Genomic DNA, 72,089 nt, shown 5'->3' on the forward strand with positions numbered 1-72,089 from the left:
CAGTCCGAGAGCCAACCACAGACACCGAAGCGGTAAGTTACTAAATATTATGTAATATGCCGTGTTACAGTTTACCGTTTCTTTCTTAGCATTGGTGTGTTAGCATTGGCGTGTTGCGCTAAAGTTAGCATTGGCGTGTTGCGTTAAAAGCTTCCATTGTATTGATATTGAGGACCGTTAACGAAACGTAGTACTGCGGGGGCCCAAACCTGTAAAATAACGCTAGACATCAGTTTGCTTGGGAACGTTTTGTAGCTTGAATGCGGCAGCAAGAGCAGCTGATCTGTTTGTTTATACACGCCGATGCAAAGACGACGGCACCAAACGTTTGTTTTTGCACCGCTAACGAAGGGATTTTACGAGCTATTGGTGCGTCACCACATCAGTTATAGTGAAATAGTAACGTGTTCCACATTTCAGATGTATTCGTAAACTCTGTCTGTCTGTCTGACTGTCTGTCTGCTTACAGAGCAGCAGCTCACATCAGCGTCCCACAGCGACCCACCACAGCTACTGTTGGCACTCACCTGTCTAGGAGGACTACAGGCTCCTTACCCAAGTAAAGGTGTGTAGCCCGACATGTAGCCTACTTGAGATCAGGTTTAACAGCAACTACTAGTAGTTGTGCAGATGTAGTTGTGCAGATGTGTATTTCTATTATGTGATATCATGGGTTTCATGGGTTTCATTCCTCCATACAACTCTGTTGTATGGAGGAATGAAGCTGTATATTTCATGCGTTTTGGAGAGAGAACATTCAGACAGACGGTTCCAACCAGGATGTCCCACCATGCAAGCCTCTTCCTCCTCCAGCTGCTGCATCCGTCTTCTTACCTAGTGTGAATCATGATCATCGTCATGTTATATGAATAATAATCAACAGACAACTTGGTGTAACAGACAGTAACATTACCTGTGGTGTCTCCATGCAGCAGACATGTTCGGTGTCTGAAGGCCCACTTAGTCACCTAGATGAATATAGTACAGAATTTGAGCATTTCAACAACAAATCTAGTTAATATGGTAACCTGACGGACTTTGCTGACAGGCTGAGGTGTAAACTTCATGTTTGAATTTTGTAACAGTAAGTTTAGCACGTAATGTTGAGATGGAGCACAATCACGTTTATAAAACACAGCACACAGCCTATAATTCAAAATTCAGCACATAATTCTGGAGGACGACATGATACTTGTGCTGCCTTAAAGGCATTTATTTAACTTTATTATTTTTCAATGATAAATTATTTGTTGTTTATTTCTGTTAAAATGGTAGTGGGTTAATTATTAACACTTTAAGAAATTGTTGTCGGGTCACATGATGACGCCACTTCCGGGTTCGATCTACTTCCGGTTTTGGTCTACTTCCGGTTCGGCCGTTTTTGCGCGGCCACTTCCTGGTTAGCCCTGAGACAATGCAGACATGCTAACAGCTAAGCCATGCTCCCTCAATGAAGCATCGTAGAGGCAATGCCGTAAGTTTATGCATTTAATGGTAATTCTGTTGCAGTTGTATGACCACTATTGTCTAAAAGGCTTAGAAGAACTTAACTTATAAAAAACAACTATTTATTTACAAGCTATTGTGTGTGTGTATATGCTAAAAACTATGCTATCAGCTAGGTTGGCTATTGCTGCAATTGTGCATGAATTATATTTACAGTAATGTTTAATGTGTATTCAAGAACACTGCACTGATTTTGTATTGTATTTGTATCTGTTTATTTACAGTTTTCACCGTGCTCACAGCCTGTATATGGAGAAGTGTGACAGTAAATGGTCAAACTTACTCGGACTCTGTCTTCATTGGCTACGGTTTAACTTTGTGTTAAGTCTGAGTTACAACACTCAGTATGAGAACATTATAGTGAAAAGGCATTATTCGATGTCGGAAGGAGGTCACAATGGCACCAAGCAATAAATCATCTGCATTTAGCACTGGGAGCAGCAAGACATCATCTTCATCTGCAAGTGTGGCCCGTGCAAGAGCTAAAGCAGAAGCAGCTAAAGTGAGAGCATCATATGCTAGTCAAGAGGCTAAACTGAAATTGGAAAAGGCTACAAGAGATGCCCAAAATCTGTTTGAAGCAGCAAGAATAGACTCGGAGTTGGAAGTGCTAACACTACAAAGAGAAGCTGAGGCAGCTGTGAAGGAAGCACAAGTGTGGGAACAAGCTGAAGCAATGCATGCTAATATTGAACATGGGAAAGCAGAATCAGAGGTTAAAATGGAACGCACCAGTGACTACATTCGTTCTCAAATTGAACTTCAGAACCATTCTCTTCCCCCACTCTCACCCGATACAACCCGATTCCACCCAGAATCACATGACAGCTTTGTAACATGGCATCCATCAGTGAAAGACATTCAACAACCGCAAGCTGGAAACAATGAGTTTGAAAAAGATGACCACATGCACTTATCTGTACCGAAAGTGGACACAAAGCCTGACACCAGAAGTCCCACTATGAATGCACATGCTCAGCCATATACACCCCGGTCTTCCCCATCTTGCATGCCACTTTCGGTGGAGCCTTTGGCACAGTATTTGGCGAGGAGAGACCTCGTCACTTCAGGACTGTACCAATTTGATGATAAGCCTGAGAATTATCGTGCGTGGTACTCCTCATTCACCAATGCAGCTGATGAAGTCCAACTCACTGCAATCCAAGAATTGGATCTCATGACAAAATGGCTGGGAAAGGAATCTGGGGAACAGGTGAAACGCATACGCTCAGTTCATGTTAACAATCCTAGTCTGGCTCTACGCACAGCATGGGAGAGACTTCGTGAGTGTTATGCTGCCCTGGAAATCATTGAAATGTCATTGTTTAAGCGACTGGACAGTTTTCCAAGGATTTTAGCCAAGGACTACATCAAACTACGTGAGCTTGGAGACTTGCTTATGGAGCTTCAAGGGGCTAAAGATGATGGTTATCTCACTGGTCTGTCATATCTGGACACTTCTCGGGGAATTGGACCAATTGTGGATAAGCTACCATTTCCACTTCAAGATAAGTGGGTGTCTTCTGGGTCATGGTACAAAGAACAGAATCATGGACGTTTCCCTCCCTTTGAGTATTTTTGTAACTTTGTGTGTTACGAGGCAAAGAAAGAAATGACCCTAGCTTCATGCATCAAGGCACAACCACAACAGTGACAAAACCAGAGAGATTCACAGTGAAGAGTTTTAACACCAACAGACCTGTTGCTGTGCATAAAACAGATATTTCTACAACCAACAATGACCCTAATAAGAACTGCCCATTGCATAACAAACCCCACCCTCTTAAAAGATGTAGAACATTCAGAAACAAACTCTTGGAGGACAGAAAGGCCTTCCTCAAGGAGAGAGGAATATGTTTCAAATGCTGTTCTTCAACCTTTCATGTAGCCAAAGACTGCAAATCCTCTGTGAAATGTTTTGAATGTAACAGCACATATCATGATTCGGCTATGCATCCTGGCCCATCCTCCCAAATCCTAAAGGCTCCTTCACCACCACCAGAGAACGGCGGGGAGGGAGAAGATTATCCTAGCACTGCTGTTATTAGAACAAGCTGCACAGAAGTCTGTGGTCCAAGTCACTGGAGCCGCTCATGCGCCAAGATCTGCCTCGTAAAGATATATCCCAAGAGTTCCAAAGCCAAGGCCATCAAAGCCTATGTAATACTGGATGACCAGAGTAATCGCTCCTTAGCCAGACCAGAGTTCTTCAAGCTGTTACATCTGGAGAGCAAACCATTCTCGTACCATCTCAGGACTTGCTCTGGCATTGTTGAAACCACTGGCAAGAAGGCAGAGGGATTCCTGATTGAGTCACTGGACGGCAAAGTAGTCATCCCTCTCCCACCTCTCATTGAATGCCAGGAGATTTTGAATAATCGAACAGAGATTCCAACACCAAGTGCAGTTCTGTATCAACCTCATCTCCAACACCTCGCCAGTCACATCCCAGAACTGGATGCAGAAGCAGAAATACTCCTGTTACTCGGCAGAGATGTCCTTAGGGCACACAAGGTCAGGCATCAGGTCAGTGGACCACACAATGCCCCCTTTGCTCAACGTCTGGACCTAGGTTGGGTAGTAATAGGAGAAGTGTGCTTAGGTAATGTACACAAACCCACTGTCAACACACTCAAGACCAACGTTCTGGAGAGTGGCCGCCACTCATTCTTTCATCCCTGCACAAGCTTCATGCATGTCAAGGAGATGCAGCAAGGCTTCAACAGACCTGGCAAGGCAACTGAGAAGATGCTGGGACAGACAATTTTCAACCGGACTGAGCATGACAATAAATTGGGCTCCATCGGTAGAAGACACCATCTTCTTAAAGATAATGGACACAAACGTCTGCAGAGACAACGCCAACCATTGGGTTGCTCCATTACCATTCAGAGAACCCCGACAGCCTTTGCCTAGTAATAAAGAGCAGGTAATCAATAGGTTCAGATCCCTGCAACGAACCTTAAAAAGAAAACCTGAGATGCAGGAACAGTATGTGGCATTCATGGAGAAAATCTTCGCCAACGGACATGCTGAGGTAGCACCACCGCTGAAGGAGGATGAGGAATGTTGGTTTCTTCCAACATTTGGTGTCTACCACCCACAAAAGCCCAATCAGATCAGGGTAGTCTTTGATTCCAGTGCTAAATATGCTGGTATCTCTCTCAATGATGTACTCCTCACCGGCCCTGATCTCAATAATTCCCTCCTGGGTGTGCTGCTACGCTTCAGAAAAGAGAAAGTGGCAGTCCTGGCAGACATCCAACAGATGTTTTACTGTTTCCCGGTGTGCGAAGACCATCGCAACTTCCTTCGTTTTCTATGGCACAAAGACAATGACATCAGTAAGGAAATTGTTGAGTATCGAATGAAAGTCCACATCTTTGGCAACAGTCCATCACCTGCTGTGGCCATCTACGGACTACGGAGAGCCATCAGAGAAGGTGCACAGGAACATGGGTCTGATACGGTGCAATTTGTGGAAAGACACTTTTATGTGGATGATGGTTTTGTGTCCGTACCATCTGAAGCTGAGGCTATAGACCTACTCAAACGAACACAGGCCTCGCTGGCAGAATCAAACATCCGGCTACACAAGTTTGTGTCAAACTATAAGGCAGTCATGGAGGCTTTCCCACCTGAAGATTGTGTTCCAGGAAACAAAGTTTTAGACCTGAGCGGAGATACTACACCCACACAACGTAGCTTAGGACTGCTGTGGGAAATCACAACCGACACATTTACTTACTCTGTCTCGGAAATGGACAAACCATTCACCCGCCGTGGAGTCCTCTCCACTGTTAACAGTGTTTTTGATCCTCTTGGTCTGCTGGCACCCATCACGATCCAGGGAAGAGCCCTCCTCAGAGAACATACGTCAGAACAGTCCGACTGGGACACACCACTCCCAGAGGTAAAACTAAGCAGATGGGAAGTCTGGAGAGATTCGCTCCAAGACTTGAAACAGCTACATGTTCCACGCACATACACAACCATCCCTCTCACAAAAGCAGTGCACAGAGAACTGTGTGTATTCTCGGATGCATCAAGTAAGGCCATCGGAGTTGTAGCTTATCTGAAAGTAGTTAAAGAAGATGGACGATCAGAGGTTGGATTTGTGATGGGCAAGGCAAAGCTGGCACCCCTGTCTGAGCCTACTATTCCAAGACTTGAGCTATGCGCTGCTGTCCTAGCAGTGGAAATGGCAGATCTCATCCAGGATGAGCTGGACCTGGAATTGGATGCCATCAAGTTCTATACAGACAGCAAAGTGGTACTCGGCTACATCTGCAACGAGTCCAAACGATTCTACACGTATGTACACAACCGTGTTCAGCGTATACGTCTGTCCTCAAAGCCTGATCAGTGGCATTATGTTCACACAGAGGAAAACCCTGCAGATCATGCATCAAGATCCTTACCTGCCTTTAGCCTGGCACAAACCTCCTGGTTTATTGGACCGAGCTTCTTGAGTCAATCAGCAGAGAAAACACAGAAAAGCGAGACATTTGAACTAGTGGAACCTGAAAATGACTCAGAAATCCGACCACAAGTACAAACCTGTGCTACTAAACTGGAAGAACCAATACTTACCTCTAACCGCTTCCAACGCTTCTCAACCTTCACCTCCCTGGTGAGAGGAGTGGCATTCCTGGTGCACATTGCAAGATCCTACAAGCATGTAAACCAAAACGGCAAATGTAAAGGATGGCACAGATGTGACTGTCCTCGAACGTCAGAGGAAATGGCTCAAGCAAGAGATGTCATCTTCAAAGCAACACAAAAGGTGGCTTTCGCAAAAGAACTGTCAGCCCTCCAAGTCAACAAAGTTATATTCAAAAACAGCCCTCTACAGAAACTAAGCCCAACCTTGGAGGATGGCCTCATCTGCCTTGGAGGTAGACTAAAGCATTCCAATCTTGCAACTGCTGAAAAGAGACCAATAATTCTGCCCAAAGACAGTCATGTCTCCCTACTGCTCACCCGTCATCACCACGAGCAGGTGAAACATCAGGGACGTCACCTGACAGAAGGAGCAGTCAGAGCAGCAGGATTCTGGATCTTAGGAGGCAAGAAGATTATCAACTCAATACTCCACAAATGTGTGACCTGCCGAAAGTTACATGGAAAGCTGGAAGAGCAATGCATGGCAGACTTGCCACCGGAACGGCTACAAATCTGCCCGCCTTTTACATATGTGGGACTCGATGTATTTGGACCCTGGTCGGTCACAACCAGACGTACTAGAGGAGGACAGGCAGAGAGCAAGCGATGGGCCATAATGTTCAGTTGTATGAGCTCGAGAGCTGTGCATATTGAAGTTATTGAGTCTATGGACACATCCAGCTGCATAAATGCCCTCAGACGCTTCTTTGCACTCAGAGGTCCTGTGAAACAGCTCCGGTCTGATTGTGGCACCAATTTTGTTGGAGCAAGTAAAGAGCTTGGGATGGACAAAACGGTGCAGCAGTACCTCAGTGATCAGGGTTGCAGCTGGGAATTCAACCCGCCTCATGCTTCTCATATGGGAGGCTCTTGGGAGCAGATGATCGGCATCGCCAGAAGAATCCTGAACTCAATGTTTCTTCAGCAACACACTCGTTTAACCCATGAAGTGCTTTGTACGCTGATGGCAGAGGTCACAGCCATCATGAATGCACGACCACTCCTACCTGTGTCTACAGATCCGGAGAAACCCTTCATTCTGTCACCATCGATGCTTCTTACACAAAAGATGGGAGTTCCTCCTCCACCTGGAGACTTCTCCGAAAGGGACTTGTACACAAAACAATGGAGACAAGTTCAGGCTCTTGCAAATCAGTTCTGGACTCGTTGGAGCCGCGAGTACCTGCCATCCCTTCAACAGAGACAAAAATGGACTGTGCCTCGCAGAGACCTTCAAGTTGAAGATCTAGTTTTGCTTAGGGATAAGCAAAGCGCTCGAAACTGCTGGCCCATGGCCAGGATCACGGCTACGTTTCCTGGAAGGGATGGCCACGTCAGAAAGGTTGAGGTGGCGACAGCTGATCAAGGCAGTGTAAAAACCTTTCTGAGACCAATCGCTGAAGTTGTCCTACTTCTACCTACAGACTGATGCTTGACACTCCCGTAACTTCACAGTGACCTCATAAAGGTCAGGCGGGGAGTGTGCTGCCTTAAAGGCATTTATTTAACTTTATTATTTTTCAATGATAAATGATTTGTTGTTTATTTCTGTTAAAATGGTAGTGGGTTAATTATTAACACTTTAAGAAATTGTTGTCGGGTCACATGATGACGTCACTTCCGGTTTCAATCTACTTCCGGTTTTGGTCTACTTCCGGTCCGGCCGTTTTTGCGCGGCCACTTCCTGGTTAGCCCTGAGACAATGCAGACATGCTAACAGCTAAGCCATGCTCCCTCAATGAAGCATCGTAGAGGCAATGCCGTAAGTTTATGCATTTAATGGTAATTCTGTTGCAGTTGTATGACCACTATTGTCTAAAAGGCTTAGAAGAACTTAACTTATAAAAAACAACTATTTATTTACAAGCTATTGTGTGTGTGTATATGCTAAAAACTATGCTATCAGCTAGGTTGGCTATTGCTGCAATTGTGCATGAATTATATTTACAGTAATGTTTAATGTGTATTTAAGAACACTGCACTGATTTTGTATTGTATTTGTATCTGTTTATTTACAGTTTTCACCGTGCTCACAGCCTGTATATGGAGAAGTGTGACAGTAAATGGTCAAACTTACTCGGACTCTGTCTTCATTGGCTACGGTTTAACTTTGTGTTAAGTCTGAGTTACAACACTCAGTATGAGAACATTATAATACTGACCAAATCCCGTTCCTTGTATATCTTTATGTGTAGAGGATGACGTTTTTAATCCCGTTAATGTGATGTAAACAAACTGCCCGCATACAGGACGCTGTTTTCAGCGGGTTTTCATCCGTTTAAATATAATGTTGCGTCCCCATTTGGAAAACATGCAACTGTGAACTGTCAACAACAAGGCACTACTAACGATATTAATTGTGGCCAAAATAGCTCACAGATACGTTACTTATAGAGCGAAGAACGCAGCATTAGCGTCATTGTGGCTAGCGCTAGCTACGCTAACACACATCAAGTTACCGTCCAAAACGTTACACAGACATGTTAACTAACCATTCAGAAACGTCCTGCTGCATCCGCGGCGTATAACTTCTACAGGAGCTGGTCCTGGTTCTGGGTCGGAGTCCGGTTCGAAGCGGTACGGCTGCACCGCTGTTAGTTTGTAGCGTAGAACCATAACCATGGCAACAAGCTGGACGCGGACAGCACGGGGCGGAGAGACCACAACCACTTCCTCAGTAAGAGCGGGGTCGGGGGTCATCTCATTAGCATAAGGCTACACCCCGACAGAATCACCCGTTTGAAAAAGTGGGGTAAAAAAGCTGAAAATGAGGAGTGTGATCCACTCGGAAATACATGTTCCGATTGTTTTTTCTAGTTGAGGAATTCAAAGACCAGGTTTGGAGACATCAATAACTTATATTAACTTGTGGAAAAATAGCATAATAGGGCCCCTTTAAGTGTTTGTGTGAGTGTGTGTCATCATGCAAGGTAGGATGTGTGGCCTCTCTTCGGGAATTGGCCCGTCGGTTCCGGCCCCTCCCACTACCTGGTCAGTGATCTGTGGACCCTGATTGGTGCGGCGGTCGGCAGTTTCGACCAACCAAGCAGCAGTTCCAGTCACTTCAGCGGCACCGGCTCTCCATAAATTCTTCGTCTTTTGTAGCAATCGCGCGCTGTGATTACTCTTGATCAGCCGCCCCGTGCTCTTTTGTGTGCTCTACGTTGTGTTGTCTGTGCTGGGCTACTCCAGGGATTGGGCCAGGTTAGACTCTACCACTGATTTTGCTGAACCTGTAGTTATTCGGATATTTAGAAACACTAGGGATAGGGGTGCTGCTCACATTGTGTTTTGTTTTCAGAGATTTGGTTCCGTAGATGATCTTTTGTTTGCATTTTGTTTCTGGATACAGCTCTAGCCGTAAAGAGTCCATCTTCAGTTATCTTTGTTTCATTGATTTAGCAGCACCCATAGGCCCTCTCCTTTTGTTGTAGTTCTGTATGTTCTTTTCTTTTTTTTTTCTAACCAACTTTGAACTTCATTGTTAATTACTTACATTACCAAGAACACCTGGTTTTATGTTGCTTCCCTTTCCCCTCACGAGCTGGGTTTGTAACATGCTATATCCTCCTCCATGTGTAAATGAAAAACAAAAATATTGTCCAATCACAATTTTTTTTTAAATTCCCCAATCTTTGTAAGGTAATTAGAATACTGCAAACATTTTTTTTTTTTTTTAAGTTTTTATTTTCAAGATATCATGTGTCCACTACAGTGGACATCAGAACGCCATACATGTGAAACTGAACCTTGATGGCAACCAGTTAGTCCCAAAGAAAATACCAAAAACTCAACATAACAATGAATTTAACATCCACATAACTGTCCGTCATCACTTTTTTTTTGTTTTGCTTTGTTGTGCTTATTTGGCATGATACTTCAAAAAGCAATTCCCCTTCTTGGAAACACAAAGGAATACCTTGCATTTCATGCACATCACATATGTCTTGCTGTTGCAGCCGGATCTGCGACACCTTGATGCATGTGTTTCGTCCACCATCTCTGGAAGATGGATGGCGCCATAGTGTCTCAGAGCTGCATTTGGCTGCGGTTTCCACTTTTGACGTGGTGGAGTATAGTCATCTTCGCTGTCACTTGCGATTCCTGCTTGGGCCCGAGTAATCAGCTCTTCACCAAGGAGCAGTTTGAAGTCAAGGAACTTCAGTTGTTTCTTCCCCAGAAACTGACAGTCACTCTTATACTGAAGCCATGAGTTGGTGATTGCCAGTTCAAAAAAGTGGAAAACTGCACACACTGTCCATTTCCAAGTGCGAGAGGCCATCCTGCAGAAACTCAACATTCGGTCAACCAAGTCGACGCCACGTTGGTGTTGTACTCAGCAATTGCCAGTGGCCTTGACACGTGGACAAACTCCCTCTCTCTCTCCTGTTTTTTATAATATCGGCATTGTTATTATTATGATGCGCGCGCACAGCGTGTGATGCGCGTGGTGGGAGCGGCGGCGCTGCTTCTGTCATCGGGTTGTCAAGTGACGGATCTTGCACTGAACCTCCCCTAACGCATTAAAGGAGAGGAGAGGAGCTCATTTGATTGGTGAAGATCTGAATCGGCTGTATTAATCCCAGTCCACGCCTCGTCTCCTCCTCGTCTCCCACTCACGCCTTCTTCTCCTCCCTCTTTCCCACTTGCGCGGGTGGGAGTGACAGGAGGTGTGCCTGCGCGAGCCTGCGCAGCCTGCGCGGTGCACGAAACTTGCAAAGTCCAGGCGGACACACCCCGTCGGCGTGGCGCAGGTGCGCTGTGAGCTGACTGCGCCTGGTCTACGAAACTAGGGCCCAAGGACTTCATGCTGATTTGTGCACTGGGCCATTCCTTCAAATATGGAGTCATCGATGTACTGCTTGAAGTAATCCATTGGAGTCCAGTTTTGGCGTGTCATGGCATCATTGCTCTGCATAATGGGAGGATCATCGAGTAGGGAGTAGAAGAAATCCAAGTGATTTGCTGAACTTATAGAAGAGATGCTATGCTGTTTCTAAAGTGCGAGCAGGTCGTGTCACGCGACTCATCAGGAGAAAAAAAAATCTGTAACGTTTAATTGGACCGCAACATTGACTTTCGTCGTTCATTTCACACAATCTGAACTAATTCACGTTCAAGTTCTTTATTTACAAATGCGTTGCGTTCAGTTCAATGTTCACAATAAAATGAATGTGTTCAATGAACGCGTTTTTTTTAACTCGTTCATGCACAACACTCAAGTTAAGTGCATGGATGTTCACAATACGAGCGTGTCTCCCTGGATATTTATAACACTTAAATGATATTGTATGTTATATTCACGGCTGGGGAATCGATGCTTATTATAAATAATCAGATGTGACCAAGCCTATCCTCAACGCACTAGTGACTCTGTGAGGCTATACTTAGGTACAGTGGTGGTTTGAGCTAAATGCTAATATCAGCATGCTAATGTTATTCTCTCAGTATAGTATGGTAAATGGTGTCATGTTAGCATGCTAATTAGCAATAAACACAATATAAAGCTGAAACTCAAAATGTCATGAAGCAAATTTGGACCTCATAATCGCGTGAGAGATTACAAGTCATCCTGAGGACACGAGAGTCCCACTCATTTACTGAATTTCATGGCAATTCATCCAACAGCTGTAAAACAACATTTCAGTAAAAAACATTTCAGTAAAAAACAAAAGTGTCACCCTCATGGTGGTGCTAGAGGTAATGTTATGGGATCGCCGATGTCACTGTGGTTCATCCTCTGTGCACCATGAATATCTGTACAACTTCACCCAATAGTTATTATACTGTTCTAATTTTCATGTGAACAATGCTTTGTAGAATCCTCTAATCTCATGAGCTGAATGGTTCACATTCATGTATTGTCCATCAGCAGCATCAGTTGTGTGCTTAACTGTTTTTTAACTACCCTGTTGTTCTGTCTTCAAGTAATTGTGCTGTTGTCGGCCAATGCAAAGTTAATTAGGCCTCAAAGTAATCCAGAAATAAATATTACAAAAACAATATACAACAATATACAGTATGTAGAAACATTTTAGCTCAGAATCAGTAACTTCTGAGGAATACGATGATAACTTTGCCCATAATTGCCATCTGCCATCTGCCATAATCCAATTCTATTTATTTACTAACTCTAACTCTATCTGTGGGGGCTGCACGGTGGTGTAGTGGGTAGCACTCTCGCCCACAGCAAGAGGTTCCCGGGTTCGATCCCCGGGTCGGCCCGGGTTCCTTCTGTGTGGAGTTTGCATGTTCTCCCCGTGTAAGCGTGGGTTCTCTCCGGGTTCTCTGGCTTCCTCCCACAGTCCAAAGACATGCAAGATGGCGATCGGTTAATTGGTGACTCTAAATTGCCCATAGGTGTGAACGTCCTGTCCAGGGTGTACCCTGCCTTCGCCCAATGACAGCTGGGATCGGCTCCAGCCCCCCCGCGACCCTGAATGCAGGATAAGCCGTACACTCTTAGAAATAAAAGTGCTAAGTAGAACCATATAAGGTTCTTCGGCTTGTCCTCATAGGAGAACCCCTTTTGGCTCCAGGTAGAACCTTTTATAAAGGTTCCACCTGGAACCCTTTTGGAAGGTTCTACCGAGAACCCCACATAAAGGGTTATACCTAGAACTGTATGTGTAAGGTTCCACCCAGAACCCCCCATGAGAGGTTCTACAAAGAACCCACGCAGGGAGTTCCACTAAGAACCCTTTCATATTTCAAGGGTTTCATCTAGAACCTGCACAGGGAGTTCCACTAAGAACCCTTTCATTTTTCAAGGGTTACGTCTAGAACCCACACAGGGGGTGCAGTCGAATAGTCAAAAAATAAGGTCCTAACTCCTATTCCTAACTCCTATTCCTTGACCTCTGGGGAAAACGTCACAGGGTTAAGGAAAGGGGATAGGAGAACACAAAAGGACTTAGGAAAAGTCGACTGCGGTGCTCAGAGAATCTGACCGGACTTTCACTAAGCTACGTCATTAAAACGCGCCCGCTGGTGATTGACAGCTGATGATCGGCACCCGCGATTGACGTGCGTCTGCGCTGGATAAACTACAATAATGGACTACAAAAAGCACATCATCCACTTCTCCACATGTTGGTTTTATAAACAGCTGGTTCACTGACTGGCTTCAGGTCCAGCAGCTCCTCCTTCCTGTTTGACCGTTTGCTGTATTTACATTTTATTTGTGGTTTTAGTTTAGTTTTTGTCAAGTTTGTAACATGATTGAAATAAATAAAAAATACCATTCAATTATTATCACTGCCCACCCACATTTATGAACACAATTCATATTACTATATGTCTGCATGAAAGTAATTGTTAAATATGCAAATACACATATAGTTTGTTTTCATGATCGGCCGACGTGTGCGGCACTTTAAATGTTGCTCTCGCAAAGAATTGTGGGTCGGCGTAATCTCCTTTCCTTTCGCATAGGAAGGTCCGTTGCATCCTATGCTAAAGGAGCTCTGAAAGGAAGCATTGGAGCTCCTTTCCTTTGCATTTAGAGAATCCGAACGGCTCTTATCATGGCGGCCACTTGTTTACTTCCGGGTCACTTCTTCAGTTAGGAACCTTCCTAAGCAAAAAAGACTATTTGACTGCACCCAGGGAGTTCCACTAAGAACCCTTTCGTATTTCAAGGGTTTCATCTAGAACCCACACAAGGAGTTCCACTAAGAACCCTTTCGTATTTCAATGGTTTCATCTAGAACCCACACAAGGAGTTCCACTAAGAACCCTTTCATATTTCAAGGGTTTCATCTAGAACCCACACAGGGAGTTCCACTAAGAACCCTTTCGTTTTTCAAGGGTTTCATCTAGAACCTACAAAAGGAGTTCCACGAAGAACCCTTTCATGTTTCAAGGGTTTCATCTAGACCTCACACAGGGGGTTCTAAAAACATCCCTTTTCAAAGGTTTTCACAAATAACTGTCTTGTCCTCTGAGGGTTCTATAAAGAACCATATTGTATTCTACAGATCAGTTTAGTTCATATTATATTGTGGTCATTTATCATGTTGACATTAAACAAACATTCAAAACATTTTAATGACAAAAACATTTATTTAAAGATAGTCCAACAGAACAGGCTGTGTAGGTCTCAGGGGAGAACAGGTCAAAAGTCAGCATAGGTCCAGTGGAATCAGCAACATGACAGGCCAGACACATCATGCTGTCCTCAGTAGGTGAACTTGTGTAATCTCCAGCAACGGTGACATGGCAGAAAGGGGAGACAAAAAAGAGTTTTAGTTCCATCAATCCAAGGTGCACTTACTTCGCCTTATTGTAAGCTATCTACAAACAATAAAATAATGCATGGTCCAATGAAAGGAATCAGAGTACATACTGTATGTAGTAATCGTGACAGTGGAACAGAATCAAGAGAAAGTGAGGGAACACCACAAAGCTTTCACATTGATTTAAATAATGTTAAAATACTTTTCAGTGTTATGTAACAAGTACTCATAATGTTACGTATTGTAACAATGATGGAAATCTCAGCAAAACCCTATTTTTCAAGCCAATGGCACACTTCGGCTTTCGTCCAAGCTGTGTAAGTCATTTCTACAAGAAAACAAACAAACAAGCAAACGAACAAAACATAACAAGAAACAAATGCTTAGTCCACCTTTCACCATAAGAGTCCTCAGCTAGGGTCAAGCATGCTGAAATAAGATATTATATTTAGCTCACCTTGATTCTCTAAAGTTTCTTCTGTTCTCTCTCTCTTCTGTTCTTCTTTGTTCTGTTCTGTTCTGTTCGCAGTAATCACTATTGGTACGTCACACCTGGTTTGTAGAAGGTGAAGACCAGACTATATGGTGCAATCCATGGGGCAACCAGCTCTTAACTCATTAACACACATGACAGCCACCATGGGGCCAGCTCCCAGGCCCAACACACCAAACCTCGCCCTTTCCCCTGGGAGATCGAGGTTCAATTCCCGGCATCAACAAACCCTGATGTAGTAGCCCCAAAGTCAGCATTACAGTATGATTTTTTTTTTTAACATCAGTTAAGGCTTGGCCTCTGACATCAAAGACCTTCCTTTATCACTGAACTTATGTGCAGCTTCACAACTTGACTAAGCCAGTAAGCAGGGTACAGCAGCCATGGGATGAGGCCGATCATGGAAAAGTATGAGGAGGAGACAAATACATGAGTAAAATTGTCTGTAAAATAGGTGTTTAATTTTTTTTTAAATTGTCTGTCACTAATCCACAGATCACCTCAGTAGGCATTAACATGGTCACTGTGCATCAACCAGGCCTTAAACTCACAACCTCAAACTGTATCTTTAGATCACCTGACTTGTAACAAACTTTCAAAAGCCTTTGTCCAGTGAGTAGTATAGCTCACTTAGATGCCCCAGAAAGAGAGGTTATATCCTTGCTGTAGGGACCCAGGGTTCCATTCCCCTCGCTGCTTCTTTGCTGTGTGTCATTTCCTCCTAAAGAAGGGAGTAGTGTAACTAAACTTTAAAAAATAAACACAATTATAGCTGCTGCGCAGCAATGGGTCGGGTCCGGACTATTTTTGGCAACTTTAGGCAATTCTGAGCAACAAACAGGAGAATAGGAAGGCAAGACAGTTGACATTGTAATGTTGCACATTTTGCACCAGTTGAGGCTGAAATCCACAATTTCTGGAACCAAAGACCATTGTCTATCGCACTGAGCTAATTGGCAAGTGGCAACTCAACTGTGGCTTCACAAATGGACTAAGCCATTCACAGTCAAAAATCAGTGTTTGAGGTAAAATTCTGATATGTTTTTGTCAAACATCATCTACCATGACTCTAAAATTTTGTACATTTGTTTCACAAAAACTACCAGGTATTTTGATGTATTACAACTATCACCCTTGCTGGGGCTTGAACCCACATTGTCTGGCACCAAGAACCAGCTCCTAGCCAACTGAGCTAATTGTCTGGAAGTGCAATCAGTAAGGTATGATATCTGTCAACATGGGAATTGATACTGTGACTTAAAAGCAGAAGTCACACATTATACAGACAGAGCTAAACAGACACATCAGCTCCCTCTGTCTGACCAATGACATGATGGAGCTGTCAACCTGGCTGTGCGAGTGAGTGTGGCGAGTCAGAGGAGGCCCTGATCTACACGTTCTGCTGGATAGCACAGTGGGTAATGGTACAGACTTTAGATTTGGAGGGTGGGGGTTAAAATCCCAGTCACAGCTAATCTTTGCCTGGGTCAACAAGATTTGCTGATGAAGGTCTTGCGTTCTTATAATTAATGGTTGTGAAAATAAATTGGTAACAGAACATTTCAGTTTCATTATTTGTATGTCTGATCAGAATGTGTAAGGTAATAGACTAGTATGGCGGACCTGATGATTCCTCCCAGCTAGCAGGTTAGCTCAGTCACTACTGCCAGTGACTTTAGACTGGGTGGCAGGTGTTCAAATCCCAAGATCTGCAATTATGTTACAGTTTGATCAACAGGATCTGGAAAAGAAGAAAAAAACAAATAAACAAAAAATGGATATGAAAAGTATTCTTATCAGTAGTCACAAGGAATTGTATTTTGCACCATTATTGGTAAGTGTTATCAGGAAGTATTCTCTGGTGACACAGGATATTATACCCATGCTTTCAACAATCCCTGAAGAACTCTTTCTTCCAAAAACGGTTCTCTGGATCAAAATAGTTCTTACTGGAACCCTTAGCGTTACCAAGAACCCTTTTAAAACCCTTTATTCAGGAAAGGGGTTTTAAAGGGTTCTCTCGATCAAAACGGTTCTTACTGGAACCATTAGTGTTACCAAGAACCCTTGAAAAACCCTTTCTTCAAGAAAGGGTTTTTCAGAAGCAAATGGTTCCAGGTAGAACCTCAGTCCTTGTAGAAGAACCCTATTGGAACCCTTATTTCTAAGAGTGTAGACGATGGATGGATGGATGGATGGATGGAACTCTATCTGTGACTCTCTCTTAAAATCAAATACACAAACGGTGCAGCACACACACACACACACACACCATTATTGGTTTTACTCTCATAAAAGTCTCATTGTGTGTTATAAATGGTAATGATGGCAGAAAATGGCCATTCATACATAGTTTAGCCTGACTGCACTCTATGGCCCTCTGCTTTCTTCTGTTTTTTATCAAATTCCCATTCTGGACTCTTGTATTAAATCAAGCCCTGGAGATGTTTTTTCTGGCCAGAGACGGCATCCTAAAATGCCCTGCTGCTGCTGTTACCATGACAACCTCAGAGGAAAAAAACAAAAACAAAGCCCAACCTGGTCCAAATTGCTTCCCTCGTCCCCCCCTTTTTTTTTTTTTTTTTTTTTGTTAGTTTTTTTTCCTGCCCAGCGAACCTCATCATCAGCTCAACGAAAGCTGCACATGCAACATACCAACACAAGACAACAAATATTTTGTCTGAATGGAGCTGTTCCCACTGGACATCGAATAATATGGAGTCTCGTATTTTGTGAGATGGGATGCTCATTCCTCCATAAATACATTGGAAGCATCTACTGTCCGAGAAGTAAGTAGGAAATCATTCTGAAGAGGCATTCACCAGAAAAACACCACAAGCAACATTTCAACTACAATAGTGGATGTGTGCATGTATCTAATGATTCCTGCTACAATGCATTTAAATGCCCTCTACAAACAGCCTAATGCAGCTGTGATATCTATGGAATATTTATTGCACAACAGCTTGAGAAAATAAAGTTGCAACAACAGCAACATAACAGCCCGGCAGTGGCAAAAGGTACCTGGGAAAACTGCTGTGATGTACAGTGGATGGTAAAATGAAGGTAGCTGTGCAGGTTAACGGCATAAACCACCTCTGGGCAACTACATTTACTAGCTGTCTCAAGATAGCCAGATGTATGTATCAGTGGACATAGTATGACAGAAGGAGGCTGCAGGCATCCATATCACAGTCATTCATGATCAAAGTTCTTTCCTTTGCTGATGTTCCATAAACTACAGTATAGTTAAAACACTATAGTAGCGAGCCAATCTGGCACACAAAACTACAAATACAAATCAAACAATGAGAGGTGTAACAACCTTGTAAAAACATGCATTATGGTGACTACTGATGTTTTCAGAGGGTACACACAGCAGAGTGTTGAGACGTAATGTTGTGTCTTATAACTCCATCAGCTCAGACTCCACAGGGGCCTCCCCAGGCTGGACCCCAGGTTGGACCAACCTGCCTCAGACAAACAAATCCAGCTTAGCTGACCTACAATTCAAGCACCAGCGAGATAGTAGTCACAGTCTATCAACTTACTAAGACTACACTGACCTACATGCTGTATATAAGAAGTGGACATAGTCATCATGATGTAACTCATTGGTTTCTGGACTATAGGTTTTTTAAACCACCAGTGAAGGAAGTGACCATATTTGGACTGTGGAGGAGCGACGGTTGGATCTGATGAACAGAAGCAGCAGAGCGGCACCCCGAGCATCAACCACCAACCTATCTGGATTCTGGTGTGGAGCTGTTAACAAATTTCATTATAAAAATGTACAGCTAAGTGTTGAAACCATCTTAGAAGCGAACTGCATTGGTTGCGTGTAGCGACCTGTCAATCACAAGGTAGTCCCGCCCATAAGTATACCCTGCTTTATGATCTATTTGACTCCAAATGGACCATAATTTACTAAATGAACATCATGATTGGAGATTGGAGACTTGAAACTAGTGATTGAGACCATAAACTCATGTTTACTTTTAAGGCACTTCAGCCTTGGCTTCACATTTCAGAACCAGAGGTTGCCGCCTGCCATAATCATAGTAATGCTTTTAGTTGAATGCAAAAGACTGAGAAGAAATTACTTCGTCATGCCTTTAAAGTCTTTGAAGAAAAAAAATTGTAACATATACTGCGATATGATACATTCTCTAAGCAGGGGTCGTTCTTAGTAGAAGTACAGTCGATGTAAGATCAAGATCACGGCTGTGAATTAGAAAAGTTGTTCTGTATTTATCTATCTTTTCCACGCCGAAGGGGTGTGTTCGCCTGGACTTTGCAAGTTTTGTGCACCGTGCAGGCGAGTGCAGGCACTCCTCCCGTCACTTCCACCCGCGCAAGTGGGAAAGAGGGAGGAGAAGAAGGCGTGAGTGGGAGACGAGGAGGAGACGAGGTGTGGACTGGGATTAATACAGCCGATTCAGATCTTCACCAATCAAATGAGCTCCTCTCCTCACCTTTAATGCGTTAGGGGAGGTTCACTGCAAGTTCCGTCACTTGACAACCCGATGACAGAAGCAGCGCCACCGCTCCCACCACGCGCATCACGCGCTGTGCGTGCGTATCATAATAATAACAATGCCAATATTATAAAAAAACAGGAGAGAGAGAGGGAGATGTTTTGGTCCGAGAGGCTGAGTTTCCGTTACTCGTGCCATCCGCCTTTGATCTGACGTCAGATGTGACGGGACAATCTATATAGATATAAATTCATGTGTTGATTCAATTAGTTGCATTAAATAGTGTTTGTTGTGATTATTTATTGCATTTAAATGTGCCTGGAACTGTGGAAACCTGCCTGTGAGGTCTCTGTGACGTGTGCGCACTGCACGCCGGTCAGCCAAACTTCCACTCCGCCAGCTGTAATTCGCCTTGAATGAGTGCACTTTATTTGCGCCTTACGCCCAGAGTAGACCTGGTTGGAGCTGGCGGGCTTTCTGCGCAGTCTCTGCGAGGCTTTTTGCCACGAAACTTCCGCTACGCCAAGCTGAATCTGTGACGCCTCCCCCTGCTGCGCCACCACACCCATCTTGGCGCAGGGCGATCCACCAAACTGCCAAACTGACCGTGTGCAAGGCTGCGCGGGTCGAAACTTGCATTATGCCGGCTCCGCCACCCTGCGCCGCCCTGCGCTGCGCCACGAAACTAGGGCCCTTTATGTTACCTCACTTACAGGTCAGGTCAGGTTCAACGACGAGAGCAAAGCACACGAGGGCAGAGCTAGCACACCTTCTCGAGCCCCGTATATCCGGTCCCCACCAAAATAAGAGCATGCGGAACCAACATCATAACTGCACATTAATAATAAAATAATGCAAAGGGGAACAACATAAAATCCATCCATCCATCTATCCATTTTCTACCGCTTATCCTGTATTTAGGGTCACGGGGGGGCTGGAGCCGATCCCAGCTATCATTGGGCGAAGGCAGGGTTCACCCTGGACAGGACGCCAGTCTATCACAGGACAACATAAAATGAAATAATTAAAATAATAAACACATAATAATCTACATGGTTACAGTCTTCCCTTGCTACAAGTAGAAATGTCCCCATTTCAACACCCGCCTGTCATAGCAAAAGTATGAGATGATAACCAATATGCATAAGGATGGAAAACATCCACAAAACCTGCTCAACAGCAACACAGGAAAATATCACATAGAACGTGTACATTCCCCGACATGTGAAAGCGAACACAAACAGGACAACATATTATAACACCATAACACCACACCCTCAATAGCAGGAAACAAAACATGTGAGGGGGTGTCAAAGCACAATCACAGTCCATTAAGTGACAAAGTCTCCGTATTTAAGTGGACGCTTCACCTGGCGGCCACTGCGTGACATGAGGCCCACAGGTCGCTGAGAGAGTGACTGAGGTGCAGTGGGGCTTGTGGGGCCAACAGGGGAGGAGGGGGATGAGGGAGAGAAGGGAGAAGAGGGGGAGGATGAGTGAGGAGGAGAGGGTGGAATACTGCATCGAGCAGCACTCATGACACTCACTGTTTCCCGGCACCCTCAGGCACATGTGGAGGGCTGGGAGGGCGAAAAGGCAAGGCCCCTGACAAGGCCGTGAGGCGAGGGGCTGGTGCTATGCCCACCTCAGCGGGTGCAGTAGGTGCCTGTCTGACAGGAGAGGTAGCTGGAAAAGTCCCTTTGTAGGTTTTCAGTCTGTTATGATGAACAATCCATTCCCTTGAGCCTGTGCTCCTTGGATCCTTGATCTCATATGTAACACCTGGGTAACCACCGTTGCTCATGCGCCGCAGGACCACATAGGGGCCCTTCCATCTGGGAGCCAGCTTCACCTGGCTGATGAGGGTGGAACACAACCTTTTTGTCATACTGGGTCTTCTGACACTGCTTCTCTGAAAGCATGTGACAAGCATGTGGCAAGGTGTGTAGCATAAGCTGCTGGTGTACATCAAGTAGCAAGTTAGGTTCTCTACCATTAACAAAGAAGAAAGGAGAAAACCCAGTGCTTGAATGAACACTTGAATTGTAGGCAAGCTCAAATTGTGGCAAATACTAGTCCCATTCACCACTACTTTCAACAATGTACTTAGCAAGCTGGTCTTTCAGAGTCCGGTTCAGTCTCTCAACCATGCCATCCGACTGGGCGTGGTATGGTGATGTGCGGGTCTTATTAATGCCAAGGAAACCACAGAGATGCTTGATGAGGTCTGACTCAAACTGTCTCCCTTGGTCAGTGTGAAGTGACTCTGGCACCCCATGATGTCTGATGTACTCCTCAAAAATACACTTTGCTACCGTAGTAGCACGTTGATCCTTCAATGGGAAGAGGTTGACATATCTGGTGAAATAGTCCATAACTACCAGAACATATCTGTTGCCAGCTGACGTAACAGGAAGTTCAGTGATGTCTGCGTCCACTTTCTGAAATGGCCTCTCAGCTTCGATAGGCTGCAGGGGAGCTCTTTCATGTGGTGTGGGGCTGCTCCGTGTCTAACATGGCAAACACTCGGCACAAAACTTATGGATATCACAGGTCATATATGGCCAATAACAGACAGAACTCACAGTCAAACGTAGACCATTTCCTTTCAGAGGGACTGAGTGTGTGGCTTGCGTAGGCAATAACACGTTCTTTACCATGTTGAGACAACACAGAGCCAATGCTGCCCTGTGAAGTGTACAGGAGAAAAGGTTGTGTGAAAACGGGATGTGCCACAATTGGTGGATGAGTGAGAGCATGTTTCAGGGATTGAAAAGCATCCTCACATTTAACAGTCCATTTGAAGATGTCTCCTTTGTGTGCGAGAGTGTACAAGGGAGCAGCAATGACAGAAAAGTTTTTGATGAACCTACGGTAGTAAGAGCACAGTCCAATGAATGCTCTCAACTCTGTAGCTGTCCTGGGTGTAGGCCATCTGCGAACTTTCTCAAGATTCCTTGCGTCTGGTTGCAGTCCCTGATTGGAGTCAACATGTCCGAGAAAGGTGACTTGTGTTTGTGCAAACTGGCACTTCTTGGCTTTCAACTTGAGACCAGCTGAGCGGAAACGGCTGAAAACCTCTCTGAGACTCTGTAGGTGATCTGCAAAAGAGCGACTCAAGACAAGGACATCATCCAGATAAATCAAACACTCCTTCCAGTGCAGGCCGTGAAGCACCAGCTCCATTAGTCTCTGAAATGTTGGTGGAGCATTGGTTAGACCCATGGGCATAACCTTGAACTGGTACAGTCCACTGCCGGTGTTGAAAGCTGTTTTCTCCTTGTCTTGTGCTTCAAGCTCGACCTGCCAATATCCAGTAGTGGATCTACATAAGTCCATGGTGCTGAACCAGCAAGCACCGGAAAGGCTGTCAAGAGCATCTGCAGGTCGTGGTAGGGGATATGAGTCCTTAATAGTGACTGCATTTATCTTTCCTTAATCGATACAGAACCTGTAACTACTATCTTTCTTTCGGACGAGCACAACAGGGGAAGACCAGGGGCTACAACTTTCTTCAACGATGTTCTGTGAAAGGAGCTGCTGAACTTGCCTGTCTATCTCTGCTCTTATGTTGGGTGAGGTTCTGTATGCTCTCTGTTTAATGGGTGGAGCATCTCCTGTCCTGATACTGTGTCTAACTATGTTCGTGTGTCCATAATCATGATCATGAGCACTGAAAACATCACCGTATGACAACAATAAAGACTGAAGCTCGTGTCGTTGTTCATCAGTGATTTCTGCCTGACTGAGATCAACATCTGGTAACAACTGTTGAAAAGATGGTTCTGTCCTAGCTGCAACTGTGGCTACACTAGGTTCGTCAACATGGAAGTCAATCTCGTGGTCTTCATCAAGGGCATGGAAATCACCCAATCTGGTGTCGGATGGAATGTGAAGCTCAGTGTTAGTGGGGTTCATTACTCTAACGTAAGTCAACCCTGCCTGTACATGAGCTAGCGTCCGTGCTGCTAACAGGCCCTGGAAGCTAGGTGGACCTGGCTCTAGGATACCTATGTAGTCTGTGTCAAGATCAGTTACACCAATAGTGGGCTGAACCTTAGCTAAAACAGTCATAGAGTGACAGCATGGCAGCTCAAAGGAGCCACATCAGTAGCACGCAGGAGAGGAACAGAACGGTATTGCTGCCCACTTTCAAACTACCTTCCCCTATGTTCAATACGGCATGGTGTGAAAGCAGGAAGTCCCAACCTTGGATTACTGGCTGTGTAATGTTCCTGACCACTTGGACTATGTGGGTGAACATCTCATTACCTAGCCTGATGGTTATAGGAAGTGTGCCTAGGTTATCTAAATAGTCACCAGTCACTGCCTTAGGTAAAAGCTCAGAGCGTTGCATAGGTTTAGTTCGCAAAGAGGGGACTGACATCCTAAAGGCCTCACTAATCAGTGAAATGTCTGACCCTGAGTCTAAGAAGACTTTAGCGGCAATGTTCTCTATAATACAAATCACATAACGTGTGGGGGCTTTACAAGGGAGAAGTGACGTCTGTTGTGGCCCTCACGTTTGGTAGCAGCAGACACTTGGCCCTCAGCGCCTGCTACCATTCTTTTCCCTGACAGGGGTCTTCTTTGGTGAAGGTGACACGATACTCCCTTTCTCCTCGTTGTTAGTATCTGCCTGGCAGAGAGAGGAGAGTGTGAATCATACCTGGATCTGTCAGAGTCATTGGAGGTGTGTCTGTGAGAGTCACCATGATGTGGGTCTCGTGGACCGGGACGATGAGGGGAGTAGCGCCTGTCTGGGCTGCCCCGCCTGAAGCGATCCTGCTGGTAAGCAGAATGATGATCATATCGGTGAGGTGTAGAAGATGGAGGAGTAGGTGAGTATCGTCTGTCACGGTGAGTAGAGGGATATCTGGGGCGATGATCACTGCTGGACCGGCTGAGCCTGTGGTGGTGTTGCGCAGATGAGTATCCGCCACGGTCAGGTGATGCAGATGGGGAGCGACGGTATCCTGCTCTGCCACGCTAGGTTCATCTCGTTGGTCATATTTTTGGGTGGAAGCAGCAACATGTGGAATGCAGTGTTGCCCTGCGAGATCAGGATTACGTCCCACCTGAGAAACTTCCAGCCGGAGAGCATGGAGATCATTCGAGAGCTGTTTAACTGCCTCAAAAAGTCCAGCAGATGGGTCTGATTGAGATTTCTTTTGTCTGGTTGACACCATAGCTGCAAACAGTTCCTCGTGAGGAGCAGGAATAGCAGAAGGCGTGAGTGCAGGTGTAATGACAGGCGGAGGAAGAAGTTTCAATGCCTCTTGTGCACGTTCCCATTTACATGCAACAGCTAGAGCATCCTTGAGAGTAGCTGCACCATGCTCGTGACATTTGGCCTGAAGAATGGGGTCCAGACCAGCAACAAATCTTCTGAAGCGTTCCATGGCAATAGCTGGTTTGCCAGATTCTGGGAAAGCTTCTATTACTAATCTAGTAATTTCTGCAGCATAAACTTCTAAAGGTTCTTAAGGCAGGCGCTGTCTAGCATTTACAAATGTCTGAAAATGCAGCAAGAATTGTTTTCTTCCAAAATCTTCATTCAGCTTAGCTGCACATTTCTCATAGTCCTGTTGCACATCTGGCGGTAAAGACAGCTAGTATGCCAGTGCATCCCCGCTTAGACGAGTGGGAAGTATTGTAGCAATATCTAGCTGCTGTCCCTCTGCACACGCTTTAACTGCCAGTTCCAGTCTCGTTTTCCACAGAGAAAAACTTTCTTTGTCCTTACAATCGCCCTGAAAGTATGGCGGCAACTCCACTCTGTAGTGAAAAACCGTCTTTGTTGTGTTTTTCCGGGTCGCGCCGCTTGCACCGTCATTGTCGGAGTGAGAGTCGTTGTCCTCAACGATGTCCTCAGTGCCATCCGCAACCGACTGCAGCCACATGGTTCCCAAACTGTCCAACTTAAAACGACCCAGTGAAAAAAAACTCCGGCCCACGTTAGCACTGTAGCACTGTCCACAAAACCGTCTCGTCTAGGAGAACGTAAAGAAACACTTGCAGAGTGCTTTGGCGGCGGCGGCCTGTAGTCCGGTAAATTCCACACGGCGGTAGCTAGTTGACTGCCTCGGCTAATTCACGGAGAAGAAAAAAAACACCGCTGCTACCAGTTTGTAACCCTGGTTTCTGGATGGGTAGCGTCCCAGGACCGTGGGTGTTGCGGGTTACAAGGGGGTAAATACTTCTCCAATGAAAAGGCACCGTTACGGCAGGACAGGAAGACTTTATTTGTTAACTCACTTACAGGTCAGGTTCAACGACGAGAGCAAAGCACACGAGGGCAGTGCTAGCACACCTTCTCGAGGCCCGTATATCCGGTCCCCACTAAAATAAGAGCATGCGGAACCAACATCATAACTGCACATTAATAATAAAATAATGCAAGGGGTAACAACATAAAATGAAATAATTAAAATAATAAACACATAATAATCTACACGGTTACATTAGCACATAAAATAAGTTGTATGCATCGATAGACACTTTCTGGTACACTTATTCGATTTAGTAAACTAATCTTTTTTTCACTTACTGCTTGAGCCGAAAGTCCATGAGATATCTACTCAGATTTTGCCCCTTGGCCACAGAGCCACATGAGATCCTAGAACACATTATGACCTTTCCTCCAGGTCCTCGTTGAATACCACAGGCAAGGCAGGATGCTGCAAGGCTTTGGCTGCGATCAATACTAATCAATTTGTCAGTCTGTTAGCTAATAACAAGCTAAGAACCAGCTGCTAGGAAAAATTTGGCTTCCAGACCTCTTTAATTTGTCATAATAGGAGGGCAGAGGAAGAAAACCTGATTATCTGGCTCTCGGTCTCTGATTCCTTATGTGTGGCAGATACAATTTGAAGCTATTTTAGTTATTTAAGGAGGCCGCCGCCTTTTCCTGTTTGATGCTTTCAGGTGGATTGGATTTGGAAATTTTGTGCCAGTAAAACTCTGATTTGTGTGGGTGTCCCTGAACACAAGAAAAATATAAAGCACAATAAACAACACATTTAGAATATAGATCAAGCCTACAAAGTGAAACGTAAATATAATCAGTTGATCAAAATCCTTGAACTGCCGCTTCTTCGATTTGTAACTCAGAAGAACTGACTTGTGGAAGGAAATCATCAATCTGAAACATGTCCCTATGTATTCCAAGCTGAGATAGGTGTACAAAAATACCACTAAAGGCTTGTTGGCTGGTTTGATGAATTCTAAAGGCAGAGGCAATCCTTCAGATCGGGTCGGTAGCCCTTGACTAGGTCCGGCCCTTTCAGTTGGAAATGAATAAGTGGATGGAGGATGTATGGGTCTGTGCTGGATTTCTGTGCACGTCAGTTCACCCTGTTAACAGCCAGCAGCTCCCTGAACCTCAGCTATAGAGCTGCAGAACAGAGAGCCCATTAATCAAAACCCAAAGGTCAGAAGCTAAACCCAATTTACCCGCATGCTCCCCTTGTCGCTCACAAGAGTAATGAATATGTTGGTGGCGAACCAGGAGGAGACCAGCTGAGAATCTGTTCAGAGGAATTTAGTCTTTCTGAAAAATGGAACATGCTTCATCTGCGGCCAACTCTTTCCCAGGAGGGAGGCAGGCAGTGTCCATCTGGAGTTAGCTTTCCATACACAAAAGCAGGAAAAGAAACTGAAGTGCATAATATGAATATGTTACTGTAGATATCGTGACACCCGGCAGCTCGTCACAATACACGGAGCAAACGCCCTCAAGTGTAAATTCTCTCCAGGTTCGCAGTCCAAAGACATAAAGGTTAATTGATGACTCTAAATTACATTCACTGGATGGATGGGAATTAGAAGCCGCCCCAGCTTGTTCTTTTAAACTGTGACACTACCGTGTTAGCTGGATCCGTCAGCAGGATCAATTTAGATCCGACGTCTTCAGTTTTTATATCAGACGTGTATTAGCAGCAGTTTGTCAATATTGCCGTAGGTGAAAAACCACAAAATGTTCATCTCTAAATGTAATGCCAATAATAAAAAAAGTACTTGTATGTGTCCCTGTGGTAGTTATTATCACTTCATATGAACCGCAGTAAGTTTGTCTTATTGTCATATTGTACAAATTAATTAAAATTGACTTAATTTAACTTAATATTCGTCAGAAGCCATGATGAAAGGGATGCACTTTTCACCTTATTTTTCATACATTGAAGTTGATAGATTTTGTTAAATAATAAGTGTAATAAAACGTGTTTTATGTATGTACAAATACTGTCTAGATTACCATGTATTGAGTAATGACATCCCAGAAAAGTAATAATTTGCCCCCTCACAGACAATTACTGCCTCAAATTTAAAAATGCATCATGCTCAAGTGACAGTAAGCTGGTTGTATTCAGTAATAATTGCCATTTAAAAATACTTCAGGCTTTGATAACTGCACCACTGATCTCCTCTTATGTTCTTGCCTGCCCTTCAGCTGTTTGTCATGCGTCTGCAGAGAGCATCCTGTCACTACCACCAGCTTCCTCTCAGCGAGCGAGAATCCAATGACTTTCCCCTCATCCATAATTGAGAGGCCGTGCGAGGTGCCTGGAGAGCTGAAATGAATTAGCTGGAGGTATTAATAGCCATCCAAAAATACAACTGCAGGTCTATTTGCAGGGGCCCTCAAAGGCAAGGTGTTCCTGCTATTAGCAGCGATGGAGATCCTGTCCGAAGACACTGTGTGAGGTGACATGTGTGAGCAATTATGTGAAAGCTTATATGCCAGAAGCCATGTGTTCAACAGTGAGAAACATTTATGAATGCTAGTAATGTAGAAGATTGAAAAAATACTCATCCAATTCTCTTCTTTTCAGTTCTGTTCCACTCAAGACTCACTTTAATTAAATCAACTCACCTTTCTCCACTCATGATGTTATAATCTACTGCACTGTCAAATGCCACCCACCCAATCTAATAGAAATGAAGGAAGATCATGAGGATAATGCAGCCGGTGTGCAGAGTAACGAGGTAGATACTTTTCAGCTCTAATGATCTAAATGAACTCGTCACTGTCTCTCTGCTGTGTGTCTGAATGCCTCCGCTGACCTGCTGTAATTACACCTTTCATTTGTCATTAGCAGGGATAGCCTCCTAGCCCCGGTGGATTGATCGGGTGTTCACAGGGGTGCTGTTAACGACCCTGCAGAGGAGGACAGGACCATATCCAGCCGCCTGCTAAGGGCAGGTACTTCAGGGAAAGGGGAATGATGGGGAGGATAATGGCACTGAACTACACCGAACATCACTGCATTGAACATGATAAGTATCTCGGGTAACACTTCATATGAAGATTATGTCTATAATATGAATCGACAGCCTCACTTTACAAGCATTATAAAAGAGTTAAATTCATCATTTAAGCTATCCGGGAAATGCTTTTGCACAATTACGTCTTTTTGCCTTCTTAATCACTGCTTTGAATTGCTATATTCACACTCGGGAGCTTTGCAATTGTTACGATTCAAATAGCTGCAGTAATGTTTAGAACGGCAAATGATTATACAACAGAAATTTAGTCCTAAAGGTTTAATCCACAGTTTTCAATCCCATTTCAAGAATAATAGGTGGCAAAGTGGCCCATTATGAGTACAAAGCCTCAATGCAACCACACTGGAGGTAGAGGCTATAAAAGGAACTTAAACCTTCCTATTGGCCAAACCAATTTATTGTTTGACCTCTAGTCATGAGTCAACCACTTACATGGGACACAGTTTTCTCTTCTTTTGGAAATAGCTGTAGTGAGAATATACTGTATCTCCTTAGACACAAAATAAGCATTCAAATGACAGTCGAGTTTCAAACAAATCTTGGTTAAGAGAAACATCAACTAACAAACAAATAAACTGTGCTCTTTTGAAAATGCAGATCCTGTTAAAGCCCAAACTCAATTAAATAAAAATAATTATATCTGACTGATTGCAAACGGATAATTGCTTCCAGCAGCTTTTTGGCTACACAAACTGCGAAGTGAAGCCAAGCTCGAGTGCCTTATACTTGCATTCTCTCTGCTGGCCATTAGGGGGCGACTCTTTCGGTTGAAAAAGAAGACTAATTATATGTAAGGCTATGAAAATATGAGCCTACTTCTCTCTTGATGTATTATCTCAGTGAGTTAATGTAAACATGAGTTTATGTCTCAATCTCTAGTTTCAAGTCTTCTTCAATCCAGCATGATGTTCATTGAGTACATGATGGTCCATTTAGAGTCCAACAGACAAGAAAGCAGGGGATGCTTTAGGGGGCGGGGCTTACCTGCTGATTGACAGGTCGCTACCACGGCCTCACTAACACACTACCAATGTAGTTAGCCACTAAGATGACTTGAGCTGAGCTGTAAAGCTGACCTTGAATTATGAAACTAACTTTATTTACAGCTTCACATCAGAAGCCAGCTGGATCCAGATCCAGTAAGGTTGCTGCTCAAATTCCAAGATGGCGATGGGTAAAATGCCAAATCAGAGGCTTCAAAACCGTAGTCCAAAAACAATTTATTCCCTGGCCAGTGCAAAACGTTCTACAGTGCAGCCAGCTAGTATGACGTTGTGAGACATGGTCCAAGAAAAGCAGAAGTATCTGTAGTGCTAAAAGCTGTCATATCACATCACCTTGGACGACATAGAATATCCACAGTGTGTCATGAGTCATGAGCATCTTCTGAGTGCTGGAATGCAACATGAGATAGTTGTGCGTGTCGTCATCCGGGCTCACAAGCATGACGACTGTGCCAGCAGTAAATAAAAAGAACAGGAGGACTTTATGAGACAAATATCCACCAGGAACACAGATGAAAGGATAGTAGTCTGAATGCTGTGAACTGTTTGTTGTTTCTTTTTTTAGTCACATTTTAATCTTTTGATGTTTGACATTTTAGTCCAGTTTTCAGAAGCTGTGTTCCCTCATCAAATAGACGACGATTTTATAGTCTTGAGTTTAGGCCAGGAGCAGATACTGGATGATAGGAAGGTATTTTAACACACACTCATTTAGAGGAGTGTTTACTGTAGAATGAATCATTCCTACCAATAACCTATAAACAAAAATGATAAAACATTAAAGTTAGCTTACATTTTAAAACAAAATGTGTTAGCCTGCACGTTTCACAGTTTGTCCCAGAAGCTCCAAAAATCTGTTCTACATTACAGTAATTGTTAATATCACTGAGAGAGACATAATGTGCAAGAATACTGTTGGTTGGTGCAGCAGGTCAAACAGCTAAATTAGCTTCCAAATAAGAGGTGTTTTTGGGTGGTGGAGGATAGGTAGGACAGGTGGGAGCATTAAAACAGTGATTTCATTTTAATGCATTTGTGTAGTTTATATGTGTTTGTAGTAATACCCATGTCATCATTCTTTTTTCTCTATTTAGTTTCATTTTCATTGTGGGAAAAATATGTTTCATGTTTGAAATTAACACAATGGGCCCTAGTTTCGTAGACTAGGCGTAGTCAGCGTGCAGCGCACCTGCGCCACGCCGACGGGGTGTGTCCGCCTGGACTTTGCAAGTTTGGTGCACCGCGCAGGCTCGCGCAGGCACACCTCCCGTCTCACCCACCCACGCAAGTGGGAAAGAGGGAGGAGAAGAAGGCGTGAGTGGGAGACGAGGAGGAGACGAGGCGTGGACTGGGATTAATACAGCCGATTCAGATCTTCACCAATCAAATGAGCTCCTCTCCTCACCTTTAATGCGTTAGGGGAGGTTCAGTGCAAGTTACGTCCGATGACAGAAGCAGCGCCGCCGCTCCCACCACACGCATCACGCGCTGTGCGTGCGTATCATAATAATAACAATGCCGATATTATAAAAAACAGGAGAGAGATAGGGAGATGTTTTGGTCCAAGAGGCTGAGTTTCCGTTACGCGTGCCATCCGCCTTTGATCTGACGTCAGATGTGACGGGACAATCTATATAGATATAAATTCACGTGTTGATTCAATAAGTTGCATTAAATAGTGTTTGTTGTGATTATTTATTGCATTTAAATGTGCCTGGAACTGTGGAAACCTGCCTGTGAGGTCTCGGTGACTTGTGCGCACTGCGCACCGTCAGCCAAACTTCCACTTCGCCAGCTGTGATTCGCCTTGAATGAATGGACTTTATTTGCGGCTTGCGCCTTACGCCAAGAGTAGACCAGGTTGGAGCTGGCGGGCTTTCAGCGCAGTCTCGGCAAGGCTTTTTGCCACGAAACTTCCGCAACGCCAAGCTGAATCTCTGATGCCTCCCCCTGCTGCGCCGCCACACCCATCTTGGCGCAGGCGATCCACCAAACTGCCAAACTGACCTTGCGCAAGGCTGCGCCACGAAACTAGGGCCCAATGTCTGGATATGAAGCTCTTTCACCGACTCTCATCAAAAAATAATCAGTGTTATTATCCCCAAAGCATAATTAATTTCAGTTAGTGAAGTTAAGTGGTTTCCCATAAAAGAGATTATGAGACTAATGGCTTTATGCATCAAATACAGTGTAAGAGCAAATAAAACATTTTGACTCTGATCCTGATCATGACCTTGGTCATGTGGAGTATCTCCTCTGTCTCTTTCTCTCATCATCGCTGTCACTCTACACTCTTGTTTTTAGGTTTAGAACCCAGACTAGCCTTGCAGTTAGGTTAACAAGTAATTAACCGATCCTGTTGTGTTCTATAAAGACCTGATCATATTATGCTCAGTCCTCCATCTAGACAACGACCAACATGTAATCACTCAAAGAAAATCTGAAATAGCTGCAGGGGGATCAGTTTCTCTCTCTGTGCTGAGCAATTCTTTATCCTGCCAAAATTCATCCGCCATGCCTTCCTTCTCCCTTAACTAAATCCGTCAGCTCCCTTACAATGTACTGACAGGCCCCCTCATTCAGTATCATTCCATTATCAATTCTCATTTCGCGAGCCATGGCTAAGCTCGTTTTAGATTTTCTTTTCCCGACTACAAACAGCCATAGATCACCTGTCACTTGTCAGGGCTCCCTGGCTGAAAAGGACAGAAAAGCGTCAGAGGCTTTAGGCAGTCTGCCAACAGTGGCAGAGAAATTACTTCATTTTATGTGCTGGAATTGGGACTTCTGATGGAGGCAACAGAAACCAAATAACTTCTGCATGTTCATACCGTGTTTGCTTCTGGATGTCAGCGGGTGGGTGGCGAGGAGACCCTGGCCAATGACAAACCTGATAGCACACATGATGAAATCCTATCAACAACTATCTGTTTGCTGCAACTATTCAGATATTAGACATTAGCATTGGACTCCAACAGCTATGTAGTCACCCGCTGGACTACGTTTTTTAAGCCTGGACCGTCACCATCTTGGACCCCGAGCAGCAACATTACCAGATCTGGATCCATCTGGATTCTGGTGTGAAGCTGCTAACAAAGTTTGCTTCTAAATCAAGGTCAACTTTACAGCTGAGTGTTTAAGTCATCTTAGTAGCCAATTGTATTGGTAGCTTGGCAGCAACCAGCGAATCAAAAGTTAGCCCCACCCTAAAGCATCCCCTGCTTCCTGGTCTGTTGGACTCTAAATGAATCATAATGTACTGACTTGAAACTAGAGATTGAGACCATGAACTCGTTTACTGACATAATAAATCAAGAGAGAAGTAGGACCATTTTCTTTTAGCAAGCAGAGGAGTTGCCCCCTGATGGCCAGTAGGGACAATGCAGGTTTAAGGCACTTCAGTGTTGGCTTCACTTTTCATAAGTGAAAGTTGCTTCCTGATAGTCATGTAACGCTGAAAACAAGTGCAAACACTGAGGTAACTGGAGGTAGAGTCTCAGATCTGAGTACATCTGTGTGGTTTCCCTGCCAGACTTTCTTTGCCACAAGGGGATATCTCACTTATAGGATTAGCATAGTCATACTACTGAGTTGACATACAGTATTATCATTATGAAGCACTTAAGGATAAGTAAAACACAGTAAGCCCCACTTCTGGTTCTCTCGACTGCATACAAAGCACAAAAAGCCTTTGCTTTGCTCTCTGTCTCTCCAGTAATGATGCAATTGAGGAGATATGAATTCATTTCTGTGGCAGTCCGTGAGTGGATTGAAGAGCTTTTCTCATCCCCTGTCACTCATCCACCCTGATGGGCATGTCTCTCTCCTCTGGCCTTTCTCTCTCCATCTCTTTCTCAACTGACAGACAGCTCCTCTGTTCTATTACCCTCAACTGTAATTTCATGTCAGTTGACAGGGAAAAGACCTATTTACAAATTTAACACTCAATCTCGACACCTAAACTGCAGCTGTCAACTGCCGGGAGCCTGCAGACGGAAAGAATGGCTAGGAAATGTTACAACATTGATTTTTCACAGGGCTTAATTGAAACATTTATTCAAATCTGAACCAATGTGCACTTCACAGAGTAAATACTGCTTGTTTGCTGCCCTGTGAACAAATGTGTTCGCTGCAAACATAAATTTGCAGCAAGCGTCCCGCTGAGAGACGGAGAGACTATTATAGTCTTTCTAAATGCAGTATCTGCTCAGCTTTGTGTACAATCCCACCCCTAATGTGAAAAAGAGTGCCCCCCTTTACACCACCCTGTTTACATTTATTGGCACTGGAGGCAGACAGCAGGATATTGATTGTGTGCTATCCTCCAGGGTTTTGTGTGGAAAGGGGATCCATCACCTTTCCACGGCCCACCCACATGAAGGCCTCCCCTGGACAAGCCCTGTTCTCTAGGATGAGCCATATTGGGTACACAAAAGCCCCCTCCATGTCTCCCATTGGGCCTTTCTACAAAAAAAAAACAATCCTTAATCCCACAACGTAATCTCAACCCCAATACAGCTAAAAGCAACATCCACTATGAGCGATGCTTCAAAGGGGAATTCGAAAAAATTGCCATTTCCCTGAAAGGCACTGTGTTGCAATTTGAGTGTTTGTCAGGCTCGGAGGAAGAGGCAAGTGGGGGGCAAAGCCAGAGGAAAAACATGTCAACCCCTAATCCATTTCTTCCATTGATATATGTATGACGGGTTTAACAGAGATTTAAATAATTCAAAGTGCTTTGACTGCCAAAGCTCCATAATCAGCTTGCAAGCTGAAGGAAGCAGCATGATGGAGAGTACAGTAGCATACAGGGAGACTGATTGCTCAGCCCACAAGGATAATTAGGCAGAGGTGGGGGTTCAGCTTTTTTCGGGGGGGTCAGCCTGTGCAGAACATCTACATGGATGAGCCTGTTTACATGAGCATAATGATGTGAGACGTGTGGATGTGGAGGGGCTGTACTGTCTTGTTAATGCTTTATTATGTTGTCAGCAAATATGCAGCCCTAAATAACACAGAGTATCTCAGCCAGGAGTTATGGCTCCATATGGTTCGCATTAGTGGAAATGTAGTAGATTATCACAGATGGAGTAGTGTAAAGCCTGGCTAACCGTACTGGAGTAAAATTTACCTTGAATTATAGAAGATAACTATTTTCACAGCTTCATACCTGAAGCCAGATGGAGCCAGATGCAGTAAGGTTGCTGCTCGGTGTGCTGCTCTGCTGGTTGTTGCTCCTCCTCCAAAGTCCACATATGGTCACTTCTGTTCACTGGTTGCAGAAAATCCAAGATGGTGAATGCCAAACTCGAGGCATTACAACAAATGCCAAACACAACATGTGGACACTAAAAGGAGTCAACTTGTGGATGGAGAATGCAGAACGCTCTACAGATTCAAATATTCTTTAAAATAGAGGGTTGACTTGGACAGGGGACAGTTAAGGATACCTGTTCAGAAATTTACCAAATGATTCTTAATAAGCATATTTAAGTTATATTAACTGTGACCGAAATAGAAACCAAACTTAATCACATACATGGATTGTATGTCTAGAAAAGTCTGTTACACAGGTCAACAGGAGGTCCAAAACTTAGCAATCTTCACATTATTCAAAATGTTAGCACATCATCACATAACCATTAAAGTTTAATTTGAATTTGTTGTTTGTGTCTCTCTGTCGTATCTGCTCTTTAGGAATGTAACTAGTCGATAAACGAGAATGCTTTATTCATTTTAATTCATTAATTTGTGTCAAGATTGACTGTCAGCTCTGTGAGTCTTTCCAGGGAAGTGATACATTAAGAGTCCAACCACGCAGTGACCTGGACGTCATGAGACCATTATCTGGAACAAGCCCATCGGTTAAACATTTAAGATCAAAATCATCAAGGTATAGTCATCATTACCATCATGTTGCAATACTCATCATCACACATCTTTTTGTCATCATCCACTACAATGAGCTCAGTTTCTTACAAATGTTGGGCTTATTTTGATGAAAGACATTTTCTTTCCAAATGGCCTACTTGTTATCATGGTGTGTTCACACCTAATGCAAAGCACACTTTTCCTGCAGAGTGACTATTAATGCAAAGATGTGAAAGTGGTGAAATATTTCTAGTTGGGCAGTAATTTGGAAAAGAAAATATTGTAATAGTGTGTGGTTACCCAGAGCTCTATATTACCTCATATTTGCACAGAGACTGAACAAAAGTACACACATTAATGTATGTGTATAAACCATAGACTGGACGATGTTTGGTTTCCCAGCGATAGTGGTTATTTCAGCCATGATTAGTCCTTTTTAAAAACACTAAACCTGTCCGAGACAGCCTTGAGACAGCCAAGCACATAACCAAGTCAAGCAGTCAGTCAGTAGAGCAGTGTGTGCATGACCTTATCCTGTGTCTTCCCATTGGCATGTCCCTGTTCGACCCTCTCAGTGCAGGGACCCAGATGGCATGAGTTGGCAGTGACCAGGGCAAAGGCTTGTCTGTCTGACTGACAGCAGCTCAGTGCCAGAGGCTCATTATCAAGCAGCAGCCACAGCAACGGCACCGACAACAGCCATGCAGCCTCCAGACAGCAGCATGAAGCTGTAACCACTCCGTGTTTCTAGTGAGTGGAAAGGGATACGGAGAAAATCCAACGAAATGTGACAAACGTGAACGCTCAATAAGAAGAATTAAGGAAATTAATTACACTGTAACGAGCAAAAATCTGCAATAAGAAACGTATTGTTTGCAAAGTCAATTTGTGGGCCAGTGGAATACCCTGTCATGAATGAGTGTCAGTGAGACTGCACACTGCATGAAAAGTGGGATTTTCGTCCCTGTAAACGCCCGGAAATCTCCCTAATTTTCAGGAGTTAACGACAATTTACAGGCTGCGAACGCCGCGTTCGTCTGTGCCAAAAATTGTTGAAAACGAACCATAGCGAAGGCTCTAATTAGCATATGAATAGCAGCGAAACCGCGCCTGGCCAGAGATGGCTTGAATATCCTCACTCAGGATTGGATGAAACCACTAGTTTTAGACAAGTATAATCGCTCGTGATTGGTTGGCAGATCTGGTCATTATAAATGTAAAGCCAACCCACGTTGGCAGATCTGTCACTATTGGTCAACCTGATGAGTCATTATAAATGTAAACCCCACCCCCGTTGGCAGATGTGTTACTATTGGTCACACTGGGTCTTTTAAACAAGAATAATCACTAGTGATTGGTTAGCAGATCTATCACTATATATATATATATATATATATATATATATATATATATATATATATATATATATATATATATATATATATATATATATATATATATATATATATATATATACATATATATATGTATATTTATACATATATATATACACACATATATTTATTTTTATTTATTTATATATTTATAAATATAAATATGAATGAATTTATTGAGGAAAGGAAAAATTGCCAGGAGGAAGTATTCAAAGAAAGAGCTTTATTGACAACACAACACACAACTGTACAAATTTGCCCACACAACAAACAAATGAACTGGCGACATTCTGTCCGAATTTGGTCAATTTTACAGCCGCCTGCGGTGCGTGGCCCTGTACTTGGGAGTCTTCTCTAATCGCGACTGTAGAGTCGCACAGAGCTCGGTGAGCTCCTGGCTACGAGAGGATGGAGGTCGCACAATCCATCCAGACACCCAGCCAACGACGCTGTCCTCCTCATCAGACATCATGTCTGTGGTGGCGCACTTCCAACGGTCCACCTCATCGCCAGCAAGCACACTCCGTCTCGCTTCCAGCAGCTGTAAAACAATCAATAAAGACAATCAGTACTGCGCGATGCACTGCGCATGGACACAACACATCTATTAATGCACCTGAAAAATAGGTTTAGGTAGGTTTGGTCACATTGACCAAAAACGGATCTAATAAATCTAATAAGTCTTACCCTCTTTCTCCTGGAACGACTCCGAGCTGACCTCTTCACAGCTTCCGCCTGCGATGCGAGATCAGGCTGTGTGTGTCTGAAGCTCCTGCGTACTGTTTCATAGTATGTCTTACAGGCAGCTGGAAAACAATTAAATGAGTGGTATGAATAAGAAAACTTAAGTCACAGTAAAATTAAAACAAGGAAGAAGAAAACAGTAAAAGTTACTTACACACAATGGCGTCACTATCAGCGTCATAGAAATCCGGACTTGCGGACAAAGCTCCGAGCAAGTAAGAGGTCACAGCTTCGTTATGAGGCGAGGTTCGTCTGTGAAAACAAAATTAACAGTTAAGATCGGTATCTACTGTTAACGCATCTATTTCCTTATACAGCAGAATGAAAGCATATTCTTTAAATCGTACCCTTGCTCCGGTTCGTAGCGCCTACAATTCGTCTCCGAGTTGTGAAGACGGCGTACTGCTTCCTGTAAAAGACCAACAACATACACTTAACAAAGCAACTTAACGTTACACTGGTTCCTCTCTCTTGTTCTTTTACAAGGCTACTATGCTACTTTTAGCTTGGACTATTAGCTTTTAAGCTACTTTTAGCTTGGGCTTGCTTTGCTAATTTTAGCTTAGCTAGCAGTCACCGAACATATTCTTACCGCAATCATCCTGAGAGTCTCCAGCAGTCCTGGATATAAGAATTATAACATTTAAACCACATTTTCTTAAGTGAAGCCTCTCAGAGCAGCATCCCTCCTGCCGTTGAACGTGAACGTCTCCTCATAGTTCCCTCCACTGAATGAGGCGCCCGGTGTCTGCATCCGTCCCTTTAACGGACAACGGTGCACGGCGTTATTAATCACCGTTAGTGAATATATAACCACGGTTTAACATAAGCACTATATTATTAGTTAACGTCGGTAAAAACGGCACATTTTCCGCTTCGCTTGCGCTCGCTAACCTCTATGGTAAATTACCGTCAGTAGGCTAGCCGGCTGGCAGGACCTTCGATTCGTAACGTTAACGTACAATGCCAACAACAATAAAGTAACGTTCATTATCAATACGATTTAAAAGTCAGCTGGAAACATAAAAGTCATGTTACAGTATACTTACATGTGTACGCGGTTTGTGTCGGGCTCCTCGCCAGAATCACCGCAGTCGTCCGCCATTATCCAAAACTTGTGAAGTCAGACGAGCCGCAATGCATTTTGGGAAGTTGAGTAGATTTAGCAAGGTCCGCTGTATACTCAGAAATTCTTGCCAATGCAGTATACATCCGGGCATTTCTCGCGTACACAAATTCACATACTATTGTATGTGAACGCACTACATACTCAAATTTACGTCACAATTAAGTACGAGTAGGACGTTAGTATGGCATTTCGAACACAGCCGAGATCTATGATCTATGAACCCATCCTTGACCCTCTAGCAGAACTACGACCAGCCATTATAAAGCAGTTTATAGTTGTTAATGTTGTGTCAAAAGGTACTGCATTTAAACATGTTATTGCGCAAGTTTCCTGGCTTCATCCCCATCCGGACAGACATTTTTATGGAAAGCCAATAGAAGTTTGGAGCTTGCAGGGAACAGACACGTCATACCCAGCATAATTTCTGCCTGTTGAGCGCATTGCTGGGAGATGTGTGGTTAACACATCCACTGTGCATTTAAGCAAGACCAAAGAAAGGGTCACTGTAGTCATGCCACTATGCACAGTGGTTGAGCTCTAGGAGACTGTGATGTTGTTTGCATGAATGTACATTTTACCTTTGTGGCAAAGCCTGATTAAAAGTAATTGTTGAAGCAAATTGTTTTGTGTATCTTTGAATGAAGATGAAGTTATATCTTTGAATGAAGATGAAATGAAGTTAACACCTTTCAGAAAAATGTCACCTGGGGGAAAACTCCCCCTGCTACCCTGATTTGCATTTGTATAGCTCACAGCATTTTCATTTACATGTTAAAGCCTCCCCTAGGATTACGGGGAGGGGGGTCATGGGGGGACAACTGCCAAGCAAGGCCCACGTCAATTTCCGGCAATTTACGTCAGTTTTCGGTGTTTCCTGCAAATTGCCGTTTGCAGTCGTAAACCTGAACTTCCACGGCAATTTACAGGGCCGCTAACTGACGAAAATCCCACTTTTCATGCAGTGGCATTTCCTCACATAGGCCTAACTCACACAGTGACATCAGGACCTTGAAAGAGATATGACACAGAACTTGACATATTGTGACACATACGAGGAATAATGAACATGAACAGCTCTAAACAAGTTGAGAGTTAAAATGTTCTTCCGGAATAACAAGCAGCTACATCTGTTCTTTGCACCACTGACTGCATATTCAGTGCCGTTTCTTAAACTGTGCAATGTGAGAAAATCATTACAGCCGCTCAATCATCTCACTTGGCACTGAGTTGCTGTAGCAGATTACTTATGTAGCAAATTACAGTTGCTAGACGAATGCTACGAGGCTTGACATTCAGATACAACACTTGCAAACCATCTGAGGATTTTTATGTCTCGGTTTCTGTGTATATCATATTTTGCCAAAACATCATCAAGCCACTCTCTGCATGGAAATGTGTATATACATGCTCTTGTGTATATACATCTTGAATTTCCAGAATTTCTGTATTTTGGTTGGTAAAGACAGCCAGTTAATTTTGTTCACTTCCCGATTAAGAGTGAGAGCTTTTAGCAATAACTCTGTTTTTCATAAAGACAGGAATTATTTGTAGAGTGAAAAGTAGATGGAAATGTATGATGCCATATTAGGGCCACTGTAGAAAAAAAGGAGTTGAGAGAGGTGGGCAATATTCTGAGAAAAAAGGAATATAGCCGATATATCATATACATTTTCATTTCACAAACTTTTCACAGCAGAGTTATACTACAACTCAGAAAATACTGAGGACAAGTGTGATGAAGAGAAACTCACATATATCCTGCCAACAGACAATACACAGCTGTGAGCCCAGAGCAGCACTCTAGCAGCACAGCATCAGACCTGCTACTGACTGACAGGTCCTAAGGGCTTTCCTGCCCTACAATAACATATTTCCATAATCATCCTTCTTGCGGCTAATAATAACCTTTTGGGGGGTATTGTGGCTAAATAACGAGGGTAACAAATGCACCTTAACTGCTCTGCTGGGAGAGGTTGTTGGCAGAGGCCTTGTTAAAACACTGGATAAGAGAACTGACTGCTAGCTGCTGCTCACTCACATTAATACATGTTAAGCCTTGAGTATTCAATTTAGGGACTTACACTTCCTCTCAAATATTTCTGTATGAAAAACACACCACTCAAAATCAACATGCGAGCCGCACAGAACAGCATCCCATGAACACCTTATTGATTCTTTGATTTGTCTGGAAAGAAGTCCTCTTCAAGTCCAGCTGTACAATCATCCACCATCTTCTACCGCTTATCCTGTATTCAGGGTTGTGGGGGGGCTGGAGCCGATCCCAGCTGACATTGGGCGAAGGCAGGGTACACCTGGACAGGTAACCAGTCTATCACAGGTAGACATGTAGAGACAGACAGGTAACCAGTCTATCACAGGGCTGACATGTAGAGACAGACAGGTAACCAGTCTATCACAGGGCTGACATGTAGAGAACAGTGTTGCCACAGTTACTTTGAAAAAGTAATCTGACTACTGACTACTGACTACTCCTTTAAAAAGTAACTTAGTTAAGTTACTGACTACTTGATTTTAAAAGTAACTAAGTTAGATTACAAGTTACTTTATTAGTTACATTCAACAGCTGCCGACTACTGATTTTGCCAATACTCACTTTATTGAAGTGCTTTTTTTAACAGTAACATCAACAATGTATCCACTGACATTTTAAGTTGCACTTGAAAACTATTTCCTGAAGGAAAATACATGTTTTTATATAAAAAAATAAAATAAAAAGACAGTCTTTCTTGACTTCACTTAACTTAAATAATTGTTTGCATATTGTAATGACAGTAACATCATGAATGAACATTTTATGAATATTGAACCAGCATTAGAGCAGCAAGGAGTGTTTTTTTATGAAACAAAGGATGAGCACAGTCCTCAAGTATGAGCGGCGTGATGATGAAGGGAGGGGGCGGGGCCAGCAATCAGCGAGACATTTCTCCACTAAACACTCTCGAGAGACTCCGCTCGCATTTCAGCACAGACTGAGTTAGCAGGAGCTCCGTGAAATCGAGAACTCGTCTTGTTTATTCACACGCTGCAAAATAATGCTTGTATTTCCAGCTGGAAAATGCGTATCTCTCCCCCTCCATTGTTTACGTTTCTGCCGGTATAGCCGACTACAGGCGACCGTCCGTGAAGTTGTCGGCTAACTATGAAGGTATTATTGGTGCAAAAGGTTTGAGCACCTGTAACAGTGGAATTTGTAGTTGTGACAGTGATTGTGTATGTGTATCAGTAAATTTGAAGTCACAGACTCTATGAGTTGTGTACTTGTAGATGTTTTTTCTCTCCACAAATACAACACAACACTTACACATTCACAAATTCTTAATTACAGGTGCACAAATCCTATTTTACAAGTCACAGATTAAAAAACTGACACGCTCACATTTTTTGCTCCTATTGTTATAGTATATTTGCTGCAAAACATATTTGTGTACCTGTATCAGACGATGTGAAGTTGTGGACAAAATTTGTGTGCAAATCTGAATGTGAACTTGTGCAATAAATGTTCAATGTATGTCAAATAATTTCCCACGAAAATATTTGTGTTCTTTTAAAACACAAACACAAATCGAGAAGTACAACTGCGCAAATCTTCCCCACGAGTCACAGATTCTGTTTCCTTCACCTACAAATCACAAATCCCACCTCCACTGAGATATGTGGAGCAAAACGATCTGTGCATTCAGTCTATGGTGCAAAAGGCGGGTGCTGATCTGAGAGCGACTGATCCCACAGCCAATCAGAGGAGAAGGGCTTTTCCCCCCACAGCCAATCAGAGGAGAGGGTGGATTCAGCACATGCTAAACTAACAGCAGCAGAGACAGCGATATAGGCAACTTTCAAGGTAGGTTGTATCTTTAATCACATTAATAAATAAACCCAGACGCGAAGCTGAGAAATTTAGCGTCCTGTCACTTTTCCTCTGTTTTGGTAACCATCCTCCCGGCCGTGTGCATTTGTTTTCATTTGTTTTCATTTTCCTAGAAGGCAGAGGAGAATAGGAGTAATTTACTTTACTACGTTGAGATCTTTCAAGCATAGATATTAACTAGTCTTTTTTATAGATCCATGTTTTAAACCTAGAAAGAATCATCTTGTAAAAGAGCATATAAGTTATATGAATCTGACTCTCTTCCTTCCACGTCTGTTTTCTGAAAACGAAACCTGCATGAGCCGATCTGACCCGGGGTCACAGCTCTCCTCACTTACAGTTTATGACAGATAAGACTACAACAATACACACACATACGTATATTCATTGAAAACAAATGCACACGGCCGGGAGGATGGTTATTATTATATGTGGTTAAAGATACAACCTACCTTGGCCGCGTCAACAGCGTTGCCGTGCGCGAAGCCAGACAGTTTATATACATGCTTACGTGCGTCAGCACTTCTCCCCACTGGACGTGCTGTCAGACCGGGCTGTCCAGACAAAGTACCGGCTGCCCCGTGCGGAGATCCAACGGCTGATCACTTTGGTGTCTCCACACATCCAGAGAGCAACCCGCTGCAACTTTGCCCTCAACCCTGAGGTGCAGCTCCTGGCTGCGCTGCGTTTTTACGCAGTGGGGAGCTTCCTGGAGGTGGTGGGGGATGGCACCGGCCTCAGCAAGGCATCGGTGTCACGGAGTGTGGCAGCTGTGACACCGATTCTCCTCGTCCACTTACACGCCCATCTCCTCCGCGGTGAACGCCGGTGCCCGCTTGGTTCGCTTGCTGCTGCTTTCTTCCATTCTCACATGTGTGTGCCTATATCCACGGGGGTATATATGCGCTAATGGGCTTGATTACTACTTGGATACACCTGTTGGCACGCCCCCACCCCCCCCCACCCCCCCCACACACACACACACACCCACCCGCACCCGATACATGTGTAGCCTAATTGCACCTGTGTGGGGGGACCACGGAGCACTGTGTGTGACTTGCGCTGATAAAGAGGTGGGTGATCGATTAGCCTGGCATCGATTGATTCAGTTTCAGCACCACCACGGTGGACACCTCCCACTAAGACCTTCTTAAGAAGCTTCTTTGGTTTGATCTTAAGGTTATCCTAAGAAGGCAGTTAAGAACGCGTCTGGGAAACACCCGTATCTTAGCACTCCTTCTTAGCCAAACTCTTCTTAAGAGCCTTCTTAAGTCCTTAAGAATGATCGAATCTGGGAAACGCGGCCCTTGAAAGTTGCCTATATCGCTGTCTCTGCTGCTGTTAGTTTAGCATGTGCTGAATCCACCCTCTCCTCTGATTGGCTGTGGGGGGAAAAGCCCCTCTCCTCTGATTGGCTGTGGGATCAGTCGCTCTCAGATCAGCACCTGCCTTTTGCACCATAGACTGAATGCACAGATCGTTTTGCTCCACGTATCTCAGTGGAGGTGGGATTTGTGATTTGTAGGTGAAGGAAACAGAATCTGTGGGTGCAGTCGAATAGTCTTTTTTGCTTAGGAAGGTTCCTAACTGAAGAAGTGACCCGGAAGTAAACAAGTGGCCGCCATGATAAGAGCCGTTCGAATTCTCTAAATGCAAAGGAAAGGAGCTCCAATGCTTCCTTTCAGAGCTCCTTTAGCATAGGATGCAACGGACCTTCCTATGCGAAAGGAAAGGAGATTACACCGACCCACAATTCTTAGCGAGAGCAACATTTAAAGTGCCGCACACCTCGGCCATTCATGAAAACAAACAATATGCCTATTTGCATATTTAACAATTACTTTCAAGCAGACATACAGTGGAGGAAATAATTATTTGATCCCTCGCTGATTTTATAAGTTTGCCCATTGACAAAGAAACAAACAGTCTATAATTTTAATGGTAGGTTCCTTTTAACAATGAGAGAGAGAATATCAAAAAGAAATTCCGAAAACCACATTATATAAAAGATAAAAATTGATTTGCATTTCATTGAGTGTAATAAGTATTTGATCCCCTGCCAACCATCAACAATTCTGGCTCCCACAGACTGGTTAAATACTCCTACTCCTTAGATACACTGAAAAAAAAACTTGTTACCTGCAGCAAAGACACCTGTGTGTCAATCAGTCACCAATAAAAGACACCTGTCCATGCATTCATCGATCAGACTCCAAACTCTTCACCATGGGCAAGACCAAAGAGCTGTCTAAGGACATCAGGGACAAGATTGTGGACCTGCACAAGGCTGGATTGGGCTACAAGACCATAGGCAAGAAGCTGGGTGAGAAGGAGACAACTGTTGGTGCAATCATTCGAAAATGGAAGAAGCACAAAACGACCATCAATCGATCATGAGGAAGGTGAGAAATCAGCCAAGAACTACACGCCAGGAGCTTGCTAATGACCTCAAGGCAGCTGGGACCACAGTCACCAAGAAAACCATTGGGAACACACTACGGCGCAATGGATTAAAATCCTGCAGTGCCCGCAAGGTCCCCCTGCTCAAGAATGCACATGTACAGGCCCGTCTGAAGTTTGCTAATGATCACCTGAATGATTCAGAGAAGTCTTGGGAGAAAGTGCTGTGGTCAGATGAAACCAAAATTGAGCTCTTTGGCATCAACTCAACCCGCCGTGTTTGGAGGAAGAAAAATACTGACTATGACCCCAAGAACACCCTCCCCACTGTCAAGTATGGAGGTGGAAGCATTATGCTTTGGGGGTGTTTCTCTGCTAAGGGGACAGGACGACTTCACCACATTGATGGAAAGATGGACGGGGCCATGTACCGTAAAATCCTGAGTGACAACCTTCTTCCCTCCACCAGAGCACTGAGACTGCGTCGTGGATGGGTCTTCCAGCACGACAATGACCCAAAACATACGGCCAAGGCAACAAAGGAGTGGCTCAAAAAGAATCACATTAAGGTCATGGAGTGGCCAAGTCAGTCTCCGGACCTTAATCCCATCGAAAATCTGTGGAGGGAGCTGAAGCTTCGAGTTGCAAAGCGACAGCCTCGGAACCTTAAGGATTTGGAGATGATTTGCAAAGAGGAGTGGACCAAGATTCCTCCTGATACGTGCACAAACCTGGTAATTAACTACAAGAAACGTCTGACCGCTGTGCTTGCCAACAAGGGTTTTGCCACCAAATACTAAGCCAATTATTAGCAGGGGATCAAATACTTATTTCACTCGATAAAATACAAATCTGTTTATGTCTTTTATTTAAAGTGATTTCCTGGATTTTTTTTTTGATACTCCATCTCTAACTATTGTAATAAAGCTACCATTAAAATTATAGACTGTTTGTTTCTTTGTCAATGGGCAAACTTACAAAATCAGCGAGGGATCAAATAATTATTTCCTCCACTGTATAGTAATTGGAATAGTGATGATAAATGTGTGTGGACAGTTATAATTGAATGGTATTTTTTTTTATTATTATTTCAATCATGTTACAAATGTTTGACAAAAACGAAACTAAAACCACAAATGAAACGTAAATAAAGCAACAGGAAGGAGGAGCTGCTGGACCTGAAGCTGGTCAGTGAACCAGCTGTTGATAAAACCAACATGTGGAGAAGTGGACGATGCGCTTTTTGTAGTCCATTATTGTAGTTTATCCAGCGCAGACGCACGTCAATCGCCGGTGCCGATCATCAGCTGTCAATCATCAGCAGCCGCGTTTTAATGACGTAGCTTAGTGAAAGTGTGGTCGGATTCTCTGAGCACCGCGGTCGACTTTTCCTAAATCCTTTTGAGTTCTCCTATCGCCTTTCCTTAACCCCGTGACGTTTTCCCCAGAGGTCAAGGAATAGGAGTTAGGAATAGGAGTTAGGACCTTATTTTTTGACTATTTGACTGCACCCTGTGACTCATGGGGAAGATTTGCGCAGTTGTACTTCTCGATTTGTGTTTGTGTAAGAACACAAATATTTTCGTGGGAAATTATTTTACATACATTGAACATTTATTGCACAAGTTCACATTCAGATTTGCACACAAATTTTGTCCACAACTTCACATTGTCTGATACAGGTACACAAATATGTTTTGCACCAAATATACTATAACAATAGGAGCAAAAATGTGAGCGTGTCAGTTTTTTAATCTGTGACTTGTAAAAAAGTGTTGTGTTGTATTTGTGGAGAGAAAAAAAATCTACAAGTACACAACTCATAGAGTCTGTGACTTCAAATTTACTGATACACATACACAATCACTGTCACAACTACAAATTCCACTGTTACAGGTGCTCAAACCTTTTGCACCAATAATACCTTCATAGCTAACCTACGTCACCCCCGAGATGCAAGAAGAAAGAAAATCTTTTTTTTTACTGACAAAAATAGTAACGCACCGTGTATTTGGATAAGTAACTTTAATCTGACTACTGGTTTGGCAATAGTAGCACGTTAGACTACTCGTTACTGAAAAAAGTAGTCCGACTACAGTAACGCGTTACTAAGTAGCGCGTTAGTGGCCTCACTGGTAGAGACAGACAGGTAACCAGTCTATCACAGGGCTGACATGTAGAGACAGACAGGTAACCAGTCTATCACAGGGCTGACATGTAGAGACAGACAGGTAACCAGTCTATCACAGGGCTGACATGTAGAGACAGACAGGTAACCAGTCTGCAGGGCTGACATGTAGAGACAGACAGGTAACCAGTCTATCACAGGGCTGACATGTAGAGACAGACAGGTAACCAGTCTATCACAGGGCTGACATGTAGAGACAGACAGGTAACCAGTCTATCACAGGGAGACATGTAGAGACAGACAGGTAACCAGTCTATCACAGGGAGACATGTAGAGACAGACAGGTAACCAGTCTATCACAGGGCTGACACGTAGAGACAGACAGGTAACCAGTCTATCACAGGGCTGACATGTAGAGACAGACAGGTAACCAGTCTATCACAGGGCTGACATGTAGAGAGAGACAGGTAACCAGTATATCACAGGGCTGACATGTAGAGACAGACAGGTCCATCCTGCATGTCTTTGGGCTGTGGGTGGAAGCCGGACAGAACCCACGCTTACACAGGGAGAACATCCAAACTCTACACAGAAGGAACCCGAACCAGGACTAGAACCCGGAACCGGGACTCGCTGTGAGGCGACAGTACAGCGTGTACAATCATATACATTGAAATAATATGACATTTTTACTAAACTTAATTATCGATCCAAACTCCATTCATAAAACAACCATTTAAAAAATGATTTGCTTGCTTGACAGACTTTGTATGAATCGTCGTCATTATGTAGTTATTTCGTCATTCTTTTTTATTTGATTATTGCTTTTAAATCACAGCAAAATGGTTTAGTTTGGATTCAAAGAAGTTTCACAAAGCTGCATCGGAGATTCACAATTATGTAAGTAACTATTATGATGTTTTTCTTTTTGTTGAAACCGTTCATCCAATAGATGTTGGGCTCTTTCTATGATATCTCTGTTGAGAGTTTAAAAGATAGTGTGAACAATGTGTGAAAACCGATGAACTAGTGTTAAGACGTCGGCAAGAGAAGGCTTCTGCTGTGCTAAGGTGATTATGAAGATAAGTGGATCTCAGTGTTGTGGAAGCCAGTTTCATTAAGCGTGTCTTAGCAATTAAATTAACTCGGGAGGGGGTGGGGATTTAAAAAAAGGAAATCTTTCTGTTTTTTTTCTCATGATGTCTAACTTGTTTGAGGTTGGGGCCGATTCAGTCTGGACTTGCTTGCTTTGTGATTACTATGAGACACACCACTTTCTCATTACTCAGTAGGGTATGATTAGCCCCTGTGTGCATCTGCAGTTTAAATTACATGGCAAAACATCAGTAGTATAATCATGGATAAGATGACAGTAACAATATTCAGCAGACACAGTAGATTATAAAGTATACATATTGTTATTAGTAAGCATTGCGTACAGCATAAACTCAGATTTTGGCACCACTCAACCAGTATTGTGGAAAAGGAAGGTAAAAGAGCACAAAGGTGAGTTATGCTTCTAGGTGGAACCTTTTTTGAATCAGTGATTCACGTTCTCACTGCATTCATTATGGATAAGGTTCTGTCTGTGCTTTCATGACAGCCGCTTTCATCCCCACTGAGACTGGAGAACTTTGAACTCCTCTCTCCGTAGCGTTGACACTGCTAAGCTTCAACATTAACAAAAGCACCATTTTCTTTAGACTATACTTACATGAACGCTCTGCTGGCAGTTTACATGCTACCATGTGTGTTCAGCAGCTCAGTTCATGGAAGTCCTGAGGATCTGCCATGTGTTATGCACAGACTGTAAGAAGTGGACTTAGTCACCGTGACGTCATTCATTGGTGTGTGGACTACGGTTTTGAAGCCTCAAGTTCAGCATTTTGGCTGTCGCCATCTTAGATGTTGGAGAAAGGTGCCTTTGTACAAGGAATATTCTTAAAAATGAACACAGACCACTGAAGATACATGCACAGGTAATCAGCAGTGGCAACTCCAATTCTTTGAGGCCGTGGACCTCGTAACATCACAACTGGATCATCGATTTGATCAGCCTGGCATGAAAGCTGCAGCACAGCAAATGGCCTTGTTTAAGGCCTGGATGATATCGCTGCCATTCTTCTTAGTCAAGTTGACTAGTCTCACCAGCAACTGAGACTTCTGGTTGACCTTACAAAAGAAAAAGCACCCGGAACAGCCACAGACATTGCAGATTTCTTGGGGGGCCTGCATCCACAAACTCAGATCTGCTGAGAAAGGTGGAAAAATGTCTGTCGCGAGCCTCATTCTCAACACTTCAGTGGCTAAAAGCATGCTTAAGGAGGAACATGACACAAAAAAGCCTGACACACATGGCTTTGTGCACGTATATCAGGACATTTAGGATTGGTTGGACATTGGGCCTTTAATTTCATCTTTAAGCGGAATGGAAGGCCACCTTCGGCAATAAAAGTAAGTTTGTTCATAGTTTTGGTCCTCAATGATTACTGAGATAAAAAATCAAGTGAGAAGAAGGGATATTTTCGTATAGACTTTTATACAATCAGACTACATGGACTTCACTTTTCAGAACTGGAGGTTGCTGCCTGGTTGTACATGAGTGGACTAGACAAATCACTGAATATATTACTCTGTATGTTAAAGGCATGCTTTGTGTAGCAGCTGCAAATGCCAAAGAATGCGTGCATGTACACACACACACACACACACACACACACACACACACACACACACACACACACACACACACACAGACACTCATAAGAGGAAATTTATAGATGACAGAATTCAGTCTGCTCTTGAAAAATGGCTGAGAGGAGTTAAGTGCAGCTTTCCAGGGAGCGATTCCCTGAGTCTGTGGTCCTTATGTCGATGGTTGTTAACAGCTCCCTCTGTTGCAAAGTCAACATGCAGCTTAGGTTTGAGAGTAAAATACCTCCGCTGTTGACATCGTAAGTCTGTCGGAGGAGACATGAAATATGGCTCTCCTCAGACCACCTAGAAGTCGAACCCAGAATGTGTGCTGACAAATGTGTTAAAGCCTGGGGAGCACTGCGGCTTTTCTTTCAATCACAGCGCCACCCTTTTGTTCTTCATCCTCCCACATCCTCCTCCTTCTTCGTTATCAGCGGTGTCTTTGTCCCACTTTGTGGACACCAGACCAGCAAGAGACCTGTCTTTGGGGCAACAGCTGATAAATCCATAAAGAGATTACCACCCGACAAAAAACCCACCAACATATAAAAGCTCCGGTATTGATTGCACCCTGGTTGGACTCCTCCTTGTTTTCCACCCACTGGAGCATGCCTGGAATATGAAGTCATGAAAAGCTCTTTGTGCTCATGTTGGAGTGATCACTAATACATGTGTAAGGTTTCTATGCTTTTTCTGTCAACGTAACAAATGTTTTCCATCTGGCCATTTACGCTCATCATCTCTGCTCCCACTGCAATGTTGTACCTGCATGAAGTGCAGGTTCAGACATTAGATTAGATTAGAAAACTTTATTGATCCCCAAGGGGAAACTGCTTTGCCACACAATAAAAACACAAACATCCACATAACAAACAATACAAACATTACCATACCATTGCACAAAACTTATCAACATGATTGGATACTTCATACAACAGAGTAGGCTGCTCAAGCAAGTGATTTAAATTGATATTAATATAGGCAAAGATAAATAAATAAATAAATAAATAAATATAAGAAAAATATACACCTCCAGAAGATTAAAAAACAACAACAACAACAACAACAACAACAATAGACAGCCGCTATTTGTGGTTAAAATATCTGACTGCTGCAGGAACAAAGGAGCGTCTGAGTCGTTCAGTAGAACACCGAGGCATCACTAAACGCTTACTGAAGGAGCTTTTAAGATCCCTAAATATATTGTGGAGTGGGTGGTTATCATAGAGGAGGACTGTTTTCAACTTGGTCCTTGTTCTCTTCTCCACTCTCCTCAAGCTTATCTGGGTTAAAACCAATCACTGAGCCAGCCCTCTTGATTATTTTATTAATCCTGTTCTTGTCGTCAATAGGTATACTGCCTCCCCAGCACAGGACAGCATAAAATAAGACACTAGCCAGGATGCCCTGGTAGAAGATGCCTAGCAGCCTTGGGCTAATGTCAAAGGATCTAAGTTTCCTTAGAAAGAAAAGCCTGGACTGAGCCTTCTTTACAAGGACCCCAGTGTTTTCCTTCCAGTTGAGCTTATTGTCCAAATGGACACCAAGATATTTGTAGGACTCCACAATTTCTATTTTCTGATTAGTAATTGTCACTGGGACAGCCTCCTCTTTTTTCTTTCTAAAATCAATAATTAGCTCTTTTGTTTTACCCACATTCAGCTGTAAAAAATTTGTATCGCACCATTTGGCAAAAGAGTGTGCCTCTTTTTTATAGGCCACGTCATTGCCATGGTTAAGCAGACCCACAAGTGCAGTGTCATCTGAAAACTTTTGTATTAGACAGGATGGCTGACTATGCCTGTAATCAGCTGTATAAAGCGAAAATAAAAAAGGAGATAAAACTGTCCCCTGTGGGGCTCCTGTATTGGTTAAAATGATGTCTGAGGCTTTATCAAGCCTGACATACTGGGGACGGGCTAAAAGATAATCTAAAAGCCAGGCAATGGTTTTGTTATGCAATTTAAAATTACTTAATTTATCGGCTAAAATGTGTGGCTGTATTGTATTAAAAGCACTAGAAAAATCAAAAAACAGGATCCTGACAGAACTGGCTGTGGTTTCAAGGTGACTGTAAATGTTATGCAACATAAAAATTAAAGCATCATCTACTCCCACACCCCTTCTATAAGCAAACTGTAGAGGATCCAAAAAAACAGACACCTGCCTAGTGAGATGATGCAGGACCACTCTCTCAAAACACTTCATGATATGAGACGTAAGGGCAATTGGTCTCAGGTTAGCAAGGTCACACGACACATTGGCTTTTTTAGGAATGGGAACAATACAAGAAGTTTTCCACATAGCCGGAATCTTAGTAGACGACAGTGACAAGGAAAACATTGAGGTAAGGACAGAACACAGCTGATCAGCACAAACTTTTAGGGTGCGGGGGATGAATACCATCAGGGCCAGCAGCCTTGTTGGCCCTGGTACGCTTTAATTGCTGGCGCACCTCCTCAGTATTTAAAACAATACATGGACTACAGTCCTCAGGAGTAGAAGTACTCTGCATAAGGGAAGAGAAAATGTTTTTGTGTGTCTCAGAATGGTCAAGATGATCAAATCTGGCAAAGAATGCATTAGCATCATTTGCTGTTATGCCTGAGCCACAGCGACTTTGATTGCTGGTCCCATAACCAGTGATGGACTTCATACCGTTCCAGAGCCTTCTTGTGTTGCTTCCTGACATGAGCCCTTCAACTTTATTCTTATATTCACGTTTCCCCTGTCTGATTACTGCTTTCAATGTTCTTTGTGCATCTCTGATTCTATCTTTGTCACCACTGTTAAAAGCTGCTTTTTTCATGTTGATAGCAGCTTTCACCTCGCTTGTCACCCATGGTTTGTTATTAGGGAATATTCTAATTTTCTTACAAGGAATGACCAAATCGACACAATAGTTAATATAACAAGTCACTTTGTCGGATATACTGTTCACGTCACTGTCACCATCAAAAGATATGCTCCAGTCAGTGCATTAAAAACATCCTCTTAGAGCGTCACATGCGTCATCCGACCAGACGCGCACAGTCTTGGACGTAGTAGGAAGTTTCCGTATCACCGGTGAATATTTCGGCATCAAGTATATTAAGTTGTGATCCGAGTTGCCCAGCGGCGGAAGCAACTTGGCCACAAAACTCTCCTTAATGTTCGTATAGAACAAATCAAGAATTGTGTTGCCCCTCGTGGGGAAAGATACAATTTGTTTAAAAGACGGGAGGAGAGAGAGGAGCAAGTGTTTAACAGGAGGGATTATCTGAGGAACACGGTTGATCTGTGACCACTTTCATCGCAAATGTCATAAAACTCTTGGACAGTGTATGCCGTCAGCTCTGCATGGAACTGTGCTTAAGGCAGTCGTTGTGTTACGATCCTTCGGAGAATGCATTTGAAGTCCGAATTCGTCACAAGGCCATCCCATTCCGGACTCCGAGAAATGCATGAATCCTGATTCAGAGGATCCAACTGATGGATCCTTCACTGCTGAACCTGTCCCAAGATTCACAGCACAACAATTACAATTTGTAATCAACAGGCAACGAGATATGCGAGCTGATCAGCAGAGCAAGATGCGATAAACTCTTGCACTTATGTGCCGATGCCGCTGGCGGTGAAGTATATCCATCCATTTTCTACCGCTTATCCTGTATTTAGGGTCACGGGGGGGCTGGAGCCGATCCCAGCTGTCATTGGGCGAAGGCAGGGTACACCCTGGACAGGACGCCAGTCTATCACAGGGCCGACATGTAGAGACAGACAACCATTCACGCTCACATTCACACCTACGGGCAATTTAGAGTCACCAATTAACTTATCCCCATCCTGCATGTCTTTGGACTGTGGGAGGAAGCCGGAGAACCCGGAGAGAACCCACGCTCACACGGGGAGAACATGCAAACTCCACACAGAAGGAACCCGGGCCGACCCGGGAATCGAACCCAGGACCCTCTTGCTGTGAGGCGAGAGTGCTACCCACTACACCACCGTGCAGCCGTGAAGTATATCCTCCATCCAAATATAAAATAACAAAATCTAATATCATTTCTGGCTACATTTGAATCATATAACTTAGTTAATGTGAGTTACCTCTTCTTTTGCTCTCTTTTGTCAATCACAGCTGGTTGCTAGGCAATGGCAGTTGCAAAGGTTACACAAACAGGAAATCCTCTGAAGACTGTCTCATTTCAGCCTTCACTGTCTTCAAAGGACCCAGTGGATGTAGATTGCGAAGGCCACATCCTCAAAAGGATAGGACACAGCAAGTGTGAAGTCCTGTTGTCCTGGTCTCTGTGTCTATGTTCTGTACAGTTAAATCAGTAGTGTTTTTGTGGGCAGATACATTATGTTTAGTAGTAGTAGTAATAATAATAATAATAATAATAATGAATGATATAACACTTGTCTATACATGTTTTAGTCTAGTTAGTAACAAGTCTAGCATTAGTACTAAAACTAGGGAGAGCTGATCGTTTGTGATCATTTGTGCCAATCCCCAAGCTTAGAGTCTGATGTAGACGTCTATGACTATGGCAACATTCAAGCTTTGAAGTATTTAGGTCAGTCTAACTGAACAAGTCTAACTATCTCATAGTTATATACTATATTGTGGAAATAGGACAATATGTCCAATGTGATGTCACTAAGGCCAAACTCCTATTATCCTAGTTTATCATTGTCAATTTTATTCATCTGCATTAATTTACAGGTTAGGTTATACTAATGTAACTTGCAGCGAAAACACTCTGCACTTTAGCGCTTTGGTTGTCTATCCATTCATTGCTTTATTAATAACTTAAATGGGAGCCTGATGACTATGTTGCCTTTTTCCTCTGAGAGACCAAAAGACAAGATTGATTGTCTGTGAAAACCACACAGTTAGAATGCTCTTCACCTTTCAGAACATCCGGATGAGTGGAAAGTGCTTGACACATGCCATTAGTATTTTCTTTAGTTATTGTTGTGTCAGCAAGACGCCCTCAGCTGCCATCACATCAGCTCTCTGCGACTAGTAAATAGACGACCTCTTGACCACTGGGGGATGGCCAGCCAACGGCTCTGACATTCTTCACCTGCTGTACTTTGAAAGCATCATTTTGAATCATGACTTGTTGTGTGGTGCGCAATAAAAACAGTGATTGTTAAAATAGGATTGCACAAAAATAAAATGTTATGAATCCTGCTAATAATCCCCATTTTTTCAATATGTATCTGTAATCACATTATATATTTTTTCCCTGTAATGTAGGGAAATAGACCTTTTTTTTATCCTAATTACATAATGCCGTTCCATGTATTCTGCTACTCCTCAAGCCTGCTAATGACACTGTGTGTACGTACTCGTCTTAAAACATAATTAACTTGGGAAGCTGAATTGGGGTCAGAATTTACAGATGAATCTTGGGATGTAGCCTTGAAGAGGATATATTCATCAGCATCCTGTGCACGCCTAAGGCTTACAATATACAATTTAACTTTACAATTGAAGGTGCTGCACCATATTCATCTGAGCAAAGGAGTACTTTCCAAGATCTACCTAAATATTGACAACACATGTGACCGCTGTAACTCCACCCCTGCAGATTTAGCTCATATGTTTTGTTTTTGTCCCAAACTAAAGAACTCCTGGGCTTTTGTTTCTGGAACCTTGCCAAGCATTTTAGGAAATTATTTGGAACCCTGCACCTTTATTTCACTTTTGACTGACAGACAGGCTGATGAATAATAATAATAATGTATTGGATTTGTATGGCACTTTTCAAGACACTCAAAGTGCTCTGACAGGATTCCATTCATTCACACACAGTCAGTGGTAAACTACGATAGTAGCCACAGCTGCCCTGGGATAGTGGGATATGCATCTTTACCAGCTCTTCACATAATTTTGTGGAAGCTGGAGTGGAAGTCTCCTAATCCCCCATCATGCTCTATGTGGTTTAAGGACCTGGTATTTTTCCCTGTAGACTGTGTCAGCCTTCAAATGCTTCACACTGAACAGGAGAGAAATACTATGTCATTTTACAATATTTGTATTCACTCTTATGCACTTGAATGTAACGTATTGTTGTTTATTTCCAATATAAACATAAAAGTATTATTTTTTTCTTTTTCTTATATGGAATCAATGTCACTGTATGTTTAATCTCTACCCAGATGGACTTTCAAGGTAGGGGAGGGGGGTGATGGGTGGAAGTCGGGTTATAGTTGTGGGTTTTTAAAAAAAACCGAAAGAAATGCATTGCTTCAGTTGTAACATTGTATGAATACAGTATATCTTTCAATTAAACAAAACCCTGAAAAAACCACACAAGTTGTTCATGGTGAATTTCCATGATCAGGATGAACAGGATTATCATAAAAACACTCAAAAGGATCTTTAATAAGAAAAGGCTCTCATAGCTGTGAAGCAATACAAATACTGTACTGAATCTGATACCAGTGTGATGAAGTGCCGTTTATCAGAGTTTTTAAGTATATTTTCAAGATAATCAGGATAATATTGTGATTCAGTTATTTTAAGGGCATTATAATAATGACATGACATTTTAATATCGTCCCATGCCTAATACACATTGCGTAAACTGTTCGTCCATTATGGAACACTATATCCAAAATTCAATATTGAATTATGTCAATTCAACATTCAAATGATCATATCTGTATCTTTTAACTAAAGCCCTTTTAGGCTGAACTCTTCAGCTGAAATCACACTATGAAAGAATTCAAATTAGTGCAGCAATGATCCTATTAACTTCATCCTGTCAAAGTATCAGGCAAAGAGAATATCTCATTTGCTGCTCAGCATGATACTGAAAAGAAAACCTCTAATGAGCGAGCCCTTTCTGTCAATCCAATATCTGCTTGACAGCTCAACAAATGTCTCTACAAACATTTATCTCTCTGTTTCTCTATCTCTGAAAAGAATGGCAATAGCTACATGCAGATTAGTCACAGGAAAGGATTCATGTGTATTCCTCATTAATGCCTCACAGGGCTAATTGGCATTTTCACAACCTTCCTTTCACCAAAAATAATCAGCTGATGATGTTTGCTCTCTTCAGCCAATCCTTGGCTCTGATTATAGCCTGTATATAAAAAGTGGACATTTTCATCGTGATGTCATTGATTGGTTTGTAGACTACGGTTTTGAAGCCTTGAGTTCGGCATTTTGGCCGTCACCATCTTGGATTTTGGCTGTTTAAACAGAGGCTTCTGGCTTCTTGTGTGAAGATGTTAAAAAGTTTGCTTCCATAATACGAGGGAAACAGCCAAGTATTGAAGTCATCTTAGTAGACAATTGCATTGGTAGAATGGGAGTGAGGTACCGAGGCCGTGGTAGCAACCTGTCAATCTCAAGGTAGCCGCGCCCCCTAAAGCATCCCCTGCTTTCTGGTCTGGTGGACTCTAAATGGACCATCATGTACTAAATTAACATCATGCTTAATTGAAGAAGACTTGAAACTAGAGATTGAGACCATAAACTCATGTTTACAATGTTTACTGAGATAATACATTAAGTGAGAAGTAGGACCATTTTCTGATAGACTTCTATACAATCAGACTTCTTTTCACAACTACATAATGGCCAGTAATGAGAGTGCAAGTTTTAGGCATATCTAGAATTGGCATCACTTTTCAGAACCAGATGTTGCCACCTGGTTCCAATCCATAAACATCACAAAAACCCCTGTGAGACTCAGTGTATGTCCTCCAGCAGCTCCACCTGTGCTACCTTGATGAAAGCTGCTGGGGTAAAGGAGAATGTTACTAAATCCCTTATTTTTCTTTTTTCATTTAGATCCAGCATGCAGTGCAATGTTCCTGCAGAAGTATATGAAAAAATGGGATCTATTGAAGAAATAGATTTTTAAAACTACTTTTTAAATGCTGACTACCTTGTAGTTGAGTCTATAAACCTGCAGTAACTATTTTTTGTCACTTGAGGACACAGAAAAATAGTTGTGAACAAGACATTGATGTAAGAGTGAAAATAAATGCATTCATTCTTTCATAAAGCTGGGGTATAGCAAGACAGAAGTCACTATTCTGCAATTACACAGAGGACTTCCACTGTGTGACAACACTGATCAGTGAAAAGCTTGTATTGACTAAGCTAACCATTATTCTGTTTGATTTCCTCAGCAATCCTTGACTATTGGGCAAAGCCTGTGCTGTAGTGGAACAGTAATTAGATCCCAAGTCTCTTCAGTTTACACTACTGTAAGTGGTTCAAAGTGGATGGATAGTGTGTGTGTGTGTGTGTGTGTGTGTGTGTGTGTGTGTGTGTGTGTGTGTGTGTGTGTGTGTGTGTGTGTCTGTGTGTGTGTGTGTGTGTTAGTGTGTGTGTGTTTAAAATATGTTGCTGTTAGGTTGAGCAGTATGCTCTTAGTAGTTGGACTAGTTCCTTCTTTCCTTTTGGCTGGCTGGTAGGGGGCGGGGCTTATCAATGAACACAGTGGGCCCTAGTTTCGTAGACTAGACGTAGTCAGGGTGTGTCCGCCTGGACTTTGCAAGTTTGGTGCACCGCGCAGGCTCGCGCAGGCACACCTCACGTCTCGCCCACCCGCGCAAGTGGGAAAGAGGGAGGAGAAGAAGGCGTGAGTGGGAGATGAGGAGGAGACGAGGCGTGGACTGGGATTAATACAGCCGATTCAGATCTTCACCAATCAAATGAGCTCCTCTCCTCACCTTTAATGCGTTAGGGGAGGTTCAGTGCAAGTTTCGTCACTTGACAACCCGATGACAGAAGCAGCGCCGCCGCTCCCACCACGCGCATCACGCGCTGTGCGTGCGTATCATAATAATAACAATGCTGATATTTTAAAAAACAGGAGAGAGAGAGGGAGATGTTTTGGTCCGAGAGGCTGAGTTTCCGTTACGCGTGCCATCCGCCTTTGATCTGACGTCAGATGTGACGGGACAATCTATATAGATATAAATTCACGTGCTGATTCAATTAGTTGCATTAAATAGTGTTTTTTGTGATTATTTATTGCATTTAAATGTGCCTGGAACTGTGGAAACCTGCCTGTGAGGTCTCGGTGACGTGTGCGGACTGCGCACCGTCAGCCAAACTTCCACTCCGCCAGCTGTGATTCGCCTTGAATGAATGGACTTTATTTGCGCATTGTGCCTTACGCCCAGAGTAGACCAGGTTGGAGCTGGCGGGCTTTCAGCACAGTCTCGGCGAGGCTTTTTGCCACGAAACTTCCGCTACGCCAAGCTGAATCTGTGACGCCTCCCCCTGCTGCGCCGCCACACCCATCTTGGCGCAGGCGATCCACCAAACTGCCAAACTGACCGTGCGCAAGGCTGCGCAGGTCGACACTTGCATTACGCCGGCTCCGCCACCCTGCGCTGCGCCACGAAACTAGAGCCCAGTGAGTTAGGTGTTATTTAGGCTTCTGGGTAGCAGCGACCAGGTCAGATTTTGCCGTTCAAGTGAGAGACCCGACATTGGAGCCACTGTTAACTTTAGTTCTGAGAATGCCTATTACCAAAAGGCAACAACCTCCGGTTCTAAAAAAGTGAAGTGCTGAAGTGCCTTAAACCTGCATTCTCTCTGCTGGCCATCGGGGGACGACTCTTTTGGTTGCAAAAAGAAGTCCGACTGTGGGGAAGTCCATGAGAAAATGAGCCTACTTCTAACGATTTATTATCTCAGTAAACATTGTAAACATGAGTTTATGGTCTCAATCTCTACTTTCAAGTCTTCTTCAATCCAGCATGATGTTCATTTAGTACATTATGGTCCATTTAGAGTCCAACAGACCAGAAAGCAGGGGATGCTTTAGGGGGCAGGGCTACCTTGTGATTGACAGGCAACTACCATGGCCTTGCTACCAATGAAATTAGCTATGAAGATGACTTTAACATTTAGCTGTAAAGTTGACCTTGAATTATGAAGCTAACATTGTTAGCAGCTTCACACCAAAGTCCAGATGGATCCATATCCAGTAAGGTTGCTGCTCTGCTAGTCAGATCCACAAATAAATATGGTTAAGCGTAAAAACCAGTCCACAAACCACAGAGTGATGTGACGATGACTACGTCCACTTCTTATATACAGTCTATGACGACCACCAGCTCTGTTTTTCCGCACTGAACCAACCACCAAAAAAACCCTTCCATGTATTGAGCTGGCTGCTCTCGGGAGCTCTCAGTTGGAGCTAGCTGCTGTTGCTGACTGTGGTTTAGTCACACAACCCACTAGCAGCCAGCCAGCCAACCAGCCAGCATTTAGCACACTTAGGGCCCTAGTTTCGTGGCGCAGCACAGGGTGGCGGAGCTGGCGTAATGCAAGTTTCGACCTGCGCAGCCTTGCGCACGGTCAGTTTGGCAGTTTGGTGGATCGCCTGCGCCAAGATGGGTGTGGCGGCGCAGCAGGGGGAGGCGTCACAGATTCAGCTTGGTGCAGCGGAAGTTTCGTGGCAAAAAGCCTCGCCAAGACTTCGCCGAAAGCCCGCCAGCTCCAACCTAGTCTACTCTTGGCGTAAGGCACAAATAAAGTCCATTCATTCAAGGCGAATTACAGCTGGCGGAGTGGCAGTTTGGCTGACCGGCGCGCAGTGCGCACACGTCACCGAGACCTCACAGGCAGGTTTCCACAGTTCCAGGCACATTTGAATGCAATAAATAATCACAACAAACACTATTTAATGCATTAATTGAATCAACACGTGAATTTATATCTATATAAATTGTCCACATCTGACGTCAGATCAAAGGCGGATTGCACGGGTAAAGGAAACCCGGAAAAGGACCAAAACATCTCCCTTTCTCTCTCCTGTTTTTCATATCTATACACTGCTAATAAAATGAGTCTATGCCTGAAAAAATCTTTTAAAAAAAATACAGCAGCTCGTGCCTGGTCTCGCGCCTCCGCAGTATGGAGAAACGCGCAACTTTGCCGCGAGCTGGAACCGGAGTTGGGGCTGCAGCTGGTCTGAGCGGCACGCGAGGTCCTGGTGTCCCAACGTTTTGGTGTTGGACGGGGAATCCGGTGCAGCTGTGGAGCGCAGATGATGAGCTGTGCACCCTGACCCTGTTTTGTGATATACATGCCTAAAATGTGCCTACAATTTCTATAGTGATATAATATCGGCATTATAATTATCATGACTTTACGTACGCACAGCGCGTGATGCGCGTGGTGGGAGCGGCGGCGCTGCTTCTGTCATTGGGCTGTCAAGTGACGAAACTTGCACTGAACCTCCCCTAACGCATTAAAGGTGAGGAGAGGAGCTCATTTGATTGGTGAAGATCTGAATCGGCTGTATTAATCCCAGTCCACGCCTTGTCTCCTCCTCGTCTCCCACTCACGCCTTCTTCTCCTCCCTCTTTCCCACTTGCGCGGGTGGGAGTGACGGGAGGCGTGCCTGCACTTGCCTGCGTGGTGCACGAAACTTGCAAAGTCCAGGCGGACACACCCCGTTGGCGTGGCGCAGTTGCGCTGCACGCTGACTACGCCTAGTCTACGAAACTAGGGCCCTTAATGTTATGAAGTGGACTTGCCCTAGACACATCGGAAACCAAACTAGCAGTCATTCTCATAACAGCTTAACAGTTTACTGTTGTTCATGCTGTGATCTTCATGCAAATATTGCATAAGCATTGATGAGAGTCGTTTTAAGATCTTTCGTGGCAAATTCAGATTTGAAAGATTTACCATTAGAATTACAACTTTTAAACAAATGATTTAAAAAGTTAGAGAGTCCTTTCAACACATAGAGTTGTATGCCAATGCAGTGTAGCCTTATAGCAAGAACATCCTTACCGCTGCTTCCTGTACAGAATGTAGGGATGCCAGCGCAGAATCAGAAATGCAGTAGTCCATACCATTAGGTGAAATTCCACAAAGTCCAGGATTTAGTAGTGGATACCAAGCTGCCAGTTGCTCCTCACAGGACGCTGATTGATCTGGTCAATGGCTTTCCAGACACAGATTTTTGGGTTTTATGTGATCCTGTGATTCTAGCAAGATTTTGTCACGTCGGTTCTCGTGAGAAAACGGAATGGACAAAAAGTGTCTTCCTCCTCCACTTCCTGTAGGAGAAGTGTAGGCTGGCATAGAGCTCTTCAGAGTCACTCTCTGCTGGTGATGGTCCTGCTGACTTTTGAATCATTCCTCCTCCAATGATCGTTTTGTTTTCCTCACAAAGCAATGTCGCCTTTGTCTTCATGACAGAAACAAACCTATTAGGGCAGTATTGATCCACTAGCAGCAACAGAGTGGCATGTTCCCACAGTAGCAGAAACAATCCACCTTTACACTTACTTCCCATCACCTCCCCACCCCTCTCTAAATCTCCCCTCTGCAGTCTCTGTGGTCTGTTTAATGAGCTCACTCTGAGCTGTGTTTAAGCTCATTAACCTTTGTGGGTGGTGAGTTCCACTGAGAGGGAAAGCCATTGATACACAGGCAAAGATTTAAAGAGGGAGTTTTTAAACTTCAAACACAAAGCCATTTAAACTTAAGATGCTGCAAATAATACTTAAAATATATCAACTGAACTGGAATTCTTCATAGGGGGTAGACAGTGATGACTGAATATGTGATAACAATGTACTTGACTATTAAATAATGCACTGTTTCATATTTTGCTATATTGTTTCATATTTACTAAAGGGTATCTATTGAGCAAAAATGATACACACACACTGAAATACAACATTGAATGACACGGGTGTTCCCAGTCAAATCTTGAATGAGCAGGAAGTATGCAGGAGAAGTGAAATCGTTGTCTCTCTCATGGTGCAATATCCTATTTGGTCAAATAAAAATGAGTCTGTTGTCAGTCAGTCGTCATTCTAGAGTGTGAATGAAGCTTCAGAGGTGAAACCTGCGGGACACATCCTCAAAAGAAACCAAGATATACTTTTTCTAGAGCTTTAGATCAGACAGTGTTTTCAGTCTGCTCCGTTTAGTCATGTTGTTCAAATAAACACAGGTTACAGCAAACGCACATCTTGCTTTTGAGCTCTATGTTGTGTGTGCTTTGCCCTCTCTTAGTGACCTTTAACAAACACACCTTTATACAGACACTTTGACTAACAGATTACCTCTGTGCACAGACAGCAGTAGTAAAAGCATGTGAAATGCATTAGCTGGGGTTCTGACATAACATGCTCCATTACCAGCTGGCATTACGCCCGTCTACACCGCACCAGGCCAAGTTGAAACAGGAACCTCTTTTTACTTCTGACCTTTCACCTCTAATGTAGCTCAACAGACTTTATTGCTATAAAAATGTCCACTGACATTTTTTCAAATCATGGGAAACTTTCATTCAGCAGTATTCAGACATGTTGCTGCTTGATTCGGGTTAGCACAGGTTACATTAGTGAATTTGTAATTCCATAATCCAAAGATATATATTTTGAGCAGGGATGCACTGATACTATTTTGATACAAGTACTTACATTTCAGTACTTGCAGATGTCGAGTACTGACATGAGTACCGGTACTTACTAATACCATAACAGTTCTAACAATGACTTTGAAAACATGTTTTATTTTCATCAGATTATCCTGTGATTATGACAAACCGCTCTCCTAAACCACAATAGTCTTCCTCCTCGCATGCGTTTCATATCAAATCGGCTGAAACTAAAACATCCTTGTTGGATTGCGACAGTGAGGTAAACAAGAGGCATACATATTAAATGAGTACACAGACTGACAATCCCATGGAAAAAAAGATATCCCTCCTGTCAGTCTTTATACTGTCCCACGGGACTTGCGGTTTGATGCTTACATGATTCTTCAAGAAAGCCTGGTTGTTTCAATCCCTCTGTCTCTTCCTGATTGTCTTTTACAGCCACTGCTCCCTGGGGAGGAAGCAGTCATATTATTTCTCCCGCCAGCAGATGCTCTCCCCCTGTCGTAATCTGTCTGCCGCTGAGCCAATATTATTAGGCTCTGATTTTTACAGGGGTGGGGGGGGGGGTTGCATATTCACATCTTCACAGCTCTGTTCACTTATTTGGTGGCAGAAAAGGTTAAGAGCTAGTGAGACTGGAGGAGAGGATTAGTGCTGTGAGAATTGCTTTTTATTACCGTTAAGGTCACAGCCATATTTAAAATCCATGACAGAGCAGTGTCGCTGGATATGTGGCCAGATGGGAGAGCTTGTCTCTGCGCTGCGGTGCAGAAAAAGCTCTGACTTTGAGTTCATTAAAAAAAAAAGACACTGTGAGGCATCTTCTGAATACGAGATAACCTCAACAATGGTATCAGTGATCGCTGGAAATCAAAGTGCATCCACATGGAGGAGCAAAGAGCCTGTTTTTCTGCCATGTGATATAAGGGTCTGAAAAGATTACATCATCGTTTGGCATGTAGGTGGGGGGGCTGGATAGAAGACTTGGACTGCCACCTGGTGTCCGTCTCACCAACTACTCTGATGTTAAACCACCGGTGTTGAAACAAAGCTCCCTGCGGGTGCTGCTGAATGAGAACATTTGTTCTCCCAGATGTGCTGAATGAATTACCAGCAGCACCGCTCCTTTATGCTAGATAAAACAGGAAAGTGTCCACACACAGGGGAAGAGTGGCAGCCACCAGTTTTCCATATGAGAGCAGGGTAAATGGTGCTTGCGGCACCCATACATCCTCTGGCTGAAGGGTTACTATTGCCAAGATGCCATTAGACTAGCTGCGTGGTATTTGTAGAGCTACAGCATAATAAGACGACTACTACTACTACTATTACTACTACTACTAATAATAATAATAATAATAATAATAACAATAATAATAATAATAATAATAATAATAATGATAATTATAATAATAATAATAATTTTACTTTTTTATTTATTTATTTAACCTTATATTACACCTTTAAAAACAACAGTTTACGAAGTGCTTTTGACAGCAGAATATACAGCTCAGGTACATAAATACAACAAACATCAGCAGAGATCAGGTAAAAAGACAATCAAATATAAGTGAATAAATCAAATCAAATCAAAATGAATTAAGAAAAGTGAATCACATGTGCTTTAAGAAGTGATTTAAAGGAGGTCACTGATTCAGCAGGCCTTTGCTCGTTGGGCAGGTCGTTCCAAACACAAGGGGCCCTGCATTACGACAAACGGGCTGCGTTTCACACCATGAGGGAGGCATCGGGCCTCGTCTCTCTTTGATATGGCAACATGTTTTCACATATTTCAAGCAAAGCAAGTGCGTTTGTTTGCAGCCAAATCGGGAGCGTTCTCAAGAGCATCTTAATGGCACTAAAATAATACCCACATGGCTACTGCTTCCTCAGTGTAGGTCTACAAGGGGCACTTTGCCATAGCTGCATGCATCCTGTTTCTCTCCTCCCTACTAAAATTCACATTTTCAATTAAATTTATTTTTATGTATAGCTGACGCTGAGAAACTGAAGCAAATCAATGTGAAAGACCTCACTCCGGGGCATCCTCCATTTGATGTACCAGGGTCTCCGAGCGGCTCCAGTAACTTTTAAGGGATGTACCAATTAAAGGACTGTTTTGGAGTGGACGTCATGTTTATGTCTATACAGTTGCACAATCATTGTTGTGGTGCGGTAGGAAGGAAGAATGAGACTGATGGAATCATCCTGGATTCTGGTCTCTGCAGCTCATTTTATATCACTTTTCTCCTGTTCGGAGGTGCTGATGCATGCTTTTATCTCCTGTCGTTTAGATTATTGTAATGCCCTGCTCTCTGGTCTTCCCAAAAAGAGTATTTTAAATCTCCAATTATTACAGAACTCAGCCGCACGCGTGCTGACGAGGACCAGAGGGTGGGAGCACATTACACCAGTTTTAGCGTCGCTGCATTGGCTCCCCGTACGCTTCAGGATCGATTTTAAGGTTCTTTTACTAGTTTTTAAATGTCTTAACGGCCTTGCGCCCTCTTATTTAGCTGACCTGCTTTTACCATATCAACCCTCGCGGACCCTGAGGTCCTCCGGCACCGGCCTTTTATCCATACCAAAACCCAGAACTAAAACCCATGGTGAGGCGGCATTTAGCTACTATGCCCCCCACCTGTGGAACAGCCTGCCAGAGAGCCTCAGGACCGCAGAGACAGTTGATATTTTTAAAGGAAGGTTAAAGACACGTCTTTTTAATCAGGCTTTTAACTAGTATTTTAAATTCTTCTTACGTTCTTATGTGATTCTATCTTATTTTATATTTTTGCTTCTATCTTGTTTTATCTTGTTATCTTTATATTGATCTTAAATAATTTTAGTTGTTTTACTTATCATTGGTATTGTTTTATTTTATTATCTTATATCATTTTATCCTTTTAAGCTGGTCACTCTATTTACTTATTTTTTCATGGTTTTTTAATCCTATTTTATGCTTTTAGTTTTTAGCTTTAACTCCAGTGTTTCCTCAGGGGGGTCTTCCACACTGGGAGCTGTGTCTGCTGTGTGGGCTGCTGCTGGGGGCGCTGTCCCTGGGTCCCTTCGGCTCGGCTGACTGTTGTCTGTCGGGGTCGGGGGGCCTGGGCACTGGTGCCCCCTGTGGCACAGCGTACGCCTCCTCCCAGTGTGGATGGCCCCAAAGATAGCGTTTCCTCAATCATCAGCAATTGATTCCTCAGCCACAGCCACGCTACCAGACCATGCCTCAGCCTCAGCCACAGCCACGCTACCAGACCATGCCTCAGCCACAGCCATGCTACCAGACCATGCCACAGCCACGCTACCAGACCATGCCTCAGCCACAGCCACGCTACCAGACCATGCCTCAGCCGCAGCCACGCTACCAGACCATGCCTCAGCCACGCTGCCAGACCATGCCACAGCAGTCTTCCGGCGGTTTCGGTCGTTGCCTGTTCCGGTCCGGACAGGGGACCATCCTAAGCCAGGTCCCGTCGGCTTGGTCGCCCTCCTGCCCAGTCTCCTGAGTGGTCCCGTCGGCTTGGTCGCCCTCCTGCCCGGCCTCCCGAGCGGCTCCGCCTGCTTGGTCGCCCTCATGCCAGGTCTTGCCCTCATGCCTGGCCTCGCCCTCCTGCCCGGCCTCCCGAGCCCCTCCTTCAGGCCCCGCTGCCCGCCCTCCTGGACCATATCAGGGACTCTTGGGACATCTGGGATTCGTCCCTTAAGGGAGGGGTAATGTCACGCCGGTGAGGTTCGTCTTGTCTTGGTTTTTGTCTTGTCATTTCCTGTTTTATTTTGAAAGTAACTCCCCTCTCGTTTCAGGTCACTTGGCCTTCCTCATGTGTTTCCTGGTCTGATGTCATCCCTGATCCCAGACTGTCTTCACCTGTTGCTCCTTATCCCTCTGTGTATTTAAGTCTGCGTCTCCCCTTGTCTTGTGCCAGTTCGTTTCGTCAAGTCAAGATTCAGCCATGTGCCACAGCCAAGTTTGTATTTTTGCGGTCCTGTTTTTTTTCATGTTCATGATTTTCATAACCTGTTTTTCCTCCCGGTGGAGCGATCTTTTGTTTTGTACTTTTTGATTAAGAATAAAGCCTATTTTTTCTGCCACTACCCTGCACCTGAGTCCTCCCTCCTTGCCCGAGCCTGACACACCTGAAAGCACTATGTAGTTCTTGTCGGTGAACACATACTTTATTCTCAGTGATGTACAATCAATTTGAAGTGAAGATACAGGACCGCTGCCTGAAATCGCCCACCAGCTCGCTGAGCGCCGTTTGCTTTGTTGGGGTCTCGATTTGTTGTGTCCTTTTTCAAATGTTCGGTTTTTACCCTTGTGATGAAAATAAAATAAAATAATGGGACAATCATCAATCCTGGTTATATTTTTAAATATGCTTAAAATTCTGAAAAAGCGCTTACTGGAATCACTTTATATTTTGTTAAGATATTTTGTTATTTTAGAAAAGACCATTTTTAGTGAATATCCTTTTCAGTAAAAAATATTATAATCTTAAATGTGTACATTGAAAGACATTTATTTTGTATTCTGTATTTTTATATATCAGGCTTAATTTTTCATTTCTCTATCATGACAGTACTCGTTATGTTTTGAATGGGTACTGCACTAGTAAATAATAATGATAATAATAATAATAACTGAAAACGATGTCTGCATTTGTATCAGTATTTTCCTGCTCCATGCCCTTAATTGGAATTTGAGTTTGACTCAAACTACAGCAACTACATCAAATTTAAATATTGATATGGATTTGGGGTGCAGTCATATTGGGAGCACTGAACCTGCTTTGACCAGTAACATTTGATATTCATTGGTCCACAACTCTGCACTGAGCCCCGTCTGAAATGTAATCCAAGCAAAATTGCCTCTTGAATACACAAGTGATTTTGAAGTGATTTTCATCACTTTTATATGTTTTATAAGCACTGGCTGATTGAGAGATCCCAGCAGCAGCATAAACTATGTAATTCTGGACCTGCCACACTGCACTTCTCAAAGAAAATGTAGCAGAACTAATAACTCCAAATATTAGTTCAATCATTCACAGCAGCTAACTGCCGTCTCCGCCAGCTCCGAACGTTCCACAAGCAGAGATATTTCATCCTTGCTTTGTGATTTCACAGCCACCTCGCAAATGCATGCTTATGATCTCATTCCAGTTGCTAATGTATTCTCGTTTTTCCGACTCTCTTTGTTCTTGGGCTGGAAAGTGTTTAGTGAGCCAAAGTAATGATTTCTGAACACTGGTGTTTACAGGCTTGAATGGGAGCACCCAAAGGAGAGCGAGGCGAGGCCTTGGAGCTTGATGTAAATTGAATTAGGTTTTCAATCTCGGCAGCTAATTTCTGCCCCTTTTTTCAGTCTGGACATCATAATAAAGGTGACTGCCATGCAATTTATGTTTTACAGCAGACATAGTCACATATCGAGGGACTAATTTGTATACAGTATCCTATGTAGGATGAGTATGATCTTCATTCCTTTACAACCTCTTCTATAGGATCTGTATCTTCTCGATTCTACGCCATTTTTCGATTTCCGATTATCGATTAATTTAGAGATATTTCAATTTCAATACATACATACATTTTTCATATTTCATGGAATGTTCGAACCTGGTGCATAATGGGTTAGGGTTTGTGACTTGACTGTAAATGTCTCCAGAGCGGTTTGATTGGACTCAGCCATTGCTGACAGCGTTTCTGGGTGATGTCTGGTTAAACGCTTTCTGCCAACATTTGACCTCTAGTATATATATATATATATATATATATATATATATATATATATATATATATATAACTCTGAAGAAACCACAATGACAGTTTTCAAGAACACTTTAAATATACTGGAAATTTCAATTTCTAGCTTATCCTCGACTTCAACTGATAAGTGACATGAACATGTATGTTTGACAGAACTAGCTCATTTCAATAAGCTTGTTTGTCGTTACTAAAGATAAGTTTCAACCCATTCAACAACTCTAATGCTTTTATAACATATGTTACATTCAGACTGTTCTGACTGAGCTGCTCAATTAATTTAGATGATTCAATTATTTTGATTTAATATGTTTTCTCTTGTTGAATTCAAACCACAATCAAACATAAACATAATGTAATGTCAAATTAATTACATTTATAATAACACTCTTATCGGTAAAACCACCCCTAAAACAAAAAAACAAAAAAACTGCTCATTTGATTAGATTTTGCAACTGTATTCAAAGAGCTAACAGTATTTTTGTTGTGGTTAGAAAAAGAAAGCAACTAGAACAAAGAGACAAGTCCAGAAGAGTACACTGAAGTGAGTCAACGTTAAATTGTTATTCAGGTCAAGTACGCTACTGAATGGGCATATTTTAAAAGTGCAGAATCCCCGAGGTAACAAACTCCATTCACATTCTAAATACGGCGGTTTCATTTACTGACCTTGAACAGCCGTGTTTATACAAATTGAAATTAAACAGCAAAGAAGAAGAAAAATCATTCCCTGGTTTAATTTACCTTCATGAAGTAAAACAGATCACACAGTCAGAATATTAGTTTGCCCACAAACTCAGATGATGAGCATTAGTCCACTGACTGCTTTACATATTCAGGCATGGTCCTGCCAAAAGGGCCTGACCTGTGGGACAAAGAAGAGAAACAGCATCTCCCGTCTGCAAACCAGTGGAAAATGTGCACTGTGTTATGATTTGTAGTTTTTAATGTCTATAAAAGTTGCTGTAATGAAACTGGTTGGGTGGTGGCGCAGCATCTCCAGAGCTGTAAAAGCCTGGGTCCCAAGGGTCCTCTATATGTCACCCAGCTCTGCATCTCTTACCCCACTGCCGCATCCACGGGCCAACCTTTCCAAATGTCAGCGCAATAAAACCAGATGGATTCAATGTGCCGGACCTTGTGGTGTCAAACGCCATTAGTTTTAATCCTATTTGCGGTGAAATTGCTCTTGAAAGGTAAAGGATCTATAAGTGTCTGGGGGCCCTGGGCTTGGCCATTGTAAATCCGTGTGTGCTGATGACTCCTCTCCGGAGGTTTATAGGGTTGGAATGAGAGTGTCTACATGCCGTGTGGAGACGTCGTGTCCCAGCGAACTCTCAGCTAAGTAATGGAGCTGTAGTGGATTGTGGGAGGCCATGCATCTCACCACACAGTGGTGGATTCCTGCCGCTGAGAAAAGAGCTGTCCTTTCCACTCTGCCGCTCCCTGTTTGCGAGGGCCGGCAGAGCACAAAGATTCATTGGTACCGTGATGACTCTATATGCTCCACTTTGCTGTGGCCCCTTTAAACTCAAATTGCTGCTGTTCACTCCTCTTTGCTCCATGACATGAGATGTGCAGAGGAATATAGAGCAACATTGTGCAGTGGCAAATGTTCACTATGGGAGAACAGTGTTAAATGAATGTTGTACAAGGGAAAATAAATGGTGGGATAAAACAGTAAAATACAACAGAATGTGAAAACAGCCAGACCGATGGGAGGTTTTGGGCCAATGCCGATATTATGGAGTAAATAAGTTCCGATATCAATACATCAGGCGATCAGACGTCGCGTTGACCTAATATTTTCCGTCTTTTATCTTCTTTTTTTTATTGATGGAAAAATCCACCATGGTGCATCTGCCCCACTGCTGCAGAAGGAGCTCATGCTGCAGGATTTCCTGAAAAAGAAGTAATATTTTCCAAAATTCACAACGTGTTTTAATCTAATGAATTATTCTGCTTCGATGCATGTTTGTTGGCATTCAACCTTTTTAAAACAACATTTTAACTTGTGTCACAAATTGCTCTGCCGCTTGCTGCTGCACACAAAGGGAGGCTGTATGTATTAACACACACTGGAAGCTTCATTCATTTGTTCACAAACCTCAAAAGAAGCTAGGAATGTAAAAAAGAAACGGTACAGCCAGAAAAGGAAATATTAAAAATATGATGCTGTTGGGGTTGTAGCAGGAGCAGATTTGGTTATCAACAGTTAACTATCAATATCAATATGATTATCGGTATTAACTATTATATTTAATATATTATCATGATATAATCATGAATAAACGGGGCACCACCCTGGGATCAGGGAAAAGATAACCTAAAACTGTATTCAGTCTCAATATGAAGGTTTTATACTCACATGCCAATCATCGTGATCATTGGCATAGGAGTACAAAACCAATCGAACAATTAAAAGGCGTGAAATTCAAGCACTATTCTTCACAACCTGCTGTTATCCAGTGACATATACCGACAAGCACAAGAGACCGCTAGTTATAATATAATAAGATTTATTAAAATCAGTAATAATGATCACAATCAATAACACTGCAATTAACAAAGCCTTATTACCTAACTACCTAACACACAAAGCTAAGCTTAAACAAAGGGAGAGACACACGTGGAGTGTGTGTGTGCGTATGTGTGTGTGTGCGTGTGTGCGTGCGCGTGTGTGTGCGTGCGTGCGTGTCGAGAGAGAGAGAGAGGGAGAGATGGCTATGGGCGGCCACCAGATGGAGCTATTCCTCGCAGCGTTCAGGGGCGGAGCCACTGAGGTTCGATGGGGTAGCGAGAGAGAGAGAGAGAGATAGCCGTATGTAGCCACCAGATGTAGCTATGTCCCTAGCGCCCGCCGGGAACAGCTGGCTTAGGACACGTGTGTGCGGCGTGTATGTGTGTGTGTGTGTTAGCGGGACACAAACAAAGAGAGAGAGGATGCGCGAGAGATATTCGGAGGGACAGAAAGCGTGCTGCTATCACACGGGCTCGAGTGAATAAACTGGCGTTTATTCC

The 72,089-nt window shown here is 43.3% G+C and overlaps 1 long non-coding RNA gene across 2 annotated transcripts; it reads right to left on the minus strand.

The window, feature by feature from the left end:
- Nucleotides 1-727: 727 nt before the first annotated feature.
- On the minus strand, nucleotides 728-8,813 carry LOC311022687. 2 transcript variants are annotated; one of them, XR_014598133.1, is made up of 3 exons: nucleotides 8,664-8,813; nucleotides 914-968; nucleotides 728-834 (listed from the first exon to the last, which is right to left on the minus strand). It is a non-coding gene; the product is annotated as an uncharacterized lncRNA (long non-coding RNA). The 2 variants fall into 2 exon arrangements; XR_014598134.1 differs by having other exon boundaries at nucleotides 914-948; nucleotides 8,648-8,813.
- Between the last annotated feature and the right edge of the window lie 63,276 nt (nucleotides 8,814-72,089).

This window comes from Eutrigla gurnardus, assembly GCF_963514095.1.
Source record: "Eutrigla gurnardus genome assembly, chromosome: 13".
Classification (NCBI taxonomy): Eukaryota; Metazoa; Chordata; class Actinopteri; order Perciformes; family Triglidae; genus Eutrigla; species Eutrigla gurnardus.